The 71,179-nt window shown below is 49.4% G+C and overlaps 2 protein-coding genes across 3 annotated transcripts in view; one reads left to right on the top strand and one right to left on the bottom strand.

Annotated features, from left to right (window-relative positions):
* Positions 1-10,133: 10,133 nt before the first annotated feature.
* Positions 10,134-22,988, bottom strand: MON1A (MON1 homolog A, secretory trafficking associated). 2 transcript variants are annotated; one of them, XM_065408404.1, is made up of 5 exons: positions 22,862-22,988; positions 15,349-15,816; positions 13,704-14,469; positions 12,067-12,214; positions 10,134-10,274 (listed from the first exon to the last, which is right to left on the bottom strand). In XM_065408404.1, the coding sequence occupies exons 1-5, from the start codon at positions 22,986-22,988 to the stop codon at positions 10,134-10,136; spliced, it is 1,650 nt and encodes a 549-aa protein (XP_065264476.1). The 2 variants fall into 2 exon arrangements, with proteins under 2 accessions (XP_065264476.1, XP_065264477.1); XM_065408405.1 differs by lacking the exon at positions 15,349-15,816.
* A 41,645-nt stretch (positions 22,989-64,633) lies between these two features.
* RBM6 (RNA binding motif protein 6) overlaps positions 64,634-71,179 on the top strand; it is a 108,865-nt gene continuing 102,319 nt past the window's right edge. The window contains exons 1-4 of the mRNA XM_065407645.1: positions 64,634-64,692; positions 66,937-68,287; positions 68,887-68,976; positions 70,173-70,242. Of these exons, the coding sequence (XP_065263717.1) occupies positions 64,649-64,692; positions 66,937-68,287; positions 68,887-68,976; positions 70,173-70,242 (1,555 nt within the window). The 5' untranslated portion in view covers positions 64,634-64,648. The remainder of the gene's footprint in view (positions 64,693-66,936; positions 68,288-68,886; positions 68,977-70,172; positions 70,243-71,179) is intronic.

Consider the following 71,179-nt stretch of genomic DNA (forward strand, 5'->3'; position numbering starts at 1 on the left):
AACTCCTCATCCCATATCTACACAGGAACAGGGGCTTGCTGCAACTCAGCAAGAAGGTAACGCAGCTGCCAGAAGACAAGGGACAGGCATAATGATCTGTTACTCCTGCAGACAATAGGGGCACAGATTCTGCAACTGTCTCTACATGGAGTATAACTTTGGACTGGTCTGGACCAGAGAGAATAGGGCATGAAGAAAAAGCCTGAGGAAATTCACAATCCCAGTTGAAGTGGAGGGTGAAAAGACACTGGCTCTCGTAGACTCGATGTGTGATCAGACATTTATCCGGGAACGAATAGCCAAGGTGGCAATGAAACTCAAGAAGGGGAAAATCCCAATCAGCTGTATCCATGGAGATATATTACCATACCTCATCACAACAATAAGACTAACCATTGATGGGCACCAAGGGCAGATGAGAGAATGCGTGTCTACAGACCTCCGCTACCCTGAGATATTAGGCTGGGACTGGCTGTAGTTCTCCGAGCTCTTACAGAAGCTTCCCCTAGTACCAGGACCCAAAGAAAACACCCCAGAGGAGGTCCTGGGGGGTCTTGTTCCCTTTTAAGGATCCTGACCTCCTGACCCAAGGAAAGAAAATCTCAGAAATGGATAGTGAGGAGAGAGTGAAGGGAAGTGACAGAGGCAGTCCCTTCCATAGGCGTAATGGAGGCCACAAATGCTGGAACCCATGCCTGTGAGGCAGATGAGCCTGGAGAAGAAACATCCACGGGCCCTAATACACCACTCCCTCTGCAACTGAACCTGGAGAATCTAACCAGGTTCTCTGATTTCCGCGTGCAACAAAGAAATGATGAGACCTTGAGTCGAGCCTTCAAACAAGTAGTCACGATAGATGATGAAGACGTGGATCCCCTAAAGGCCCAGCAGTACCCACATTTTGCCCTGAGGGCAGACTGCTTATATCACGTTGACCAAGACAAGCAGATTCAAGAGATAAGGACGCAACTGCTAGTTCGACACATATACCTCTGTGGGTTAGTGCATTTGGCCCACAGAACACCATGTGCGGTACAACTGGGGAAAGACAAGACATAATCAAGAATCCTAGCCCGATACTTTTGGTCAGGAATCTTTAAGGAGGTTAAGGATTTCTGCACCTCATGTCCCAAATGTCAATTGACGGCCCCTAAGGAAAGCCCGCAAGCCCCACTATTGCCTCTCCCCTTGGTGGATGCCCCCATTGAAAGGATAGGGATTGACTTTATAGGCCCCCTAGAGAAAAACACCTCGGGACATCAGCATATACTTGTCATCGAGGATTATGTCACCAGATACACAGAAGCTATACCACTACAGTCTACGAATGCTAAGACGATAGCCAAGGAGCTACTGAAAGTCCTCGCGAGGGTTGGGTTTCCCAAAGAAGTCCTGGTGGTCCAGGGGACAAATTTTACATCCCAGATGATGAGAGAACTATTAGAAATCAAATCCTGATGCACATCCGTGTACCACCACCCCGACAGATGGCCTAGGGGAAAGGGTCAATCAGACACTCAAGGGGATGCTCAAGAAGTTCATTGCCCAGGATCCCCGACACTGGGACCAACTACTCTCAGCAGAGAGGTGCCCCATGCTTCAACAGGGTTTTTGCCATTCGTATTGCTATACGGACGACAGCCGAGGGGCATACTCGACCTGGTACAGGGCATCTGGGAAGGCCAAGAACCAAGAGCTGAGAACATAGCACAGTGTGGTTTAAAGTTACTTGAAAGGCTGGAGGCCATGCACGTCTTTCAAATGAGTCCTGTGCTTCTTCCAAGCTCTGAGGAAAAGTTAATGGCCCTTACGAGGTATCAAAGAAAGTGGTGACCGTAGACTACGTGATTAGACAGCCAGGGAAGAGAAAGGAACAGCAGGTATACCATGTAAACTTACCGAAGCCCTGGAAAGCCCGGGGAAAACCTTTTTATCACACTGTTTCTGGAGAAACTGGAACTAGGACCCCAAGGTGATGACTGCCTAAAGAAAGGCTCCGTACCTTGAGACAGAACTTGAGCCAGCCAGGAGCAAAAGGAGCAGGGGCTCCAACTGGTGGCAACTTTCCCACGGATATTCTCAGATCTACCTGGGAAGATGTTCCTAGCACAACATCACATTAGTACAGAACCTGGTAAAGTAAAATGGGAAGGGCTCCTACCAATCCCCAACAAGTTGAGGGGGCCTGCCAAGAGAGAGATCAGGACCATGTTGATAGAAGAGGCCCAGAGTGACTGGAGGAGCCCCATCGTGCTGGTCCCAAAGCCAGATGGCTCACTACGTTTCTGCATAGACTTCAGGAAAGCAAATGTGACTTCCAGATTCGATGTCTACCCCATGCCATGAGTGGATGAACTCTTAGAGTGACTGGAGAAGCCCAATACGTCACCACTTTGGATTTAACAAAGGGGTATTGGCAGATTCCCTTAACACCGGATGCCCAGAGAAGACAGCCTTTTCTACGCCGCTCGTCCTATTCCATTTTAGGACCATGCCTTTCGGGTTACACAAGCCAGCAGCCACATTTCAACATTTGATGGACCAAATACTCCAACAGCACAGTCAATATGCGGTGACATACTTAGACGGCGTAGTGATCTGTAGTAAGGATTGGGACTCCCATCTAGATAAAGTCACCGCTATTCTCCGATCCCTAATAAAAGCCGGGGTAACGTCAAATCCCACTAAACATGCAATAGGAAAGGAAGAGGCCCGTTACCAGGGACATAGAGTCAGTGGAGGACACGTTCGATCCTTAGTCAACAAGGTTCATGCCTCACAAGCCTACAAGATGCCTTTGACCAGTGCGGGGGGAGGGATAGCCTGCTAAACCTAGGGTTGTGAGTTCAGTCCTTGAGGGTTCCATTTAAGGAACTGGGATAAAAATCTGTCTGGGGATTGGTCCTGCTTTGAGCAGGGGGTTGGACTAGATGACCTCCTGAGGTCCCTTCCAACCCTGATATTCTATGATTCTATGAGTGCTGTATAGCCTGGACTTCAAAAAGGAATTCATAGTACAAACAGATGCATCAGAATCAGGGCTGGGGCTGCCATTTCAGATGGAGAGGAACACCTGATAGTCTATATCAGCCAGAAACTCTTCCCTGTGAGAAAGCATACTCAGTGATAAAGCAGGAGTGCTTGGCTGCCAAATGGGCAAGAGAGAGCCTGCGATACTATCTCCTAGGAAACAAGCTCACGCTAGTTACCAATCACACGCTCGCCTCTACGCTGACTAAATGTGATGGACAAGTTAAACCAAGGATCATGAGATCCTACACCCATACGCCTTCTGGATACAACACTGGGCAAGAGGTTTGCATCATAACACAGATTTTCCATCTACAGAAGTAGCCTATGACAGTCAAGGCCGGGTCTTGGTCTAGCAGGGGAGGAGATGTAATGGGGGTCTACAGACCACATACTCAGCTTGGGCAGGAAGGAGGGGAGTCTCTCCTGTCTGCCGGTAAGCAGCCCACCCACGCCCAGCTGCCAGAGCAGGCAGGCGCCCTAGGGTGACCAGGTGTCTGGAACACCCGGTCGAAAAGGGACCCTGGTGGCTCTGGTCAGCACTGCTGACCAGGCCGTTAAAAGTCCAGTTGGCATCGCTAAGGCAGACTAGTCCCTCCCTGTCCTGGCTGGCACCACGCTGCACCCCAGAAGCAGCCAGCAGGTCTGGCTCCTAGGCGGCGGCAGGGCACAGGGCTCCGCGCGCTGCCCCGAGCACCGAGAACGTGCAGGTGAGAGCGGCACGTGGAGCCTCCTGGCTCCCCCCCACCTAGGACCCAGACCTGCTGGCAACTTCTGGGGCATGCACAGCACAGTGCCAGGACAGGCAGGCAGCCTGCCTTAGCCCCACCCCCCACCCCCGCTGCACTACTGACTGGGAGCCGTCCGAGGTAAGCCCACACCCCAACTCCCTGCCCCAGCCCTGAGCCCCCCCTGCACCCCTCATCCCCAGCCCCAGCCCAGAGCCAGCACCCCCTCCTGCTCGCCAACCCCCTACCTCAACCCACAGCCCCCTTCCACATTCCAAATCCCTCGGCCCCACCCCCTAGCCTGGAGCCCCCTCCTGCACCCTGAACCCCTGTGATAAATGAAGGGGGGGTAGCTCCCTTTTATGGACCCAACAGCCAGTTAGCTATAAAATCCCTCTTAGTAGCTATTCTCTACTTGCCTTACCTGTAAAAGTCTAAAAGTCACTGTGATGCATAGGTTAAAAGGAAGTGAGTGGGCACCTGGCCAAAAGAGCCAATGGGAAGGCTAGAACTTTTTAAAATTGAAACAAAACTCCCCTTTTGTTGTTCTTTGGAGAGAGGGAACAGAACAGTGATGCTGTAAAAAGCTTTGGGCCAGGTATGAAAAATCATCAGATCATACCTAGAAACTACTCATTTAAAACCCCAGATATGTAAGTAGATCAGGGAATGTCTAGGAAGATGCAATTAGGTTTATTTCTTTTTTATTTCTATATGGCTTGTGGACTCCTCTGTGCTAACCCCAAATGCTTTTGTTTTGCTTGTAACCTTTAAGCTTGACCGCAAGAAACTATTGTTGATACTTAATCCTTGTATTTGATACTTAAACTATTGTTGATACTTAATCCTTGTATTTGCTCTTTTTAAATTTAGCAATAGCCTGAGTTTCCAGATGTATTTTCTTTCTTTTTGTTTTTAATAAAATTTACCTTTTTAAAGAACAGAATTGGATTTTTGTGTCCTAAGAGGTTTGTGCACATGTTGTTTAATTAGCTGGTGGCAACAGCTGATTTCCTTTGTTTTTCTTTCTCAGCTCTTCCCCGGAGTGGGTGATGAAAGGGCCTGAGGGTACTGCACAGGAAGGAATTTCCAAGTGCGCCTTCCTGGGTTCTCAAAGGGGTTTTTGCACTTGGGTGGTGGCAGTATCTACCCATCCAAGGTCAGAGAAAAGCTGTAATACAAATTTAATACAAGTTTAAATAAAAGTTTAATACAAGCCTGGAGTGGCCAGTATTGTTAGAATCCTTGCGGGCCCCCACCTTCTGTACTCAAAGTGCCAGAGTGGGGAATCAGCCTTGACAACCCCACATTTCTGGCCCCACTCCGGAGCCCACACCCCCTCCTGCACCCCAACCCTCTACCCCAGCCCAGTGAAAGTGAGTGAGGGTGGGGGAGAGCGAGCCACTGAGGGAGGGGGAATGTAGTGAGTAGGGGTAGGGCCTCAGGGAAAGGGCAGGATAGGGGCAGGGCCTCAGGAAGGGGGGGCTATGGTGTTTGGTTTTGTGCAACTAGAAAGTTGGCAACCCTAGGGCACCCAGCTGTGCCCAGTGAAGGAAACAAGGCCTGCTACAAAGGGGACAGAGCAGCGGAGAGGCAGAAAGGCCTGGGACAGTGGAGGGACAGCACCCCTGCTCCAGGTTGCCTCCCTAATCACAGCTCAGAGACTGAGGCATGCTTCTGGACTCAGTCAGAGACAAAGAACTGCCCTGCTGGGGCAAACTAAGGGGACCCAGCGAGGAAAGCAGCAACCCCCCCAGGACCACACCTCGAGCCGGTGACAACTGGTCACTGGAATTCCTGCCTCTGGGTGGCAGCCCTGGCAGCCGGCTGCTCTGGCCCTGGTGGCCCAAGCAGGGCTTTCTGACACACCCGGGGAGGGATCCTGCCTCCCACAGTGCCAGGCCCAGCAGGGGAGCTGGGAGTACCTGCGGCCCATGCCAGGACAGGCTGGTGAGCGTGCAGACAGCCAGGCCTGGCTGGTGTCGGTGGAGCTAGCTCACCCGTGGGGTCTGCCAACTGCCCCACACACAGGCTGGCACCTGCCAGGAAACTTGGTTGCTGATCCTGCCTTCTCTCCCCCCACTCTGGAGAAGAGCCAGCTGCCACCCCACTGCCATCCCCAAGTCTTGGCGTGTGCTAGTTACCCCACAAGCCTCTACCACCGCTGGGACCCACCTGCTGAGCCAGCCCTCCCCAGAGTAACTAGCTCCCCTCGCTGAGCCAAGGGGTCTCCTTGCCACCCACTTGCCCTTCATCCCTCTTCTGTCCTGGGTCTCAGGATTATCCCTCCCCCCTCAAGATTCCCTTCTCCTGCCCCCTCCTCCCAGGCTTTTGCCCTCTCCTACTTCCCGACCTCCCTGTATCTCTTGGACCCTCTCCCAGCGGGCCCCTCCTTCCCCAGGAGCTGCTGGCGCTTGCTCCCGTTCTAAACCTACCCCCACCCCAGACGAGTGTGTCTGCCCCCAGGGTGCTGCTGCCCCCTTGGTGCCCATGACTCAGATCTGCCTCTGCCACAGCTCCCCTCCCCTGCTGCCAAACCCCATTGTTCTTCCCCATCCCCTTGGGATCAGCTCTTTCCGGCCCTGGGTGCCTCATGCCTCACCTGAGGGTTGCAGCCTTCTCTTCCTCCCCTCTCCTGTCCAGCCCATTCTGCCCACTGCAGCCAAACTCTCCTCCCTTGGCCCACCATGGGGGTCCTGTCTGCTCCCTGCTCAGATCCACCCACCAGCCTCCGCCCACAGCGAGCCCATGTGCCTCATCCTCTTCCTGAAGACTCTGCCTGGTGCTGCCCTGGCGTAACCCCCGGCACACCCATTCCACCAGCTCCATCCACCTCTCCGAGCCCTTGTCTGCTCTGGGTCGCGTCACTGAGTCATCTTCCCCAGGGATCATCCTGCAGGACCAGCCTCTCTGACCCAGGACAATGAACCCCATCCATAGCCTCATCCTCACATTGCCCTTCTCGCTGCCAGCTGTCCGCTCCTGCTGGCCTCATCCATCCCCTGCTAGCTGCCTCTGAGCAGACACCACCACTCTTGGGATTTGCCTGCAAAACGCTGTGTGCATCAATGCACTGGAGCAATAACATTGTTGGCATTTGAGAGCCGCTACCCTTCTCCCCCAAGGGCCCAACCCTGCAGACCCACACGCACGGGAGCAGCCCTCGCCCTACACTCCAGTGGGACTGCTCCCCGAATGAGGGTCACCATGCCGGACCGGACCTGGTAGTGCGTCATGCGCAGTGGAAGGAAGGGGAAGGTGCTGGAGGTTCAGGAATTGGACTGTGGAGGTTGAGCATGGAGTGGAAGGCTGGCCCCTACCCTGAGAGCCAGATGACCAGGATTCAGTTCCCAGCTTTGGTTCACTCCCTGTGTGAGCTTTGGTCTGTTGCTGTGCCTCTGTTCCCATCTGTAGAACAATAATTATACCTTGTAGAGAGCATCAGTGGCTCTCAACACATGGCATAATTGTGCATTTCCCTTTCACCGCCGTGAGGCAGGGCAGGACTAGCATCCCCACTGCACAGAGGCTAAGTGACTTGTCCAGGGTCACACTGGAAGCCTGTGACAGCCCAGGAAGTTCACCATGGGTGAACCTACCCTAGTACAACTCTTGTGCATGGGAGGGTGGGGCATGAGGATCAGTCTCTTCTGGATTGGGGGCTCAGATATGCTGGTCATGGGGGCCAGATACCCAAGATAGCAACGGAGCCTTGAAAGGCAGAGGGAAGGCTGCCCTTCTCAAACCAGGTCACTGACACTCCAAAACTCAACCCCCTGGAGACTCACCGTGCTGGTTGTGGCAAAGGGGGGCCCAGGTTTGCATGGAATGGGAGCCCTGGCTGCTGAGCTCTTGTAGGCCAAGGTTCAGGGCAGATGAGGCAATGACTGGTAGGGTTGTGAAATCTGCCATGGAGGACGTGGTTTATAGCTGCACTGTGCAGATCCTGGAGTCCAGATTTCTCCACTGGGCAGCAGACATTGACTGCTCCCAACCATCTCCCCACTCCCCAGCCCTGCGCGGTGTTTATGGAGAGCTCCCTGTGTGCCCTAGGTGCCTTTCACACTCATGGGCCCGCAGTGAGCAAGGGAAGGAAAGATCCTCCAAGTCCCAGACAAATCCTTCTTCTCCACCCTTAGAGCTGGGGGCCCGATTTCCCCCTCCCTGTGGTCTCTTGAGACAGGTCAGTGACTGCCACCTGCTAGTCACACTCCCTGTTCCCCAGGGACACGTCTCCCAGCAGGCCGAGAGGACAGCCAGGGCTGCTCTACCCTTTCCTCTTGGCCCAGGCTGCCTGGCGGTTTGGGGGGGGGGGGGGGAGATCTTACCGCTGCCGCTACACCGAGGGGATAGGATCAAGGTGCCTCATACCGCTATAGCTTATTCCCCTTATCTGTGCTGGGGCAGGGCCCAGGAGCCAGCTGTGGCCACGGACAAGCACGTGGTGCTGGCTCGGCCTGGGCCCACCACTGGCACCATCTGGGTGCAATTCCAAAGTCTGCTTGGGTCAGTGGCACATTGCAGGGCTGCTGGTGGCCCCTGCCCCGCCGGGCCATAGCACCCACTTTATTAACCCCACACGGGACATTTGTTCTGGGCTGTAGTATTGCAAATTCCTGAAAATAAGAACAACTGATAATCATTGTAAAGCACCGCATGACAGCTGCACATCCAGCTGTGCCAAGCACGTTCAGGCTGCAACAGAGACAGTTTGGGCTACAATGAAGATCGTTTGGCATTTCAGAGACAGTTAACAGGGGTCCTGGTGCGGTTCACAATGGAAACTAGCTTTAACCTCAGACTCTGGACCCAGCCCTTTCCCGCTCTCATCCTCTGCTGCCACCTTGTGGCCATCTCCCCACAATAAAACTACCGTCGTTTCTCTGCAGCCTTTATTCAATGGTGTTGGTTTCCTCCTCCAGCCCCATCACAGGATCCGGTGCCATGGTCATGAACACAGATCAGCTGCTGAGCTGGCTCTGAAAACCCAGCCGCAGGGACAGGCAAACTGCCTGTGATCCGGGCTTGGGTGAGATCCAGGGAATACCTGGGGGCGGGAGAGGCCGGCACTGACTAATGGAGACCTGGGGGTGAATCCTTCTGGGGTTGGGGACCCAGCCACCCTGCCCTTCCCAGGGTGACCAGGCCGACATAAGGCGACGTGAGGGCCTCCTCACTTTGGAGCCCAAAGGGCCTTTTCTTCCTGTCCAGGTACTCCCTGTCCCCCAGACCCCTAACAGGCCTGTGAAGGACCTGGCTGGGAGATGCTGGCGTGGAGACGCCAGAAGCAGGGAAAGCTGGAAGACAGCAGGGGGAGGGACCACACCAAGGGGCCAAGCTGCTGGGCAGTACGGCCCTTCCTGCTCATGGCAGATTGCCCTGTGTGCCCTGCCCACCAATGCCTCTGAGAACCTGTCCCTTGGGAAGCCAGGCAGAATGCCTGGGCCTGGCAGATGGCTGGGGCAGAGGTGGAGCCAGCAGGTTCTGCGGTGCACAGGCAGTGACCCCTGGCTCAGAGACCTGGAGGCCAGGGATAGGGGGGTGGGTGTGGAGCGGTGGAGATGCCACCTCAGCGCTCTGGGAATAGTCTAGTGATGGAGAAAAGAGGGGAAGTGCTGCAGGAGGAACCAGGGGTCCTAGGAGCCCAGTGCAGACTGAGCGCCTACCCCTCCCCTGCCTCACCATGGAGGCAGCTCAGTGGTTTGAGCATTGGCCTGCTAAACCCAGGGTGTGAGTTCAATCCTTGAGGGGGCCACTTAGGGATCTGGGGCAAAAATCAGTACTTGGTCCTGCTAGTGAAGGCAGGGGGCTGGAGTAGATTGGGATTGGTCTTGCTTTGAGCAGGGGGTTGGACTAGATGACCTCCTGAGGTCCCTTCCAACCCTGATATTCTATGACTCGATGACCTTTCAAGATCCCTTCCAGCTCTATGAGATAGGTATATCTCCATATATATTCCCCCCCCCCCCCCCAAACTGAGGGATATACCCCAGGAATGAAGAGGAGTGTCCCAACAGGGGAGGGAAGCAGGACGGTGTGGGGAGGCTGAGAAGTGGCAGGTGAGGTAGAACCGCTGGCTGGAGGCTGTAGTGAGGAATGCGTGTCCAGGTGGTGTGACCCCTCAGTAGCAGGGGTCTCCATTGGGTCCTGGTCACAGCGCCAGGCATCTCGGGAAGCTTTAGGGTCTCTAAAATCTGCTATTTAACAACCCCATTAATGTGCTTTCCCTGCGTTGGGGGGCAGAGGGCTCTGCTTCCCAAGGGTGTCCCTTTCCCGCCATCCTCCACGCACATCGGGAGGGCGGGGCCTGCCCCGGGGGGTGTTCTGATCGGAGCCGGGAATGCTCTGGGCATGGCTGGCATGGCACAGCACCCATCAGTAGGTCTGCGGTGTCAGGATGAAGAGTCGGTCCTCTTCCCTGCGGATCCACTTCATCAGCTTGTTGACAGCGCTGACGGCGGCTGCCTTGGTCCCCAGGGGGCTGTAGCATACGTAGAGCTCGAAGGCACTGGTCACCTAGGGGAGAGATGGGAGCCAATCCCAGTCAGTGCCTGGGCACAGAGCCTGCCTCCAGATGCCAGGAGGGGTCCAGGAGGATGGCCCAGCGATGAGGTCACTAATCTAGGAGATGGAGATTCAATTCCTTGCCCTGTTACAGATCTTGGCCCAGATCACGTAGTCTCTCTGGCCTCAGTTTCCCCATCTCAGCAATGGGGAGGGCAGCACTGCTGCATGGGGGGGTTATGAAGACACGTACATTAGAGACTGCAAGCGGACAGGGTTTTCCACCTCCTAACTGGGGAGCAAAGGTGGTTGGCACATTTCAGTAATTAACATTTTCCATTCTGCTTATGAAAGTTTAAACCCTGTAAGGGCCATCCCTTCCCCCTGGGAGCTCCCTGGATCTGTACAAAAAAACGATGGATTTAACCTTTCCATCCCAGGGAGATGCCCAAGTTATGCCCACTCATGCCCTAGACCAGCAGCTACTTTTCCTAGAACGCAGCAACCCTCATCTCTAACATGGAGATGAGGCCTGTGGAAAGGCCTTGCGCTGCATACTGGAAACTATCTCAGCTCAACATGGAGCATTGCATGCTGCAATGGGTGCACGCTGCAATGGGTACATGCTGGCACATCAAGGACTCCGACAAGACTAGGACTCTCCCACAAAAGCCAGAGCAGGGGGCAACCCCCAGCTTGCAGAACAACACTAGAAGTCTTTTGCCGTGTATTCACACTGTATCACCACGGGGTCCCGCAGCATCATTGTGCTACAACCTAAAGGTCTCACAGCTGTTTGTGTGAGGATGCACGCTAGAGATGGCCTCTCAGAGGAGCAGCAAGAGAGTACGGCAGCAAAGAAGGGCGTTGACAAATTGGAGCGGGTTCGGAGAAGAGCCAGGAGGCTGATTAAAGAATTGGAGAACCTGCCTTATGGTGAGACACGCAAGGAGCTCAATCAATTTAGCTTAACAACAAGAAGGTGAAGTACCTACAAGGGGAACAGATATTTAACAATGGGCTCTTCAGGCCAGCAAGTCTAACACAGACCAATGGGTGGAAGCTGAAGGTAGGCAAATCTAGACTGGAAATAAGGCGTACATTTTTAACAGTGAGGGGAATTAACCATGGGAACAACTTACCCAGGGTTGTGGTGGGTTCTCCATCACTGACCATTTTTAAATCCAGATGGGATGTTTTTCTATAATATCTGCCCTAGTTCAAACAGCAATAATTGTGGGGCAGTCTCTACAGAGGGGGGCAGATTAGATGGAATCATCTATGAAACCCCTGGTTACCGTGTACATCATGGTTGTCACTGTGCTGCAAAACCATGGCCATTTGGAACTCCATGGTGGGGACAGTGCTGGAACTCAGATTGGCCTGCCAAAAGCCTAGGACTCTGCCACTTGAACTAAAGGAGATTCCCCTGAGCAGCAAACAGTATAGGGCTTGTGACACACACTGAGCAGTTCTTATTTTCTCTCTCTCCCCCATGTATTTCCCAGGCACTTATCCTGACTGTGTGTTGGTATCCAGGTTCCATGCAGAGGAAATTCCATGCAGAGGACAGAGGAACATACACGCTAGCCAGACCACTTCAGTGTACTCTAGCTCTCCTATCTCAGCTTGTTATCCCCATCATGGCATGTGGGTCTTTGCCCCCTCTAGTGGCTGGTCCTAATAAGAGGAGAAAAGTCTACTACTGTTGCCAGCATTAATCCTTTAGCTCAAATGACAGAGGCTTGGCTGATCCACACTCTTTAGATGTGGGGCAGCTGATGGAAGGATGAGTGGTTCTTACCCAAGCCAGGAGATTTTCGCTGGGTCCTGTGAAGTAGATGTTTTTCAGGGGGCGGGAGGAGTTGTGGGCACGGCTGTGAAGGTACTGGTATAGCTCCAGCAGCCTCTGCTTCTCCTCCTCGCTGACATAGGGAGCCTCAATCTCAGGGCTGGAAAAAACAAATTGCCCTTTGATTAACCCCCCAGAACATTAACCTGACCAGGGTAAGCTCCACGCAACAGAGCAATGGAACTCTTTGTCCCAGGACAACTGCAGTGGGTCACACAAAGCTACTGAACCCAGTGGGCAGCACGTGCAACTGACCTGCATACCTTGCAGGGTGATGGAGATCACCGGTAGCCAGCACCCACCCATGTCTGCCAGCTTGTTGCAGGTGACTCTGATGGAAATTGCACACTTGCTGGCACCTGCCTGTCACTGCCAGCTCCTCTCAAGGAAACTCTTGGACCCAATGAAGGACCCAGCATGGGGCGCTGTGAAGAGCAGCTAGCCTGCAAGGTGAGGAGGAGCATGTCCTTCTCCAAGCCCTGTCTCTGGTGCAAAGAGGTCTGGGTAATGTAATATGCAAATGAACACACAGGCCTTGCTAGACCACTGCAGTGGAGACCTTCCTGGTGTTTGCTTTTTGCCAGGATTTGACATGGAGGCCTCTCTACGCCCCCCAGCCCATACCAGTCTTCAAGCCATGCACAAGGGGACCTTCTGGATGGCATTGCCCTGGAATCCTGGCAGCTGTTCCTAGACCAACCACAGGGCTCCCTGAGGATCAGTGCCACCCCCCAGTGGGGGACAGTCCAGGACCCAAGGTGTACGGGTCTGGGGGATGGGTGTAAGTGAGCCCTCCAGAGCAATCCATTAGGAAGCCGGCTGCAGTTGGAGTCACACACTGCAGCCTGGCTGGATGTTCCCCCTCCCATCATGCCACCAGTGATGCAGCTCCCCGAGCCGGAACAGTGCTGGGAGCACTAGTGCAGACAGGGTCTAGACCCATCTGGTACCAGCTGCCTGGAGCCTGGCCTACCTTGGCCAGCAGCGGGAAGCTGCACTGTTGGGAGCAGCACTGGGAACATGAGGCATTCAGGCTGGTGTGGCGGGTGTCTTCTCCCAAGCACCAATCACTGTCAGGGTGGGAAAGCTGCTTCGTGAGCTCCCTGACTCTGGCTGCAGGGCACCCCCTTGGAGCTGCCACCCTCGAGCCCTGTGCCAGGCCTGCAAGGATCCCCTCTGCACTGAGTGCCCCCCACAGTCCGCTGCTCAGGGCACACCTGGGAGAGACCCACCCTGCCCCCCAATGACACACCCCAGGGCTTCGTGTGTCCCTGACCTGCACTGTGGTGCATGAGGTGCCATGTGTGGCTCTAATGCAATGCCAGCTGTAAGCACAAGTGGTGGCTCTGGGGCACCGTGAGACTCACAGGCTGACCCAGGCACCATCAGTCCCTGACACCAGCTTAGTAGCAGTCCAGGATCTGGCAGGCAGGGAAGCAGCCCTGGCTGGCACTGATTGTCATGGCCACAGCTGGGAGCTACCCCTGTGTTCTGATGGCACAGAGCAGCCCCAAGGACTCATCCCAGCCATGCGCGTTCCCCTTGGCTCCGCGTCTGGCGATGGAGACCACGCCCACCTCGACTCTCACCTGGTGAAGAGCCCCGAGCTCTTGGATTTGTAGATGAAGTGTCTGAGGTCCGGGATCCCCACTTGGGAGACGCTGTAGAAGGGGGTGCGCAGGGCCTCCTGCAGGGCATGGGACACGCCACGCTTCCACAGGCGCTCCTGGAAGCGGCGCTTGCAGTCGGAGACAGTGAAGAAGTCCTCACGGTCGGTGGAGACCAGGAGCAGGCACAGGTCCATGTCCTGCTCCAGGTATGAGATGTGGGCATGGAAGAAGCCGCTGGAGTTGAACTTGGGCAGGCAGATAGGAGTCCAGGCCTCGCCCTCACGAAAGGAGGAGGAGGAGCTGATGAGGTTGAAGAGTAAATGCAGGTCAATGGGATGCAGGAACTGGTCCTTTCTCCTCACCAGAGACACCAGCTGGTTCCTGGACAGCAGGATGGAGAACACCAGGCTTTTGGCCTTGGCCTGCTGGAGGCAGGTGCTCACGGTGTCCCTGAGCCCCGCTGCCATTGGCAGGCAGCGCGCGGCACCCATCAGGAAGCTGGGGTCCCGAGCCATCAGGTCCAGCAAGTTGTCAGTGATGCGCTCGGAGCCCGCCAGCAGCCTGCGTAGGTCATAGTTCTGCTTCTGCTGGAAGATGTGGTTGAGCTGGGTCCAGGTGAGCAGGCTGAGGATCTGGTAGTAGATGTAGAGGAGCTCATGGGCGATCTCCTGCTCCGACTGCCGCGTCCGGGCCATGGCCACCAGCACCAGGGGGCTCCGGCGCACAAAGACCACCTTGTAGCCATCTGCCCGGCGTGGGAGGAGAGAGAGGGACACATCAGCCCAGGGCAGCACGCCGCTGGGAAACACCAGGGAGCTCTCGTGGCTCCGGAGGGTCAGCGAATGAGGCCACGTCTACGCTACAGGCACTACTATGCTGGCGCAACCCCGTACCACAGACACAGCTTACACGAACCGATGGGTTTAGGAATACTACCTCCCTGAGTGATGGTGGGTAGGTCTTCTGTTGGCCTAGCTGCGTCTACACCAGGGGTTAGGTCGTCGTAGTTACGGGAAGCACCGTAGCTACGACGACCTAACCCCTGTTGTAGACGCACCTAGGCCAATAGAAGACCTAGCTTCTGTCTCTATGCAGCTAATCAACCTACATTTTCAGTGTCAGTCAGGCCTGAGAAGCAAGGATGGCTGTCCTTGCAGTGAGGTGGACACTGAGGGTAAGCTCCTCCAGCAATCCAGTATTCCTGGACCTAGCCAGGGAAGGGAAACCCAGTGCTTCCCCTGCACTGTGTCAGAGCCACAGGCTTTCGTATGCCCTTTCCAGGGAGACACCAACACACAGGCCCCTAGTCTCCTCATCTGCCTCCCTCTGTAACCATCTCACAGTGCCCCCAATTTGCACGCACATTTAAAGCACTCACCAACAGCGGATGCCCGGATTCGCACACGCGGCTGTGGTAACTGCACTTGCAAATCAGGCAGCTGTGTGTGCAGCTGGAGGCCGGGCCCAGCGCCTGTCCTGCTCCCAGGACAGCAGTGAGCTCCTGTCCAAGCCAGTGCTCCGGCCGCTCTGTGCAGCGGTCGACAGCGGAGCATCACATCTAAGGTACAGCTAATACTCCCCGAGGCAGCATGTGCCATCAAGTGGCCCTTGCCTGCAATGGTACCTGCATGGATAGACCTGATGGCATTCTTCTCTGCCTCCAGGAAGGACACTAGGGCCATCATCACTCCCATGGTGCTGGACAGCGCCTCCTCTGAGCCGTGGCGGGAATACACTGGCTTGCCCGCCTCGCTCAGCACGAACACATGCTTCTGATGCATGCGCCAGGTCTCCATGGTCACGTCCTCGTCCTCCTTCTCTGACCGCGCTGAGTCCCTCCGGGCCGTCTGCAGCGAGAGATCCATCTTGTCCTCCTGGCTCGGCCTCATCTCCTCCTCCAGGTCTAACGCCATGCCTGTCAGCTGTGTGCTGAGCTCACTGAAGTCCTTGCTGATCTGTTCTATGCTGGTCTGGTCTGCCTGGTCCCCTCGCCCTTCCTCAGAGCTCCTGGACACGACGTCTCCATCCTCAGGGCTCGTCAGGTCCTCGTAGGACCGGGTGTGAACAAACATCGCCCCCTCCTGGCCTGCCCCTGGAAACCAAGACACCGGAGAGCTTTAGCCTCTCCTCTCCAGCGCCAAGATGACTGCTCCAAGACAAGCTAGGACAGCCGACTGGATGGTGGAGAGAAATGAGCCAGACCCTGGGAGACACCACAGATGGAGGGGAACCCCACTCGACCCCTGCAGGACCAATAACAAAGTCAGGCCCCATTCCCCCCGCTAGAGAGAGGCCGATACCCCAAGTCTCTGAACCCCACCCTGTGTTAGAGCCCCATCTCTGTAGCAGAGCAGGCCCACTCCTAAAGCAGAGCCAGCACCTCTGATGCCTGCACCCAGGGGCCCGGCTGGCTCAGTCTCTCATGGCCGTCGGGCTGTCCAGACACCTGCAAAGAGAAACCAACATGGCTGACCGTAGAGCCTAGCTGTCCTCTGAATGGTGCCACAGAATGGCGCTGCCGGACCTATCTGTGCCCTACTGGGGTTGTGCCATGCCAGCTGCACACACAAAACCCCTGCACCCCTGGTGATGCTGGCAGGCCAGATACCAGCTTTTTCCCAAGCTGCAGGCATTAGCTAAGAACTGACAGACTCATAGCTGGAGACCAGACTACTTCACCTGTATGGTTGTTTTCCTCAAAAGAGGTATTACATTCTTATAAGACATTGGTTGTTTAGACCAGGGGTCTCAAACACGTGGCCCGGGGGCCGCATGCGGCCCGCGGGGTTGTTTTCTGTGGCCCGCGAGCTCCTCGCGGCCCCCCCGCCCCCCTCCCCCCAGCGTTTACCTAGAGCAGCTCCAGCCTGACGCGCACCGGGGGAAGGGCAGGCTCCCTGCCTGCCCTGCCTCCTGCCGCTCCGGGAAGCGGCCGGAACGTGGGGAAGGGGGGGCACAGGGCTCTGTGTGTTGCTCTTGCTTCAGGCAGCGCCCCAAGCAGCTCCCATTGGCCGCAGTTCCCCGTTCCCGGCCAATGGGAGCTGCTGGGGGTGGTGCCTGAAGCAACAGCAACACACAGACCCCTGTGCCCCTCCTCCCGCAGGTTCCGGCCACTTCCCGGAGTGGTGCGGGGACAGGCAGGCAGGCGGCCTGCCCTGCCCCCGGTGCGTGTCGGGCCGGAGCCCGCCCCCCCGAGCCCCTCCTGCAGCCCAACCCCCTGCTGTACCCCGCACCCCTCCTGCAGCCCAACCCCCTGCTGTACCCCACACCCCTCCTGCACCCCACACCTCAACTCCCTGCCCTGAGCCCCCACCACACCCCACACCCCTCCTGCCGTCCCTGGGAGCAGGAAGGGGGCAGAGTTGGGGTGGGGATTTCAGGGAAGGGGTTAGAATGGGGGCAGGGCCTCATGGAAGGGGTGGAGTGGGGGCGGGGCCAAGGGTGGCAGCGGGAGGTGTCAGTAATGCGGCCCTTGGCCAATGTACTAGTCCTCATGTGGCCCTCGTGGTCATTTGAGTTTGAGACCCCTGGTTTAGACTCTATGAAACGCTTGTAAATTGCTGCCTGCATTAATCTCGCTTGCAATGTCTGTATCCCAGGCTATAAGAAGAGAGGTAAGCTTTGGTTTATAACTTTGAAAATGTTTGCTCTGAATTTGTGAACCCAGGCACAGGAATTGTCCCCCCACCCTTCCAGAAGGACTATAAAAATCAGATGGGCCATCAAGAAACATCGCAATACAAAGGATTAGTTAACGGTCCTATCTGCACCTTGGAAATACTACCTGCAAGGAAGCTCGTCCTGCGGACTTGGAAGCTGAATGAAGAAAATAAAACCAAGTCACAGGAAAGTTTTCCATCTTTTTGGCTGTTTGAACTCTGAAGGGCCAGAGACTCTAAGGCCATGTCTACATGACCACTTTTGTCGGTATAACTTATGTCGCTCAGGGGTGTGAACAAAACACACCCTGAATGACATGTTACACTGACAGAAGTGCCATTGTTGACAGCACTGTGCTAGTGGGAGAGCTTCTCCCACTGACACAGCTACCACCGCTTGTGGAGGTGGTTTTATTATGTCGACGGGAGAGCTCTCTCCCGCTGGCATAAAGCAGCTACACGAGGACTCTTACAGCGGTGCAGCTGCATTGGGACAGCTGTGCCGCTGTAAGCTCGCTAGTGTAGACATGGCCTAACCTGAAGCCAGAGATCCTCAGGGGGTGCCTCCTGAGTCCACCCTGAAAGAGACTTTGAATTGCCAGATCACTACAACTCGTTCACTCTTAGGAATAGACGGTAACTCATTGGGGTGGATATGTTCACTTGCTTTAACCTGTAAATAACTCCCTTATACCTTTTTCCTAGTTAATAACCTTTTAGATAGCTTATTACAGACTGGCCACAGGTGTGGTCTTTGGAGTAAGATCTAGGGGACCAACTGATCTGGGGTAAGTGACTGGTCTCTTGGGACTGGGAGCAACCTGAATATGTGGTGTGATTTTTGATGTAAGTGACCATTTATCACTAAATCCAATTTGTCTGGGTGGCAGGATAATTTGGGGACTGTCTGTGACTCCATGGTGAGACTGTGACAGTGATCCAGGAGTTCACATTTGTTACTGGCATGGTGAAATCTGATTATAGACCACCAGCTTGGGGTGTCTGCCCTGTTTGTGACAGTCTGTCCTGAGGTCGCCAGTCAGGGTCCTGAGCCTCTCCAGACAGCGTGACCACCACCTCCTTCCCCTCCCATCCCAGCACAAGGCTGGGGCAGGTGCCTTGTTTTATGGCCTCTCTTATCTCTGCTCCGGAGCTGTGGGGGGACTTTAGTCTGGGCCAGCTATGCAGACCTGTGGTTTAGAGATGCTGCCCAAGGCATAACACAGGGGACTGGGCACAGGGCAAGGGAATCCCCAGCCTCTGTGCCTACAGCCTTTGCCCACTGAGCCAGCCCCAGCGCTGGGGGTTGGTGGAGGGAGCCTTGTCCAGCCCCTGCAGGGAGCGAGGGGCAGGGGGTGATTGAGCAGAGTAAACCAGCCACCAAGGGCCCAGACGGCATGCTCCTAGCGGGGTCCCCTCCCAGTGGACATGACCCTGATGGGGGGAGCGCATGACAGCTCTTGTGTCGCTGTGACTCACACATTTAAAGGGCCAGCACTGCACCAGGGCAGTAACTTGTTTTTTCCCCATAGATCACGTCCAGACTCCATGGCACCATCCCTCACCAGGGAGTGCCCTCTGCAAACCGTGCTATCTAAATCCCCAGGTGGGCAGGGGGGGCACAGATTGTTCCTCATCCCCCACTTGGCAACCAGTCCAGCAAACTCCCTGCAGCCCGAGCCTGCGTTACCCTTTGCCTGAGGCCCCTCTGTCAGGAGCTTTCCTGGGGGCAGCAGTGGGGTGGGTGTGTTAGAAGGGCTGGCGATGCGTTGCCACTGAAGCTGCACTGCCAAGATCCCAGAGGAAGGGTCGGGCATCCCCAGCCGGCGTGGAGCTCCCTGCAGCTGGGCCTCCCCTCCGGGGGCCTGCTCCCCCCAATGGAACCTCAAGGTATCAGGAACAGTCAACATGGATTCACCAAGGGCAAGTTATGCCTGACCAACCTGACTGTCTTCTATGATGAGATAATTGGCTCTGTGGATATGGGGAAAGCTTGACTTTAGCAAAGCTTTTGATACGGTCTCCCACAGTATTCTTGCCAGCAAGTTAAAGAAGTATGGATTGGATGAATGGACTATAAGGTGGACAAAAAGCTGGCTAGATCATCAGGCTCAATGGGTAGTGATCAACGGCTTGATGTCTAGTTGGCAGCCAGTATCAAGCGGAGTGCCCCAGTGGTCGGTCTTGGGGCCAGTTTTGTTCAACATCTTCATTAATGATCTGGATGATGGGATCAACTGCACCCTCAGCAAGTTTGCGGATAACACTAAGATGTGGGGAGAGGTAGATAAGCTGGAAGGTAGGGATAGGGTCCAGACGGACCTAGACAAATTGGAGGATTGGGCCAAAAGAAATCTGATGAGGTTCAACAATGACAAGTGCAGAGTCCTGCACTTAGGACGGAAGAATCCCATGCATTGCTAGAGGCTGGGGACCAACTGGCTAAGCGGCAGTTCTGCAGAAAAGGACCTGGGGACTACAGAGGACAAGAAGCTGGATATGAGTCAACAGTGTGCCCTTGTTGCCAAGAAGGCTAACGGCATATTGGGCTGCATTGGTAGAAGCATTGTCAGCAGATCAAGGGAAGTGATTATTCCCCTCTATTTGGCACTGGTGAGGGCACATCTGGAGTATTGCATCCAGTTTTGGGCCCCCCACTTCAGAAAGGCTGTGGACAAATTGGAGGGAGACTAGCGGAGGGCAACGAAAATGAGGAGGGGGCTGGGGCACATGACTTACGAGGAGAGGCTGAGGGAACTGGGCTGGTTTAGTCTGCAGAAGAGAAGAGTGAGGGGGAATTTGATAGTGGCCTTCAACTACCTGAAGGGGGGTTACAAAGAGGATAGAGCTTGGCTGTTCTCAGTGGTGGCAGATGACAGAACAAGGAGCAATGGTCTCAAGTTGTAGTGGGGGAGGTCTAGGTTGGATACTAGGAAACACTATTTCACTGGGAGGGTGGTGAAGCACTGGAATGGGTTACTTAGGGAGGTGGTGGAATCTCCATCCTTAGAGGTTTTTAAGGCCCGGATTGACAAAGCCCTGGCTGGGATGATTTAGTTGGGGTTGGTCCTGCTTTGAGCAGGGGGTTAGACTAGATGACCTCCTGAGGTCTCTTCCAACCCTAATCTTCTATGATTCTATAATTGTTCCAGCCTCACCCCCTCCGGCAGGTCACTGCGTGGGGAAAGATGCCCTCTCTGGCTCCATCCCACTGTGCCCAGGGTGGTGAGACACCAACCCAGAATCCTGGCCACTTGGGTCACTGCAGGTCCCATGCCCTTCACAGGCCTGTTAGCGTCATGGTCCTGGCCACATTCCCATCACTCTACGCTCATTGTCCTCTTCCACAATTCCCTGCTTGCTGATTGGCTAGGGCGTCTGAGCCGCATAACAACTGCACAGTTGTTTCTCATTAACTATAGAGGGCTTGTGGGATGCTGTCTCGCCTATAAATCCCTGGGGTGGATGGCTTCCCCACCAACCATCCCACAGCAAACATGGCAGCCTTGACTTGTGACATGTGTTCCCATTCCATCACCCAGCTGTGACGTTATTGACTTAAACTGTAACCATATAGATAGAGCATTGTTGCAACCACTGTTATATATTTGCAGCAAATATTGTACAAAGGTTGTCAAGTGAGGTGTCTATGGAAAGGTTGTAGTTTGGTGGTTATGATTATGCTGTCTGTATATGTGTATCAGTTTTGTATTTGAAGTTATGAATATTGGATATGTACTTGTATCTCAATGTGTTTGATTCTAAGTAGCCTCAGTGAAGCATTTGGTCAGCTTCTTGAGAAAGGACTATTCTCAGTAAGTGCCCAATCAAGAAAACACTTAACTGACAATGGACTTTGGGAGATGCCAATCCACATCTGAGCTTTCCTAGGAATGTTCAAACTAACATGTAAACAATGGCGTCCGCCTGCAAAAAGCTGAATCATTCATAGACATGTGACGTGCCCAGGTGGCTACAAACTCCATCTTGTTGCTGTGATTTTGCACAGGAGAACAAAGGGGTTTCCGCCCACAAGAGAAAGAATATAAAAGGCCCTGGAAACCTCTCCATTTTGTCTTCAATCCTGCTTCTTACCTCTGGAGGAACTTTGCTACAAATTGAAGCTCTGAACAAAGCACTGATGACCCATCCAAGTTGTGGATGTACTCCAGAGACTTGAGTTGAACCTGAAGTTTGTTCCATCACTGCTACAAGCCTGAACCAAGAACTTTGCCATTACTCTATGTAATTGATTCCATTTAACCAATTTTAGCTCTCATCTATATTTCTTTCTTTTTATGAATAAACCTTTAGATTTTAGATTCTAAAGGATTGGCAACAGCATGATTTGTGGGTAAGATCTGACTTGTATATTGACCTGGATCTGGGGCTTGGTCCTTTGGGATCGTGAGAACCTTTTTTCTTTTATTGGGGTATTGGTTTTCATAACCATTCATCCCCAAAACAAGTGGTGCTGGTGGTGATACAAGAGAACTGGAGTATCTAAGGGAATTGCTTGTATGACTTATGATTAGCCAGTGGGGTAAAACCGAAGTCCCCTCTGTTTGGCTGGTTTGGGTTGTAACTGCCCGGCTCTAAGCAATTTGTCCTGAATTGATACTCTCAGTTGTGTCCCGCCAAAGGCTGCATCGTTACACCAGCCAACCCCCGTTATTCCAACCCGTTTATCTCATGAAGGAATTCACTACGTGGGACTGGGCGGAGACAGGGTCAGAAGGTCAGGCGGACATTTTTGTTGTGGGCATGACCTTGGGGCGCCAGTCAAAGTGAGAGATCTTCCCAGTTATGGAGTCGGGCCCCTTCTCCTGATCTGCTCCCGGATGGAGAAAGCGGCTCAGTTATGACGTCTGTACTAATCCCATAGCAGCTTCAGAACAAGGATGGAGACTCTTCCCCATGCTGGCTCCAGGGTCATTCCCAGCACTAGCTCTGCCACCATGGGACCAGTGTCCCCCTGCCACAGCTGGGGCCGGAAACAGGGAGCCGTGTCTCCAGGGGGTGGGAATGACACCCGGAAAGGGGAAAGTGGCCAAGGCTGGTGCCACAGCTGGAGGCAGGGGCGGGGCTGGCAGTGGAGCCCCGGGAGCAGGGCTGGCAGCCGGGAGCCCACATGCAGGGCTGGCAGCTGGAGCCCTGGGCACAGGGCACCAGGCACCCCCCGCAACCCTAGTTTCCACACCTATGCATTGGACAGCTTAATCCATGGGGATAACATGACGTGATCAGCCCAGAGATGGACCCTCACTCACATCATTCCTGCTGGTTGGCCTATGCACCTGTCCATCGTCCCAGTCACGGTACCTCAGCTAGGGTGGCCTGCTCCTCCCAGTATCCTTCCCAAGCTAGCCCGGGAAATGAAAGGGGAAGTTGTTTTCGGCCTCCCCCCGGGGCCAGCAGAACAATCGCACAGCTGGAGTGAGCATGGCCCCTCCTATGAATGCAATAATCCCCTGCCCCTACCTGGTTCCATGCCCTGAGCCAGCCCTGGGGTGGGGCTCTCCGACCTCTCTGTGGGTTGCCCATCTGCTGGCACCAAGGACCCGTTGGGGACTTCCCAGCCTTTCTTCTTGTGAATGTCAGCAGCCATTCCTCAGAGGCTGGCAGGGACCTGCACACAAAGGAAACTGTCAGCCCTCCATGTCCCGCTGCTCTCTTGCCTGGTCTTGCTGCTCCCCAGCGTGGGCAGACGGAAGCACCACGACACAGTGGGCATCGCATCAGAGCGGTGGTGAGGGGGGAAACCTATCCAGGAATGTCTGGGTGGGGTGGCAGCAGCAATGGGGAATGGGCCAGAGGGTAAGTAGTTCAGTTCTCTTTGATCATGGCCTGGAGCTCACTAGGGGGAGGAAACAGCTGGGCATGTCTCTGGTAGCACATGGAGCAGGAGTGTAAAAGCCATCTCTGCGCCACCTATCCATAGCAGGTGGGACACATCTACAGGAAGTACCTCTTCTACGTCCAGGCTGAGATCACATCCACGTTACTCAGCCACGGGAAGGGCCTGGAGTTCTCTCTTCCATTGTGGGAGTCATGCCACAAAAGGGACAGTGGTAGATGGGGGCGGGTCCTGGGGAGGGTGACAAGGGAAAGAGTACGGCCTCTGAGCAGCCCTGACAACCTTTCAATGGGGGCATGAGGAGCAGAAGCATCGGGACGATCCTTGGAGCGCCACTGGCTGCTTTGGGCCAAGAGGACCGGTTGGAGGAGCCGAGTGGGGAAGAGTGGTCAGAGGGAACAAGACCCATCCCTCATCAATGGGGCCGGTTGGTCTGAATGAGGGGAAGCAATGGCTCTAGAGATCCCCAGAGCAGTAACATAATGAAAGGGGGTGGGAGCTGGGTGAGAAGGGTGAGAAGCTGGCATGGGGAGTTAGTCAAGCATGGCTCATTCAGTCACTTCCCCATGGCTGGCCCCAATCCCGATCAGACTCCTGAGCCAGTTGGATGCCAGCGCCTCACCAGGCCAGTGGGAGCATGTGGGCAGGAGGAATCGGAGTGGAGCCTGGATCCTTCCAGTGCAAGAATCCCCCCTTCCTCACCCACATTCCCCAGGGCTTGGCTCTCACCAGGAAGAGCTCCTCACCCCGCTAGTTTAAGCAGCTCCATCCCAGCCACTCACTGGCTGGGGAGTGATGGGGGAGCACAGGGGAGGCCAAAGAGATGGGTGTTCTGTCCGTGCTCATCCCTGCCCCCCTTGTTCTTAGGCCTGTCACTAGCACCATCCCACCACTGCTACTGATTGTTTTCTTGGCGTCAAGCAAAGATGTTCCGAAATGGCTAGAGACAAGGCTCGAGCTCTGCTAGGAGCAGGGTGGCGTAGTGGATTAAGCGCTGTAGGGGGGCTCAGAAGAGGCATGCTCTATTCCTGGTTCTGCTGCTGGGTGACCTCCCTGCCTCAGTTTCCCCATCTGTAAAAGGGGATAATGCGGACCTTCTTTGTAACATGCTTTGAGAGCTAAAGACAAAAAAGCACAGCCTCCTTGCCTAGCCCTTGAGCAGAGCTGAGACTTTGGTCACATTAGCATTCGCCACCTAATTCTCCTGGCTCGGTTGGGGTGCAAAAACTCCTGGAAAGGTGTCATGAAAGCTGCTCTAATCCCCGCAGGGTTTCCTCTCTTCCACAGTCCTGTATAATGGATCCCATTGGTTTTCTCTTTCTAGGGCCTGAGGCCAACTCATTGGTCCCCTTGTTATTTGTTGACCTGGGTTTGGGTTGAATTCACCTCTGTGCCACATGAGTGCCTAGCCACCACTCAAACCACACTGGAGTCCTGTGACACTAGCCCGTGCGCTGGCTCCTCTGCCCAGCCTGCCCTTTGCACTGGCACTGCTTCACCTCTCCCTGCATTCGGCATATGTATTTGAAATGGATAGAGCACAGAAAAGAGAAGGAGTGGCTTAGCCAACCGAACAATATCGATACTTTGCTCTTACCTAGTGCTTTTCATTGATAGATCTCAAAGTGCTTTACGGAGGAGGTCAGTACAATTATCCCCATTTTATTAATGGGGGAACTGAGGCACAGGGAGGGACATGATAGGCCCAAGATCAACCAGCAAAGCAGTGGCAGAGCCAAACATTGGTCCCTGGCCTCCTGGGTCCCAGTCCACTGAATCACCCTGCAGTAGCCTGTAAAGTTGCTAGCGGTGATAGTCTCTCTCATTGGATAGGGGTTTTTTCCCCCCAGAAAACCTGACAAGCCATTTTCACATAAAAAGTTGGATAAAACACCAAGTGCGGCCTACAAAAGCAATGCCACGTGTGAGCCTCGAGTTTGTTTTCCTTCATGGTGCAATAAGCTGTTTTTTAGATTAAATATGCTCATGTTTGGCCATCATTTTTCGTAACTGATGGTTCATCTGTCAGCAGAACCCGGCACATAAAATCTTCAGAGAACGCCATGGAGAATTGGCCACTCTCTCCTAGGGCTTCAAAGAGGACTGAGGCCACAGGGTTCCCTCAGCTTAGCTGCCTTTATTCAAAACAGCCACCATCGCCTATTCCTCTTACCATGAGGGAAACCAAGCTGCCTTCAGGGGACGGGTGGACCTCCCATGCTGAGGAAGAGAGAAGTACTCTGAGGACTAGGTGAATGGAGACATGGGCAGCCTGTGCCCCCAGAGAACAGTGGGAGACCGCAGCTGTTTTGAAAGTGGGCAGATTTTTGTGGAATTCTCTGAATATTATTATTCATCCTGCCTCTTTATCCAGTATGGCCAACCTCAGGAGAGCCAAACTCATGAGTTGGACCCCCACATACTATGTGGTTGGCCCCCCAAATCATGAGACTTCAAAAACATCCTCAGGCCATGGTTCCTGGCCTGTCTTTTGCCTTTCTAACTCCCCTCTACTCCTATGGCTCTGCATGTGTGATCCTTTCAGGTTGACAAGGCAACCTCCAGTACACACTGAAATACACCCCTCCCCTGGCTGCTCAGAGGGAGCCCCCACTTACCCTCTCCGCACCGCTGAGATGGGGAGCTGCCATCCCCTGCCTATTACTGCCTTGACTCCCCCTCCCAGGCCTTGCTGCCCCCCCGAGGCTTCTCTCCTACCTGGATCCCGAGGCGAAGAGAAGTGATGAGGCAGCAGGAGGCGTTGCTGGTGGGTCCAGAAGACCCTCCCCCAGCCTCGCTGGAGGGTGGTGACCCATCAGGAACTGCCATGCTGCAAAACAGCCTGATTTGTGTTGGGCCACAGCTTGCATGACGTTGGGACATGACTTGGCCAGCCCAGGCCTGTCACATAGCTCTGAAATGTTTCTGCTTAGGCTGGCACCATGTCGTTGGGCAACCAGATTCCAGCTGCAAGTGAGGTGAAGAGGGCCAATGTTCAGATGCAGCACTTAAGTGAGGTTAACGCCAGGTGTGCCCATGGATCCCACGCGTGGCTTCAGAGATCAGGTAAGAGCATGAGCCAAAGGGCCACTGGGCGCAGTGGCATGGTTTATGTTTGCACATGCAGGATTCACAGCACAGCAGTGGCACATGAACACATTGGGGTGGGTGGGTCTGAGCGCACTGAAGTCACGGGGGCAGGCTCAAGACCTGTGGGGAGAATTGAGCTGCCACCTTTAACACTTTAAAGGATTGGGGCCTGTTTTATAGCGCCTCTTTCTGGCTGCGACCTAGGCTTGCACTTGCTGGGCCAGTGCCTTCCCTGGGGGAATTCTGCCTTAAACCTTCTCACGAGCCCAGGGAAGGTGGTTTCTATTTGTTTTATTGCAAGTCTCCTCAACAAACAAGATCATCTTCCCCACCTCTGTCCCTCACATCTGTCAGTTCATCACCCCAAAAGCTCCTGGCTCTTACCTCAGAGCCTTGTGGTAACAGGACTTCCCACAGTCTGGCGCTGTCCATTTGTCTCTTAGAGCAGTTCCGCCCAGCAGCGGCCGCAGCCTCTGGCAGGTATTGCAGCCCCCCTTCCATTTCCTGCTCCTCCTTCTATGAGAATCAGCCAGTTAAGGTGCAGCTCTTTCCCAGGTGCAGCAGCAGGGCTAATCAGCCAACCAGCTGCTGTCTCTGATCTCAGTGGGATGGTAGGTATCCCCTTATAACTTTACAGGGCCCAAATGTTCTGAATGGCAGAATATAAAGCCCTGGAGGCTGGGTATCAGACTCGTTCATTTTCTGCTCGTGGGCAGAGCAGAGGCTGAAATAGAATCTGGATCAATGAAGGTCTATCACGGCAGTGCACAAAGTGGCAGGCCTGCTTTGGCTGGAATTACACTAAGGACAGACATAAGTAGTTAACACATACTGCAAGGGACCATTAGCTACTTGTGCTAAACAACCTGCTCCACTTCGTATTTAGCTGTGACACTGAGTACCTTTTCCAGACTTGCAGAAGAGCTCTGTATAGCTAGAAAGTTTGTCTCTCTCCCCAATAGAAGTTGGTCCAATACAAGATATTACCTCGCACACCTTGGATCTCTAATATCCTGGGACTGACACGGCTACAACAACACTGCATACTCAGGCCAGACAGATTCCTTTCTTCTCTCCGAACAGGCACGTTTCAGGAACTAGCAAAGGGAACTGAAAGCAAAAGCGGGACCTGAAGGCAGTGCATGAACCTGGTCTGGGCCTAGCCCTGGTGCTTTAGCTTTACTGTCTTTATCTGAGACGTATGTAAGGCCAGTTGCCACAGTGCAGACTCTGAGCTCTGTAGTTTGCCTCAACAGTTTGCATCATCTCCTGTTCTTAAACAGTCTGAAAAGACCAGCATTCAGGGCTCTGTGCTGCTTCTGCAACAGTGGCTTGCACAATGCTTAGCACAAATCAAGGAACTACATGAGTCTTGCTGCGTTAAGGGTGGCGAAGCATCAGCTATCACAGGGGAAGCTCTGACCTCAGATCCTGGCTGGGGCCCCAAAGGATTAACTGATTTTCCACAATTCTGAAATGCAGCCATTTGTACAAGACACATCTTCACATCTCCCCCCTTTCAGACCACATTCCTGTTGACTATCTGAAGGCATCTTACAGCTGTCATTCTGTTTAATGAGTTACAGCTCTAATGAGGGTGGCATTGGCTCTGGGCCCAGGGCAATAAACAGCTAAACAAACAAACTTTTGCCCTCTTCAATTCCTGTGCTGAAATACTCCCTCCCTCCTTCACCCACAGTTCTCTGCAGCAAAACCAAATGCAAGAAGTGAAAGGCAGCACTTGCGGGACAAGTGTGTATCTGCTACTACCAGTATCAGATGGGCCCTATCAATCTACTCCCATTTGGAAAGGCTTTCGATTCTGAGATGCCAAGGCCAGAAGGGAACCTTGTGATCATCTTGTCTGACTTCCCACATAGCACAGGCCAGAGAACTGCCCCATGATAATTCCTAGAGCAGATCTTTTAGAAAAGTATCTAAGGATGGAGATTCCACCACCTCCCTAGGTAACCCTAGGTAATCAAAATGTCACGTGGTGCCAAGTCAAACACCTTAGAAAAGTCTAACATATTACATCAACCTTTATTAACCAAACTTGAAAAGATATCAAGGTAGTTTGATGGGATCTATTTTCCATAAACCCATTGATTTGGATTAATTAACCTCCTTTAATTCCTTATTAATCAAGTCTCATATCATTCTCTTGCTCCATTCTCTTGCCCAGGATCCATGTCAGGCTGACCAGCCTATAATTACCTGGGTCAATTTTAAAAATTGGCACAACATTAGTGTTCTTCCACTCCTCTGGAATTTCCCTAGTGCTCCAAGACTTATTTAAAAAAATCAATATTAATAGTCCAGCATGCTCCTCAGCCAGCCCTTTTGAAACTCTTGGATGCAAGTTTGACCTGCTGATTTAAAAATTAGTTAGTAGCTACTGTTCAACATCCACCAGAGATACTAGTGAAATGGGGAGAGTGTAATTACTATGTGATGAGACTGTATCATCTGATCCCCCCCAAATACAGAACAGCAATATTTATTTAGCACTTCTGCCATTATTACTGATGATTCCACCGTGTCCATTAAGTAATGGACCAAGACCATTGCCAGGATGCTTTTTATGCCCAATATATTTTAAAAACTCATTGTCCTTAACTCTGCCGGCCATAGATTTCTCGTATCCCTTGGCTTCCCTATCAGTTTTCTACAATTCTTAACTTCTGATTTATATTCATTACTATCAACTTCCCTTTTCCTCCATTTGTTGTCTTTTTTTTATAACTGCCCTCACTTCCTCTCTAAACCAGGTCAGCTTTTTTAACCAGTACAGCCTTCCCTCCTTGATTGTGGCTTTTTGGGCATCTATTAACAATGTTCTGAAATGATTCCCTGTTATCATTCCCATTTTTCTGATTAAATTCATCCTCCCAGCTGATTTGGCTCATAATTGTTTTCAGCTTTGTGAATACAGCACTATTAAAGCACCAAGGGTACATATCACTGGTCTGATCATTACTCTGCATGCACGTTATAAATGCAGTTAAGTCATGGTCACGTATACCTAAGTTACAGTGAATTTTTAGTTCTCTTTAAAAAGTGCAGCGCTGCTGGAAGCTTCTCCCACAGCCCTGCTCTAGCACACCAGGTACTGTCCGGCACAGCTGCTGCTTCCAGCCATGGCAGATCTAACCCTAAGTCCTGCCGCTTCCCCTTCCAGTCGCTGCAAACCTCTGTCGGTAGCCACTTATGGATTCTCTGGGCGCTGGCAGCAGGGGTTCCTCAGCTGCGGAGTTGGCGAGCAGAGGCATCACTTGGCACTGCAAGGGCCGGGGCTGCAGTGGTTTCTCTGACTGGCCCAGCTGGAAAGCAGCTGACGAGGTCTGTGCTGCACTCAGCTTGAGGGGTCTCATTGGTCACTTCCCAGCAGTGGGATTTCACCAGTGACAGACACAGGGAATGGGATGCGGAGCCTTTGGCCCGCTGGTTTGACTTTGGCCCAAGATGGTTGTGATCGCAGTTCCCATCTAGTTAGGTGGGCTGTGGGAAATGGGCTTTGTGGGCAGGTGTTGACATCAAGACCACCGCCACTGGAAACCCACCGCTGTCACTGGCATGGCCCAGCACCTGGGCATGAGGGCCCTTGGGTGGCAGGGGAGGAGTATGCCCTGGTGCTCCTGGGGGGTGTGCTTGTTCTCTAGGCTTCAGGACTCCCAGCCTGGCACTTTCCACCAGCACTTATCTGGGCTTGTGTTGTCTGCCTCCATCCTCCCCCAAACTGAGATGAGGTAAGACCAGACGGAAGCACAGCCGGGGGTGCAGGGATGCCCCTGTTTTCCCCTCACTGTCCTTGCACCACCCTGACCCTGCCTTCACCCCCAACGCAGGAGGAGCCCCTCCCCGCACAGGAACACCGGCAGCTCGCTGCCAGAGGGAGACCAGGCACATCTCTCGCTTGGGCACCCTTCCTTGCAGACCCCACTCGCTATGCCTAGGAGATGTCTTGGAGGTGGCCAAGAAGCGCCACAGCCAGAGGGGACAGGCTCCCCAGGGCGGCTGGACCTTCGAGAGCAGCGTCGGGGACACGCAAGGACAGAGAGAGACTCAAAGGGACCAACCTGTGCGGTTCTCCCAGCTGCGCTCGGGAGGCCCTGCTTCGCAGCTCTGGCAGGAACCCAGCGTCAGTGGCTGCTTTGCGAAGCCTAGACAAAGGGGGAAGGAGGGATGCCCCGGGGGGCCCTCGGCCTGCCTGCTGCTGCCTCCTCTGGACACGCTGTCATTGTAATCGCAGACACACTGTACAGGGCGTCCAGCCAAGCTTGCTCCTGCTGAGTCCAGCCAGGAAAGCATTGCACAACTGCTTCTCCTCTAGCTCCGTTTCCAGTGTTACACACCCCAGTGCAGCTTGGGGATTGTAGTCCACAAGGACTCAGTGCAGTCTGCTGGGCAGCAATGACACTTGCCAGATAAAAAAGGCCTCACGGGTCACTTGGGCCGCCCAGTCTCCCCCGCTCTGGGGACTAGTGCAGCGCTGGTCCCCGCAGCGGTCACCAGTGCTTTGTCCAGCAGTTTGACGCAAGCTACTGCTGCGAAACCCTTAGCACAGAGCAGCCTGCGTGAATGTTCTCCTCTATTTCCATTGCACTGTGCTCAGCTGTGGTGCTGGCTGCAGTGCAACCAGACCCAGAGGCGGGCCAAAGTCCAGGGGCTATGCCTGTCTAATAACATGCCTCTGCTTCCAGGGTAGGGTGACCAGATAGCAAGTGTGGAAAATTCAGGATGCTATTTTTCCAGGGGGGAGGAGTATAGTTGCGTATATAAGCCAAAGTCCCTAATATCGGGACGGTCCCACTAACACTGGGAGTCTGGTCACCCTGTTCCAGGGAGAGGAACAAGTTCAGTACAAGGGGGCTTTCTGATGATAGAGTGCAGCAGCCTGAACTCTGATGAGAGCAGAGAGAAGCCTGCACCAGTGACCCACAGCCAATGTGCTGCACCAGGGTCTGATACACCTGAGCTCTGGCATCACTGAGGTGTTTTACCAATGTTTGTTTTCTGTAAATATGCTCCTTAATTCTTATGGTTCTATAGAGATGGTTGGAGAGGCAGGTGAGCAGTAAGGTAGCAAAGTTTGCTGAGGACACAAAGCTATTTAGGTTAGGACCAGAGGGGACTGAGCAGAACTTCAGGGAAACCTAACCAAGCTAAGGGAATAGAGAATATGACAGCAAATGCAATTCACTGATGGCAAGTGCAAAGTTATGCACTTTGGAACAAGTTAAGCTACTTGACGTCTTTCAGGGGTCCAATTTAACTGCATCAACACGAGAAAGAGATCTAGGTGTCATGGTAGGACAGCTCAGTGGAGAGTGCTGCTCCATGGGCAGGTGCAGTCAAACAAGCTAATGAGATGTTCGGGTTAATGCTGTAGAAATAACTGATTCTTCAGTTTGGTGGCTGAACTGAAAAAGAAGAAATTTGTCTCAGGTACAATTAAATGTTTTGTTCTACCTAAAACTAAAATTGTTTATTTTTCGGTTTGCCTCCACTTTAAAATAAAACAAATAAATTTCAAAACAAAAAGTCATTTTGAATAAAAAAAAATCAAAACATTGTTTTGCAAATGTCCAAATTAAAAAAAAAAAAAAAAAAAGTTTTACACATTTTGTCCCCCACCCACCGCCAAAACAATTCAGTAGCTTTGACATTAATTTGAAAAATGTTTCAGCTGACCCAAACCCACATTCAGGAGCGCCACCAGCTTTTCTGCCGCCCTAGGCGGCAGAAGGTCCCGCCCCAAAATGCCGCCCCCCACAGAGGCGGCGGAAGGTCCCGCTGCCAAAATACCGCCACGGTTGCCGCCCCCCAAATTGTAGCACCCTAGATGACCGCCTAGGTTGCCTAATGGGTTGCGCCGGCCCTGCCCACATTTTTTGGTGGAAAAAAGTTTTCTGTTGAAAAATTTCACCCAGCTGTAGTTTGGCTGCATAGGATGGAGAAGAATATGGAGAATATTCTACTACTTTTATATAAAACAATGGTGTGGCCCCCATCTACGTGTGGTACTAGATACCCTATCTCACATGGGATATTGCAGAATGGTGACGGGAATGATCCAGGGTCTGGAGAAACTCCCAGGAAGAGAGATTGGAAAGACTGGGATTGTCACTTTAGAAAGGAGATGAATAAGAGGGGAGATGATAAACGCATATAAAATAATGACTGATCTATTCTAGAGAATTGTATGCAGTGTAGTTGTAGCCAGGTCGGTCCCAGGATATGAGAGAGACAAGGTGGGTGAGGTAATAGCTTTTATTGGACCAGCTTCTGTTGATGAGAGAGACAAGCTTTCAAGATACAGAGCTTCCTCTGGTTACTCAAAACTTGTCTCTCACCAACAGAAGTTGGTCCAATAAAAGCTATTCCGTCACCCATCTGATCTCGAGAAGTCAGATAAGGAGTAGGTGTTCTCCCTGTCTCATAATACAAGGACAAGGGACACAAAGTTAAAAGGTAGGAAATCCAAAACCGATAAAAGGAATTTTCCCCCTCACAGTCTGTAATTAGACTGCAGAACTCACCACCACAGGATGTCATTGAGGCAAAGAATTAAGATTTAAAAATGGATTGGTTATTTATATGATATCAAGACTATCCATAGCTGTCATAATTAGTGACAACACAAATTTTGGACGGGGTAATTAAACCTCATGCTTTAGGACTTAACCCCATCTCTATTAGAGGCCAGGATGAGACCTAATGAGGTGGGCGGGTTATCCCACATCTGCTACTGCGCAGGATTCTTACTTTCCTCTGCAGCATCTGGTGACAGCCCCAGGATTCCTGACTTGGCAGACCTTGGCTTGGACACAGCCTAGGAATTCTTTTGTTTGCCAAAATAATGGAATAGCTAAAAGTCTGCAGACAGTAATTGCCAGGATCACTCTCCTGTCCTTTTTTGGAGCTCAGTACTGCATTCATGTTTCTCTTCCTATCCTAGACTTCTCAAAAACATCTTTCACTGTTTCTTCATGCTCTAGAGGCCAAGCTCATGCCCAGGGTAACCTTACCAAAGTCAGGGGTGTTACAGCAGAGATGAGTTTGACATCAGGCATCGTGAAGGGGTTCCACTCACTGCAAGTGCACTTCCTTGGGCTAGGTGTGGGAATTAACTCTTACCTCCATCTGGCACCCTCTTCCATCAGTTATTCATGCTATGGCCCCCCTCTCTCTCTTTTCCCATGACTCAAGGTGCTCCCTTTTTGTGATTCAGCCTCCTGGCCAGGTCACCCTGTGATCCCCCCCACCTGCCTATACACTTCAAGGGTAACAGAGTCCCCCTTGCCTTCTCAGTCTTCTGTCCCAACTCCAGGTCCTATGGCAGCAGCTAGTAGGGGAACCCAGGCCCACCAGGTTCCAGCCCAGGTGGCCTAAGACTAGCCACATAGGTCTGCTCAGTCTCAGGCCATGTTGTTGTTTCTCTGGGTTCCTCCCCACTTCCCCTCTAGCTCCTGATTTACCACTACAGCTTCGTCCTCTCCCATGGCTACTTCATCTCTTTGGGCCTCTTGTACAACTCCCTAGTCCAGGCAGGGCCCTGGGGCCTATTCTCCCTCTATAGCACAGCACCTCCTTGTCCCAAGCCAACTCCCCTTCCCTAGGTGTAACCCACACACCTTCTGGGTGTGATGTTCTGTCCCATCCAGTGGCCCCGAGACCACTTAGAGAGAGATTAATGAGTCTGCTCTACAGCCTTAACTAAGGCCTGGTCTACACTACGAGTTTAGGTCGACTTTAGCCGCGTTAAATCGAATTAAGCCTGGACACGTTTAAACGACGAAGCCCTTTCTTTCGACTTAAAGGGCCCTTTAAACCGGTTTCTTTACACCACCTCCGACGAGGGGATTAGCAATAAAATCGGCCTTAGGGGGTCGGAATTGGGTTAGTGTGGACGGAATTCGACGTTATTGGCCTCCGGGAGCTATCCCACAGTGCTTCATTGTGACCGCTCTGGACAGCACTCTCAACTCAGATGCACTGGCCAGGTAGACAGGAAAAGCCCCGCGAACGTTTGAATTTCATTTCCTGTTTGCTCAGCGTGGAGAGCACAGGTGACCATGCAGAGCTCATCAGCACAGGTAACCGTGATGGAGTCCCAGTCCCAGTCCCAGGATCGCAAAAGAGCTCCAGCCTGGACCGAACGGGAGGTACGGGATCTGCTCGCCATCTGGGGAGATGAATCAGTGCTAGCCGAACTCCGAAGCAGTAAAAGAAATGGCAAAATATTAGAAAAGGTCTCCAAGGCCATGAAGGACAGAGGCCATAACAGGGACGCACAGCAGTGCCGCGTGAAAATTAAGGAGCTAAGGCAAGCCTACCACAAATCCAGAGAAGCAAACGGAAGGTCCGGGGCTGAGCCGCAAACATGCCGCTTCTACGCGGAGCTGCATGCCATTCTAGGGGGTGCAGCCACCACTACCCCAAGCGTGTGCTATGAGTCCCTCACTGGAGAAAGACACAGGGAAGCGGGTTCGGCGGATGAGGAAGATGAGGATGGAGAGAACATAGATAGCTCACAGCAGCAAGGAAGCGGAGAAACCGGTTTCCCCAACAGCCAGGATATGTTTATCACCCTGGACCTGGAACCAGTAACCCCCGAACTCACCCAAGACCCTGTGGGCACACAGGGGACCTCTGGTGAGTGTACCTTTGTAAATATTACACATGATTTAAAAACAAGCGTGTTTAATGATTAATGATTAATTTGCCCTGGCAATCGCGGCCAGTACAGCTACTGGAAAAGTCTGTTAACGTGTATGGGGATGGAGCGGAAATCCTCCAGGGACATCTCCAGAAAGCTCTCCTTCATGTACTCCCAAAGCCTTTGCAAAAGGTTTCTGGGGAGGGCTGCCTTATCCCGTCCGCCATGGTAGGACACTTTACCACGCCAGGCCAGTAGCACGTAGTCTGGAATCATTGCATAACAAAGCATGGCAGCGTATGGTCCCGGTGTTTGCTGGCATGCAGACAACATCCATTCCTTATCGCTCTTTGTTATCCTCAGGAGAGTGATATCATTCACGGTCACCTGGTTGAAATGGGGCGATTTTATTAAGGGGACACTCAGAGGTGCCCCTTCCTGCTCTGCTGAACAGAAATATTCCCCGCTGTTAACCACGCGGTGGGGGGGAGGGGTGAAGTGACCATCCCAGAGAATTGGGTGTGTGGGGGAGGGGAGTTAGTTGGGTTTGTGCTGCATGTTAAAGCTGAAACCGCAGCCCCTCCTTTTACATTGCAAACCCATTTTAAATGGCCAACCCAACGGGTGCTTGGTATGGTTAATGAGAGCAGTACTGTTTTAAACCATCCCCACTTGTTAACAAGGTTAAAAAAGCCAAAAGACTGTGTCTTACCATGGCTGCCTGCAAGCTGAAATCTGTGGCCTGGCACTGCGTGAGTGATCTCTCACACCAAACCGGCAGGCCCTCAATATAAGAGGAAAAATGCGACCTTGTAACGAAAGCACATGTGCTGTGTGATGTGAACAGCAAAATCTAACGTGAAAGACTGTACCCATTGTTCTCTAAAATGTATTTTTTTTAACCACCTCTCCCTTCTCCTCCACCAGCTGCAAATGTTTCACTTTCACAGAGGCTAGTGAATATTCGAAAACGGAAGCGAAGGACGCGTGACGAAATGTTCACTGAACTACAGACTGCCTCCCACGCTGACAGAGCACAGCAGAATGCGTGGAGGCAGTCAATGACTGATTTTAGAAAAGCCCAATATGAGCGAGAGGAGAGGTGGCGTGCTGAATCGCGGGCTGAAGAGCAGAGGTTGCGTGCTGAAACGCGGGCTGAAGAGGAGAAGTGGCGTCAGCTTGTAATCAGAAAGCAAGAGTCGATGCTCCGGCTGCTGGAGCATCAAAGTGATATGCTCCTGCGTATGGTTGAGCTGCAGGAAAGGCAGCAGGAGCAGAGACCGCCGCTACAGCCCCTCTGTAACCAACAGCCCTCCTCCCCAAGTTCCATTGCCTCCTCACCCAGACGCCCAAGAACACGGTGGGGGGGCCTCCGGCCACCCAATCACTCCAGCCTAGATGATTTCCAGAGCAATAAGTTTTAAAGTTTTAAAGTGCAGTGTGTCCTTTTCCTTCCCTCCTCCCCCACCCATCCCGGGCTATCTTTGCAATTATCCCCCTAGTTGTGTGCTGAATTAATAAAGAATGCATGAATGTGAAGTAACAATGACTTTATTGCCTCTGCAAGTGGTGCTTGAAGAGGGGAGGGTAGGGGAGGGTGGGGTGCTTGGTTTACAGGGTAGTAGAGTTAACCGGGTGGGTGGGGGGGCGGCGATTTCATCAAGGAGAAACAAACAGAAGTTTCACACCGTAGCCTGGCCAGTCACAAAACTAGTTTTCAAAGCTTCTCTGATGCGCACCGCGCCCTGCTGTGCTGCTCTAACCGACCTGGTGTCTGGCTGCGCGTAATCAGCGGCCAGGCGATTTGCCTCTACCTCCCACCCCGCCATAAATGTCTCCCCCTTACTCTCACAGATATTGTGGAGCGCACAGCAAGCAGCAATAACAATGGGGATATTCTTTTCGCTAAGGTCTGAGCGAGTCAGTAAGCTGCGCCAGCGCGCTTTTAAACGCCCAAATGCACATTCCACCACCATTCGGCACTTGCTCAGCCTGTAGTTGATCAGGTCCTGACTCCTGTCCAGGCTGCCTGTGTACGGCTTCATGAGCCATGGCATTAAGGGGTAGGCTGGGTCCCCAAGGATCACGATAGGCATTTCAACATCCCCAACGGTTATTTTCTGGTCCGGGAAGAAAGTCCCTTCCTCCAGCTTTCGAAACAGAACAGAGTGCCTGAAGACGCGAGCATCATGTACCCTTCCCGGCCAGCCCACGTTGATGTCGGTGAAACGTCCCTTGTGATCCACCAGGGCTTGCAGCAGCATTGAAAAGTACCCCTTGCGGTTTATGTACTCGGTGGCTTGGTGCGCCGGTGCCAAGATAGGGATATGGGTTCCGTCTATCGCCCCACCACAGTTTGGGAATCCCATTGCAGCAAAGCCATCCACTATGTCCTGCACGTTTCCCAGAGTCACTACCCTTGATATCACCAGGTCTCTCATTGTCCTGGCAACTTGGATCACAGCAGCCCCCACAGTAGATTTGCCCACTCCAAATTGATTCCCGACTGACCGGTAGCTGTCTGGCGTTGCAAGCTTCCACAGGGCTATCGCCACTCGCTTCTCAACTGTGAGGGCTGCTCTCATCCTGGTATTCTGGCGCTTCAGGGCAGGGGAAAGCAAGTCACAAAGTTCCATGAAAGTGCCCTTCGCAGCCACTGGGCATCGTCCCAGACCTGCAACACGATGCGGTCCCACCAGTCGGTGCTTGTTTCCCGGGCCCAGAATCGGCGTTCCACGGCATGAACCTGCCCCAGTAACACCATGATTTCCACATTGCTGGGGCCTGTGCCTTGTGAGAGGTCCATGTCAATTTCCTCATCACTATCGTCGCCGCGCTGCAATCGCCTCCTCCTCAGCTGGTCCTGGTTTTGCTTTGGCATGTCCAGGCTCTGCATATACTCCAGGACAATGCGCGTGGTGTTCATAGTGCTCATAATTGCCGCGGTGATCTGAGCGGGATCCATGATCCCAGTGATAGCTATGGCGTCTGGTCTGAAAAAAGGCGCGAAACTAGTATCTAAAGACCAGGGGAAGAAGGGAGGGAGGGGCGAGTGACGACATGGCGTACAGGTACAGGGAATTAAAATCAAGAAAGGTGGCTGTGCATCAGGGAGAAATACAAACAACTGTCACACAGAATGCACCCCCCAGAGATTGAACTCCTAAGCCTGGGTTTAGCGGGCCGTTGATTTGACGGAGGGAGGGGGGAAGGAAATGAATACAGAACAAATCTATTTTTTACATCTTAAGACGACAGTGCAGCATGACTGATAGCCCTCAGCATTTTCTGGGTGCTTGGCAGCAAATACTGGGCGCGTACCAGTATGATGATGATGGATACCAATCATAATATACTATTTATTGCCAAAAGGCAAGGGGTTGCTGCTGTGTAGCAATGTAACCCTACGTGTGCCAGCCACATGTCTGCCAGCACCCAGATCGCCCTCGGCCTTTTCTGGGTGCTTAGCAGACAATACTTGGCAGAAAATAGTATACTACGACTGGTAGCCATCATTGTCCAACGAGGACGGTTAAAGGCAAGGGGTTGCTGCTGTGTAGCAATGTAGCCCCACGTGTGCCAGCCATATGTCTGCCAGCACCCAGATCGCCCTCGGCCTCTTCTGGGTGCTCAGCAGACAATACTTGGCAGAAAATAATATACTATGACTGATATCCATGATTGTCCGACGAGGACGGTTACCAGTCGTAATAAACCATCTACTGCCAAAAGGCAAGGGGCTGGTGCAATGCAGCTCTACGGCTGCCAGCCCCACAGCTACCAGCATCCCGATCGCCGATGAAGGCTACCACTCATGCTGCACTGTCTACCGCCAAAAGGTGGTTAGCTGCTGCTGCTGTGTAGCAATGCAGTCCCACGTCTGCCGGCACCCGGAAGACATATGGTGACGGTGAGCTGAGCTGAGCGGGCTCCATGCTTGGCGTGGTATGTTGTCTGCACAGGTAACCCAGGTAAAAAGGCGCAAATCTATTGTCTGCCGTTGCTGTGACGGCTGGGGAGGGGCCTGACGCAATGTACCCAGAACCCCCCGCGGCACTGTTTTGCATCATTCGGGCATTGCGATCTCAACCCATAATTCCAATGGGCGCCGGAGACTGCGGGAACTGTGGGATAGGTACCCATAGTGCAATGCGCCGGAAGTCGACACTAGCCTCGGTACTGTGGACGCGGTCCACCGACTTCATGCACTTAGAGCATTTTATGTGGGGACACACACAATCGGCTGCATACAACCGGTTTCTATAAAACCGGCTTCTATAAATCCGACCTAATTTTGTCGTGTAGACATAGCCTAAGAGCCATATGGCTTTTAGTTCATACAGTAGAGGCTCATGTACTAAGCTGTAGAAGTCCCAGGTTCAAGTCCACCTGCCCGAACAACAAAGGAAATAACTGCAAACCTCAACCCAGTGCTCCCTTCCTGGCTTTAAAACCCTATCCCAGCTGCACTTTATCTGCCATTAGGTGCTATCAATCCCTGATTCCCCTCCCAGTGCAGTGTCTAAAGTAAATTGGCTCCTCCTGACCCACATTAACCTGCTCAGGGCTTGTGTGGGGTGGACACCCCATCCCATGTACTCCATACATTTCTATGGTCAATATTTTCTGACTGTTCCTCCTTCTCCATTTCTAGGCTATTGATAACTGTGTCTTCCTTACTTTCTGCTAGAGAATGATGCATTTAATTGCTCATCCTGTAGGTTGAGCTCCCTGTATTATCCAACTTTTTAAGTGCAAATGGAGATCTGGTTGGAAGGGCTGGTCAGAGTGGGAGGGGGTGTGAAGGAGCTGTGGGGGTCTGGCTGGAGTAGGGGTGGCAAGGGGCCTGGCTCTGGGGGCCTAGCCAGAGTGGCAGGGGGTGAGGGGCCTGAGTATGGGGATCTAGCTGGAGTATGGGGGACAGCTAGCCTGAGTGGGGGGAAGGGGGAGGGTTACCACCTTTGAAATGCAAAAAACCCAGCACCCTTCCCACAAGGCAAGCCTGCCACAACCCCAACCACAAAGCAACTCCACCCCCACCCCGCAACAGCCACTTATAGTATCTAGAGAGTTCACACATAGAGATAAGATTGATAATATCCCACATGTGTGACTCAAACCCTCTCTCACACCTGCGCGGTGCGCTTGCGTGTTGGTGGGCAGGCAGCTGCTGTATTTTCAAGAGTTTTGATCTGTTATTGCTTACAGGAAGTGGGAAAACTGCAGCATCTTTAGCTGGACACAGAAACTTTTAACATTAGCTACCCCAGTGTATTGTGATAATAATGCAAACATTTAGACCATGTAAAAAATCCCAGCAGATTAAATTATTTTTCTGTCAACTGGCAAATCCATAAAAAAACAGGCCAGGCCAGTCAAATACCAGCCAGGTGGTAACTCTAGTGAGGGGTCTTGCTTGACTTGGTCAATTATCCCAGCCTTTATTTTCTTGTTAGGATTACAACCATTTTTGAACCCTCATTAATTTCACACACCCTCATTTATTAAATAGATCAACTTTCTGATTAACATAAGAACGAGCATACTGTGTCAGACCAAAGGTCCATCTAGCCCAGTATCCTGTCATCCGACAATGGCCAATGCCAGGTGCCCCAGAGGGAATGAACAGAACAAATAATCATCAAGTAATCCATCTCCTGTCATCCTTCCCAGATTCTGACAAACAGGGACTAGGGACACCATCCCTGCCCATCCTGGCTAATAGCCATTGATGGACCTATCCTCAACGAACTTATCTATCCTCCATGAATTTATCTTAATATTAATTAATTTTTATTTCCCCTGCTAATACACTTGACAAAATCTTACTCATTTCCCTTAATTTCTTTGACAGCATTAACTGAACTGAAGGGCAGAAGAAAATATTGTGCTGTTTGCTAGACAGCAGTAGAATGCTCTGCAATACACTGTATGTGCAATAATTGAGGCAGGATCCCTGATCTCTGTCCACACATGCCTTTGCATATCATACGGCTGCTCTTTTGTAACAAGAATTTCAGTTTCTTTTTAATAAATCTAGGAAGTTCCATACAGAAAATGAGATTAAAATAACATTAAGGCTGAACAGTGAAGCACTCAAAAGCCAGGAAATGATTAATTTAACGTGCTTTGCACAATCTTAACTCTGCCTCCTTGTGTATCTGCATAACTGCATGATCACAATGTTTAAATGCATTGTCACAAGCTATTTTTTCCACTGGATATTTGCCTCATTCAATATGCAGGATGGACAATGCTCAGTGAAGGATGCAACAGTTCAGTATTTATTGTTATCCATCCTAATTTTTATATGTGGCCCTGCGCTTCATTCACTGCACACCATCCAAACCCAGTGCTGAACAAGGAAAGTATTTGGGGGACACCTGCCTATACACTTTCCAACTTCTATAGTGGCAGCAGGGAGGCAATCTGACCTAATCAATAAATCCCTGGATGGGACCTCAGGAGACCTGACCTGCTTGTGATTGTGGAGAGGTCATTTTGTTTCTCCGTGCCTCGGTTTCCCCTTCTATAAAATGGGGATAATACCTGGTTTTTAAAGCATTTTGGGATCTACTGATGAAAAGCAATACATAAGAGCTAGATATTATTATTACAATAACTGAGACATGGGTCCTCCTGATTGCACCTCCATTCACTATACAAATGGGTTTCATTCGCCAGCCAAACATGGGGCTGTTTTTAAGATTAGCAAATCCCAAAGCAAGAGCTGAGCTGAGATGAAACGGGCAAGGCCACTAGCTGGAACCTTTTATATCCTCCAGAGAGTCAAAACATAGGGGTGATGTTAGTGGAAGGTAATGACAGCATCATGCCAGTGGAACTATTGCGTATCAGTAGAGAGCAGAGGCCTTTGCTTGCTGTCATCAGAATCACTCTGTCTTGGTGCTCTAGACAGATCACTCTTCTGGCTGAGTTACCAGTGATTTAATAACCGCCAGGTTTAGACAGCGACTTACGCTGTGGATGTATAATGCAAGTGCCTACTCACTGCAAACGAGTCTAGTGCAGCACCCAGACATTGCTTTAGCTCCATCAAAGCTCAAATCTGCAGCTCCACTGAAATCAGCACCTATGGCTCTCAGCTCTGCCAGTATCTTCTCTGTTATGCTTCTCTTTGTCAATCACTCATTTCTGTAGCCATGCTGATGATATTAGGGAAGTAACTTACATTTTTGCCGTCCCTTTTTCCCTCTCGTCATGTGTTTCATTGACAATTGCCTTCACATTGATTCGTGGCTGTGTTTCACAATTGTGTCTTTTGCGGTATTTGCCAACCTTAAACTTTCAAAAATCACAAGGCAGGCCCCCAAAATATTGAGATTGGCTTGAAATCATAATTTTTGTTCTTTATTGGCCCCATTGCAACCATCAGGGCTAGAAACTCCCTGTCTTTTAATGTTGGTGGGGAGTCGCGTGGAATCACATGCCTCTGGGAGCTGGGGCTTTAGTGCCAGAGCCAGCAGAATGGGTGGCCTGCCTGGGTCCTGCCTCGGGGGGCTCTGCACAGGCCTGCATGGACTCTGTGTGTGCTGGGGGCTAATCTGAACTGCCTGGCTGCTAAGGGAAGAGCTGCTCAGCTCGGTGCCAGACCCGCCTGACCCCATGGTTCTGCGCTGAGTAGCACTGTGACTACGGACTACGGCCCTGCTGAGCGTCCTGACCCCAGGGCCTACGCCGTAGAACTACATCCCCCAGCATGCCCCCGACTCCCCAGAGGAGAAGCGGGAATCCGTGCGTGTCCTGCCAAGAACTCTGGGAACTCTGAAACTCTGGGAACTGTAATCCGCTCATCCGCCCACGCATAGCGGCCGGGCTGGCGGCTGTGCAGTGTATGCCGGGAGTGGTAGTGCGGAGGCGCGCCCGGACTCTGTGTCCCATGGTGCAGCTAGACGGCGCCGCCCCGGAAGTTCCGGTTTCCTCTCGGCGGTGCAGCGGGCCCGGGGCGGCGGTTCCGTTGGTGTTTGAGGTGAGGGGGCTCCCGGTTTGCTGTGGGTGTTGGCGAGGGCGGGAGCCGCGAGACCCTCCCACCCCGCCCCCAGGGCAGGCGGGGCGAGCGGCACCGATCCGCTCCGGCTCCCCGCGCAGGCCAGGTCGCGCTCGCCTGGCGGCGGGGCACGCGGAGCGCGGGCGGGGCGCTGGGGGACTTGCGGGGCGGGCTGGGTTGGGTTCACGGCGGATGGGCGCCGGGGCATGTGGGCTCCCGGCGGAGGGCGGGGCGTTGGGGTGGGGGTGAGTCGGACATGCGGGGGCGGGGGGCGCTGGAGGTGTGGGTGTGGAGGGGGGTCGGACATGCGGGGGGGGCGCTGGAGGTGTGGGTGTGGGGGGGGTCGAACATGCGGGGGGGGCGCTGGAGGTGTGGGTGTGGGGGGGGTCGAACATGCGGGGGGGCGCTGGAGGTGTGGGCGTGGGGGGTCGGACATGCGTGTGGGGGCGCTGGAGTTGTGGGTGTGGGGGGGTCGAACATGCGGGGGGGGCGCTGGAGGTGTGGGTGTGGGGGGGTCGAACATGCGGGGGGGGCGCTGGAGGTGTGGGCGTGGGGGGGTCGAACATGCGGGGGGGGCGCTGGAGGTGTGGGCGTGGGGGGGTCGAACATGCGGGGGGGGCGCTGGAGGTGTGGGCGTGGGGGGGTCGAACATGCGGGGGGGGCGCTGGAGGTGTGGGCGTGGGGGGGTCGAACATGCGGGGGGGGCGCTGGAGGTGTGGGTGTGGGGGGGTCGGACATGGGGGGCGCTGGAGGTGTGTGGGAGGGTCGGGCGTGCTGGGGGGTTGCTGGAGGTTTGGGGGTTAAAACACTTGGTCTCCTGGAAGGGGGTGTTAGGAGTGGGGGGTGTCAGGTATTTGGGCTCCTGGTGGGGGGGGGCATGTGGGCTTCTGCTGGGGGGGGGCATGCATATGGGCTTCCTGGTGGTGGGGTCACTAAGAGTGGGGGCATCGGGCACACGGCTCTTGTCAGGGAGCGGGGGCACTAGAAGGCATTGATTATGTAGGTTCTCAGCTGGGGATATGTGTGGTTGGTTATGCAAGTTCTCAGGGGGTCTATGCGTGTGGTGGGGTTGCCCTTCAGGTCTCATTGGAGGAGGGGGTCATAGTGGGGCGACGGGAGGTTAATCATCATGGGCCTTGATGAGGGCTCATGTGTGGGGGGCTTTACTGGGGATTGGCCATGGAGAGGCACTCTTGTTTGAGGCGTGATTGTGGTGTGTGTGGAAGTATGGCTGGGGGGGGGATCAGTTTGTTGACAGGATTTTCCTGCCTGTGACATTTTGCTGGGGAGACATCAGTCTTTGGGTTGGGATGGGCATTCAGGTCATGGGGGTAGCCTGCAGGATCCTGGTTTGGGGGACAGGGTGGGAATTGAGGGGTCTGTCAAGAGGGTGCTCAGCTTCAGGGAGTTTGGTAATGCAGGGTCCTGGATAGGAACATGACATTTTTGGGCCGGCAGCTGGCAATGGGGGATTCCAGCTGCTTTTGGTGGAGGTGAGATGAGTACAGGGTTTGCAGTGGGCTGAAACCCTGTGTGGGGTTCCTAGCCAGGGTGCTGTATGGTAAATTGCTGTGGAGCTGGAATGTTTCAGTTCATAGCTGTGGAGGTGTTGGACCTGGGGACAGCATAGGTAATTTTTATGGTTCCTTATGTGACTGTCAGGGTTGAGTGAAGAAAACATTAGGGTGTATTAGTGGGGATGAGGGCTTGCAGTGAGGCTGGATTGTGACCCTGGTGGCTCACAGTGTCTGTTGCCAGGCCAATTGGAATGTATATGGATAAGATTTAATGCCTATCGTGTGATACCATATAATATGGATGTTTCTGCAGTCTAACATTCATATTTATAATAATTGCTAATACAGGTGTAAAGCTTGTGTATTGTTTTTGGAATGGCACGCAACCATAGTCCTGGAGTGTCAGACTTTGTCTGCTTGATAAGCTTCTGTAATAGATTAACACCGCAGAAACTAAGTTTCATTCTGGTTTTTATGGGTATGAAAATAGACTTTTGAATGTAACCTGAGTTTCAGATTAACACAGCATTACAATGGTCTGTAGATGCACTGAGCTGCCTTGTCTACTGTCAGTACCCATGAATTCACATAATTTAGATGTGCAATTGCTTTAATAACTTGGACACATGGTGCAATTGTGTACACATCAGGTAATTGAACTCTCAGATGGCCAAATGATGGGTGGAAAGGACTGGGAGTGAAAGAGTCCAGTATTTTCTCTCCTGAACAATGCTGAATACAGCAGTAATTTTATAAATAGTTTAATGCATAATTCGACACTGGATCTTTGTACAAACTTATTGTCAATAGTGACATATCCTCTATGAATATGGGGAAGAATTTGAGTCTAACTCAGGAATAAATTGTAACACATGATGCATATGTACCGGGGGGAGAGTTAAACTTGTGTTCACAAAAAATTCTACTTTTTGGATGCTTGAGTAACTAACTGCAACTGTTACTTTCTTTTAATGTAGTTATATTTTTGCATATAATATATATTTAGAACCTTATTGGAATGTGGTGGTATAACAGACATTTGAAACTGAGGAAACTAGGTTGTAGTTTGAAAAACCTTGTTCTGAAACTTCTCTCAGAATTTCAAACCAATCTTTATACTGCCTCCCTTAGTATTGGGAGGACATTGCTAATTGTTTCACGAAACAAATATGCATCTTGTTTGTATGTGAATTAAGTCTGTTCTGTACAGCCGTGTAACCTGCAGTTACACTTTTATTCTGTCAACAGTACAAGGGGATCTCTGTCTGGTCTTGAGTTTGTACTGGGATCTGTGGCCTGTATAGGCAAGTCAGACTATTACTTTTTGTAGTGGAGCAGAAGTGATGTCTGTAGTTAAGGTTTTTATCATTTGTTATGTTAGTACCCCAAGGCCCTGATCAAGATCAGGGCTCCGTTTTGCCAGGTACTGTACAGATGTAGATGAAGAGACCGTCTCTACCCCAGAAAGCTTGCCATCTTTAAAAGAAAAATTGGACGAAGGGTCAGTGTGAACATAATCTGGGCTGTGGAAAAAGATGATCTGGTCTTTTATTAGGAGAGCATCATCTCTGAGCACTATTGGGACAGTGAATGGGATCGAGTGGGGTATTCAGCCCAAAATAATTTTCTAAATGGGGGACCAAAAAACGGAGGATAATATATGGATGGTATGGTTTCTGCCCCGTACTGGAGGATGCTGAAGGCTGTTTTCTAGCTTTTCGTTAGTGGATCGTGTCAACAGTGTTGGGAACCCTAGCTTAGATGGCTCTCCTTTTATCCTTCCAGAGCAGAGGTTACAATACTGATAGCATGGCAGTGGGAGAGCTCTAAAAATTCCCTAGTTGTAGCCGTGAGCATAAAGTCTATCACAAGATCTGAAAAGCAAGTGGGAAATCATTGGTTCACTGTCAGACTGGGAGGATGTATCTAGTGGGGTCCTGCAGGGGTCTGTCCTGGATTCAATACTACTCAATATTTTCATGAATGAGTCAGATAATGGAGTGGAGAGTATGTTTATAAAATTTGCAGATGACACCAACATGGTAGGGGTTGCAAGTATTTTACCCTGACAAATTGGAGAATTGGTCTGAAATCAACAAGATGAAATTCAGTAAAGACAAGTACAAAGTACACTTGGGCTATGTCTACACTACAGACCTTACAGCTGCACCACTGTGTAGCTGCTCTATGCCAGCAGAAGAGATCTCTCCCGCTGGCATAATTACACCACCCCTAATGAGTGGCAGCTAGGTCGGCGGGAGAGTGTCTCCTGCTAACATAGCACTGTCCACACAAACGCTTCTGTCGGTGAAACTTTTGTCAGTCAAGGATGTGTTTTTTCACACCCTTGACTGACAAAAGTTTTGCTGTAGAAGTGCTAGTGTAGACAAAGCGTTAGGAAGAAAATATCAAATGCACAACTACAAAATGGGTAGTAACTGGGTAGGCAGTACTACTGCAGAAAAGGATCGGGGTAGTTAATCACAAAGTGAACATGTGCCAACCAAGTGATGTAATTACAAAAAAGGCTAATGTCATTCTGGGGAATTGTGACCCTTCCCGGGAGTACCCATAGTTGTGAGGCACCTCACTACCACCTACACTTAGTGTGAGGAAGCCTTGTCTTAGTCTGCTGGGGATCAGCTCCCCAACTCCACCAGCAATGGGTGCATCTCCCTGCAGTATTTACTGATTCACTGCTTCCAAAGAAGCAGTACTCCCCAGCTTGCCAGTTTTACCTTAGATCACTGCTCCACTTAACTCACAGCACTTACCCTTGATTTCACTATAAATAGATCTATGTTTATTTAATGAAGCATAGAGATTCAAGTAATAGTGAATAGAAGTATTCAAAAGGTTGTGTGTAAAATAGGGCTGTGAAGCGATTAAAAGGATCAACCGTGCAATTAAAAGGCTTAACCGTGCGATTAAACAATAATACAATACTATTTATATAAATATATTTGGATGTTTTCCACATTTTCAAATATATTGATTTCAAATACAACAGTGAATACAAAGTGTACAGTGCTCACTTTATATTTATTTTTAATTATAAATATTTGCACTGTAAAAATAAAAGAGATAGTATTTTTCAATTCACTTAATACAAGTACTGTAGTGCAGTCTCTTTATCGTGAAAGTTGCACTTACAAATGTAGAATTAGTTACAAAAAATAACTGCATTCAAAAATAAAACTATGTAAAACTTTAGCGCCTACAAGTCCACTCAGACCTACTTCTTGTTCAGCCAATCAAGTCTGTTTACAGTTGCAGGAGATAATGCTGCCTGCTTCTTGTTTACGTCACCTGAAAGTGAGAACAGGCGTTCACGTGGCACTGTTGTAGCCGACTTTGCAAGATATTTATGTGCCAGATGCGCTAAAGATTCATATGTCCCTTCAGAGGACTTGTGTCCATGCTGATAATGGGTTCTGCTCAATAACGATCCAAAGCAGTGCAGATCAACGCATGTTCATTTTCATCATCTGAGTCAGATGCCACTAGCGGAAGGTTGATTTTATTTTTTGGTGGTTCTGGTTCTGTAGTTTCCGCATTGGAGTGTTGCTCTTTTAAGACTTCTGAAAGCATGCTCCACACCCTGTCCCCATCAGATTTTGGAAGGCACTTCAGATTCTTAAATCTTGGGTTGAGTACTGTAGCTATCTTTAGAAATCTCACATTGGTATCTTCTTTGCGTTTTGTCAAATCTGCAGTGAAAGTGTTCTTAAAACAAACAAAATGCTGGGTCATCATCCTAGACTGCTATTACCATACATGGCAGAATGTGGGTAAAGCACAGAGCAGGAGATATACAGTTCTCCCACAAGGAGTTCAGTCACAAATTTAATTAAGGCATTATTTTTTTAACGAGCGTCATCAGCATGGAAGCATCTCCTCTGGAATGGTGGCCAAAGCATGAAGGGGCATACAAATGTTTAGCATATCTGACACGTAAATAAATACCTTGCAATGCCAGCTACAAAAGTGCTATGCAAATGCCTGTTCTCACTTTCTGGTGACATTATGAAAAAGAAGTGGGCAGCATTATCTCCCGTAAATGTAAACAAACTTGTTTCTCAGTGATTGGCTGAACAAGAAGTAGGACTGAGTGGATTTGTAGGCTCTAAAGTTTTACATTGTTTTGTTTTTGAGTGGTTATGTAAAAACCTACCTTCTAAGTTGCGCTTTCACGATAGAGATTGCACTATGGTACTTGTATGAGGTAAATTGAAAAATACAATTTCTTTTGTTTATCATTTTTACAGTGAAAATATTTGTAATAAATAATATAAAGTGAGTACTGTATTGTATTCTGTGTTGTAATTTAAATCAATATATTTGAAAATGTAGAAAAACATCCAAAATATTTAATAAATTTCAACTGGTATTAAAACTGCGATTAATCACAATTAATTTTTTAAATTGTGATCAGTGTTCCCTCTAATTTTTTATGCGCATGTGCAGAATGAATTTTGTTATGTGCACCAATATGGAGGTGATGTGTGGCGGGGATGGGGCTAAGGGCTTCGGAGTGTGGGAGGGGGCTCAGGGCTGGGGCAGAGGGTTGTGGTGCAGGGGGGCTCTGGCTGGGGGTGTGGGCTTTGGGGTGGGGCCAGGGATGAGGGGTTCAGGGTGCAGAAGGGGACTCAGGGCTGGGGCAGAGCCTCTCTCACCACAGCAGCTCAGGGCCAGGCCAGGGGAGAGGTGCTTCCTCTCACCACAGCAGCTCCAGCTCGGATGGGGGAGGGGCGCCTCTCCCAAGCTGTGGCAGCTCCAGCGGAGCTGGGCTGGGCCGGGGGAGGGGCGCCTCTCCCAAGATGTAGCAGCTCTAGCGGGGTTGGGGGAGAGGTGCCTCTTCCTGGCTGCGGCAGCTCTGGCTCTGCCGGGCCGGGAGAAGGGAGCCTCTCCAAAGCTGTGGCAGCTCTGGTGGGGCTGGGCCGGGGGAGGGGTGTCTCTCCCTACCTGTGCGGCCCTTGATTGCCTGCTGCGCAGTCACGCAGCTTACAGGAAACGTAGATGGCGATTAATTTTTTTGCGTTAATTGCGTGAGTTAACTGCAATTAATCGACAGCCTTAGTGTAAAATAAAATCATAACATGCATTCTAGAGTGTAGACTTCATTAACAAAATAACATTGTATTTAATAGAGTATTGCTCACCAAAAATCCTAGCAGCGCTTTATAGCCAGTCTGTAAGTCTGAGACATGTACGCTGTCAGTTTACCTCATAGACTTTAAGGTCAGACGAGACCAACAAGATCATCTAGTCTGACCTGCACATTGCAGGCCACAGAACCTCACCCACCCACCCATATAATAGATCCCTAACCTCTGGCTGAGTTACTGAAGTCCTCAAATCATGATTTAAAGACTTCAAGTTGCAGAGAATTCACCATTTACACTAGTTTAAACAAAAAGAACAGGAGTACTTGTGGCACCTTAGAGACTAACAAATTTATTTCAAATTTATTTATTGATCTAGGCTGAGGTTGATGGTGGGATGGAAATTGTTAAAATCATGATGGAATTCGTCGAGGGCTTCTTTTCCATGGGTCCAGATGATGAAGATATCATCAATGTAGCGTAAGTAGAGTAGGGGCGTTAGGGAACGAGAGCTAAGGAAGCGTTGTTCTAAGTCAGCCATAAAGATGTGGGGCCATGCGGGTACCCATAGCAGTGCCGCTGACTTGAAGGCACATATTGTCCCCAAATGTGAAATAGTTGTGGGTGAGGACAAAGTCACAAAGTTCAGTCACCAGGTTTGCCGTGATGGTATCGGGGATGCTATTCCTGATGGCTTGTAGTCCATCTTTGTGTGGAATGTTGGTGTAAAGGGATTCTACATCCATAGTGGCCAGGATGGTGTTTTCTGGAAGATCACCGATGGATTGTAGTTTCCTCAGGAAGTCAGTGGTGTCTCGAAGATAGCTGGGAGTGCTGGTAGCGTAGGGCCTGAGGAGAGAGTCCACATAGCCAGACAATCCTGCTGTTAAGGTGCCAATGCTTGAGATGATGGGGTGTCCAGGATCCATGAGGAAGTTTGTGTGGCAGGTTGGTTTTTCATGAGAGTATCCAGTTTTGAGAGTTCAGTCTTGATCTTTCCCTGTTTGCTGTATCGGATGTTGATCAGGTGGTTTCGCAGTTTCTTTGAGAGTGTGTGGCACCATCATGATTTTAACAATTTCCATCCCACCATCAACCTCAGCCTAGATCAATCCACACAAGCGGTCCATTTCCTAGACACTACTGTGCTAATAAGCGATGGTCACATAAACACCACCCTATACCGGAAACCCACTGACCGCTATACTTACCTACATGCCTCCATCTTCCATCCAGGACACACCACACGATCCATTGTCTACAGCCAAGCTCTAAGATACAACCGCATTTGCTCCAATCCCTCAGACAGAGATAAACACCTACAAGATCTCTATCAAGCATTCTTAAAACTACAATACCCACCTGCTGAAGTGAAAAAACAGATTGACAGAGCCAGAAGAGTACCCAGAAGCCACCTACTACAGGACAGGCCCAACAAAGAAAATAACGCCACTAGCCGCCACCTTCAGCCCCCAACTGAAACCTCTCCAGCGCATCATCAAAGATCTACAACCTATCCTGAAAGATGATCCCTCACTCTCACAGATCTTGGGAGACAGACCAGTCCTCGCTTACAGACAGCCTCCCAACCTTAAGCAAATACTCCCAGCAACCGCACACCATACAACAAAAACACTAACCCAGGAACCTATCCTTGCAACAAAGCCCGATGCCAGCTCTGTCCACATATCTATTCAAGTGACACCATCATAGGACCTAACCACGTCAGCCACACCATCAGGGGCTCGTTCACCTGCACATCTACCAATGTGATATATGCCATCATGTGCCAGCAATGCTCCTCTGCCATGTACATTGGCCAAACTGGACAGTCTCTACGCAAAAGAATAAATGGACACAAATCTGACATCAGGAATCATAACATTCAAAAACCAGTGGGAGAACACTTCAACCTCTCTAATCACTCAGTGACAGACTTGAAGGTGTCAGTTTTGCAACAAAAAAACTTCAAAAACAGACTCCAAAGAGAGACTGCTGAACTCGAATTAATACGCAAATTAGACACAATTAACTTAGGCCTAAACAGAGACTGGGAATGGTTGGGTCATTACACTAATTGCATTCCCCCCCCCCCATGTTAAGTTCTCCTCACACCTTCTATGGATCATCTCGATTATCACTTCAAAGTTTTTTCTTCTGCTGCTACTGATAGCTCATCTCAATTGATTGGCCTCTTACAATTGGTATGCGTACTTCCACCTTTTCATGTTCTCTGTATGTATACATATCTTCTGTCTGTGTGTTCCACTCTATGCATCTGAAGAAGTGAGCTGTAGCCCACGAAAGCTTATGCTGAAATAAATTTGTTAGTGTCTAAGGTGCCACAAGTACTCCTGTTCTTTTTGCCGATACAGACTAACACGGCTGCTACTTTGTAACTAGTTTAAACCTGCATGTGACTGGTGCTCCATGCTGCAGAGGAAGGCGAAAACCCCCAAGGGTCGCTGCCAATCTGAGAAACCACCTAGGTGAAGGTTTCAATATGTCTCTCTGCACTCCAAGCCTTTGTTTTTATTCAGAAACAGTACATCTGCTGCTGTTTGTTTCTTCTTGTAAATTTCCTCTTAGATTTCGCAGTCTCTCTGCCCCAGCTCAGTGTGCACATAGCCATACAATAAAGAAATAGCCATACCTGGAGATGTCAGTTACCTCTGCCTGAAAGGAACATTTTTGCGGTATGTCTCCTCCTGGTGACCTGCTTTAACTCCAGGACCTTAAGAACATATTTTTCAGTATAAATACACCTGTACCCTGATATAACGCTGTCCTCGGGAGCCAAAAAATCTTACCGGGTTATCGGTGAAACCTCATTATATCGAACTTGCTTTGATCTGCCGGAGCGTGCAGCCTTCCCCGCCTTCCCCCCCCCCCCCCCCCCCCCGTAGCGCTAGTTTACTGCGTTATATCCGAATTCGTGTTATATCGGGGTAGACGTGTACTCCTTAAATATTATCCGTATGTACATTTCACAATGATTAAGATGCCCAGCTGGCAGCGGTATCTTGGTGGAGACCTCACATGCAGCTTTGGTAAACTATTATGCAGATATCCAACCCAGGAGATCTCTGTAAAACCCTATGTACCCCTTGTGCCTTCTGCCAGTTGGGACCAAGGGATCCCTAGGTCACAGGTGTGTTAAGAAATGTGTCATATGTAGGACATGGAAGGTAATTTTTCCACTCTCTTCAGTCCTGATGAGGCCTCAGCTGAAGTACTATATCCAGGTTTGGGTGCCACACTTTAGGAAAAAAATGGACAAACTGGAGAGAGTCCAGAGCAGTGTTCCCTCTAATTTTTCCCACCCATGTGCGGAATGAATGTTATGTGCACCAATATGGGCGTGATGTGTGACACATCACCTTCCTATTGGTGCATGTAACAAAATTCATGGGGTGGGGCCAAGGGGTTCGGAGTGTGGGAGGGGGCTCAGGGCTGGGCTAGAGGGTTGGGGTGCAGGGGTGTGAGGGCTCCAGCTGGGGATGTGGGCTCTGGGGTGGAGCCGGGGATGAGGGGCTTAGGGCTGTGGCATAGGGTTGGGTGCAGGGGTGAGGGCTCTGGCTGGGAGTGCTGGCTCTGGGATGGGGCTCGGGATGAGGAGTTTGGGGTGCAGGAGGGTGCTCTGGTGCCTCTCCCCGCCGTGGGAGCTCCGGGGCTGCAGGATAGGTGCCCCTCCCTGGCCTCAGCAGGTCTGGGCCGCTCCAGCTGCGCCTGGATCCTCTCTGGCTGGCTGGGGCCACGCCATTCCGGGGTCGGCCGCGCCGTTGTGGCAGGTCCGCGCGCCCTGGGTGTGGCAGTTCCAGGTCGCTGGCTCAGTTGGGGCCAGGGGAGGGGTGCCCCGGGAGGTCCCTGAGCGGGTTCCTTGAGCGCCTGCACAGCGCTAAATAGGCTGTTGCACGGGCGTGCAGCTTACAGGAAACTTAGGTCCAGAGGAGAGCAACAAAAATTTATAAAAGATTTAGAAAACCTGATCTATGAGGAAAACTTAAAAAAACCAGGATATGTTTAGTCTTGAGAAAACAGGCTAAATGGGTGGGACCTGAAAACAGGTTTCAAATATATGGGAGATACTACGAAAAAAAGTAGACTCTTCTGAAAGAGAAATACTGTATCTTTGATGTTTCATATCTCAGTTTGTCTGATCCATTGCAAATTTTGTACCCCCTCTGCCTATTACTCCCTCCCCCCCACCAAAAAAAAATTCTGACAAGAGACTGCATGCAAAATGTCAGATGAAATGAATCTTTTTCTGTGGAAGCTGATGGGTGGACAGTGAACAGCTACTTTTTAGAATTTCTTCACTCCACATCTTGTTACTCTTCTCATACTTGCCTTGAAGAAAGAAGACTTCTATCCTTGGAGAATATAACTATGCTTTAAATTGTCTACAGTACATTATAAAGTAATAACTCATGTCTCTGGAGTAAACTGGCAGGGGTAGGCATAGGAAGCGGGAGCCTGAGATCTCAGTGGCTAGAGGAAAAAGAAGGAAACTGATGATAATCTCTGATCCCCTTCTGTGATGTATTGCGGGGGAAGTGTTTTCTAAACTGGACATGTGATTGTAAGGGGGCTGATATGAGGAAATTTTGGAGAGATGAGGTGGGTGAGGTAATATCTGTCATTGGACTAGTTTCTGTAGGTGAGACAAGCTTTCGAGCTACGAAGAGCTCTTTGTCAGGTGCTGAGAATTAAGTGGAGCAGTGATCTAAGGGGTTAAACTGGTAAGCTGGGGAGTATTGCTTCTTTTGAAGCAATGAATCAGTAAATATTGCAGGTGCCCTGCAGACCAGGGATTGGACACTCCAGGGAGATGCACGGAGGGCTGAAGGGATGGGGTGTGTCTGTTGCTAACCTGTAGAATGACAGCCGGGCCTGTGAGAGCTAAAGGGCAGGGCTGGTTGCCATGGCTGCTGGAGTTGGGGAGCTGACCCCTATCAGGCAGACACAAGGCTTCCTCACACCAAAGATAACTGGTAGTGGGTACACAACCCTGGGTACCCCCTGGAAGCATCACAACACCCCAGAATGATATTAGCTTTTTTTGTAATTGCATCACATGGTTCATGTTCACATGAGGAAATTCTTACAGTAATGGCAAGGGAAGGAGGGTGAGCATGAAGAGCAGTGCCTCAGACAGGTTGCTATCAGTCCTGCCCTTTCTTTTTTTTCCCCATCCACCGGGAGAGTCAGGGGCTATTGGTCCATTCACTGACTCCCTCTTTTCCACTGCCCTATTTGTCATTCCCTCCTGGGGCCTCAAAAGGCTCATCTGTCCTCTCTTCTTCACTTGAGAGGTCCCTTTTCTATGTCTCCACTAGGAAGTTTGGGGGGGTGGGGGAGGGAAGAGAATAAAGGTAACATAGTGTTTATAATTTTTATATTTGAGTCCCATATTGTTGTGTTCAACTGGAACCTCCTGAATGTTCATGTAGTTGGAGTGATCGCTGCTCTTTTTAAAAGAGTAATAAATCAAGACTCTGTGGAATAATTGGACTAAATTCCTCAACATTAATATTTTTATTACTGTGTAATATCCTGCATTCCTATCCCCTTCACATGCACTGTGGCTCACAGGTGACAATACTAATTGGTGTAAAGTTCATTGATATTTTTAAGGATAGGATTTTTTGTTGTGCTCTCCAGGTGGCCTGGCTCCACTCCACAAGCCTTGGCTCCTATGATTTTCTGCAGTCTTCCTGGATCAGAACCACCTCTCCCCTTTGTCCCTGTGTATGTCAAGGATGGAGGGGCCTGGCTTCAGAAGCTTATCTTTCCAGGCAGCCCAGCTTCTGGTTGTCCTACTGGACTTCAGCTCTGGCTCTCCAACCTGCCTGTTGCCATGGACGCTGTCCTCACTGTAATCCACTTAAATTCCCCTGCAGGGAACACTAGAAACCCAAAGGCCACTGCAGTCAGGGAGACAGAAAATACATTGATGAGCACCTGGCTACAGCAGAATGGGAAATTGTGAATCAAAAATGCAGAATTTTGTGGCATCTCCCCCCCCCCCCCCAAATGCCCATGGCCAAAGAGTCAGTCTACAGGGCTCTGATTAAGATGAATGGGAATGTTCTCATCTCTTAAAGCTGTTTGATGCTCTGTACGTTCTCGAGGGTATCAGTACTTTGGTTGGCCAAGCAAAGTGAGGTCTAACAATCAATTTGATGGCATTTTTCTGTTTGATAAATTTTGAAGGCTGTATCAGTTCAATTCCAAAGTTTCAGGGATTGTTTATGGTTTATTACAACAACATGTAACCCACTAACCCCCATTTTTGCCCTATGACTATATGGTTGTTAACAGGCCTCTTTGCCTTGAAAGGAATCTTAGAATATGTGCCAACTACTTATGCTAAGCTATCTGTTCTACCTTGTGTTTAGCTGTGACACTCAGAGTATTTTTCCCAGACCTGAAGAAGATCTCTATAGCTCGAAAGCTTCTCTCTCCTCAACAGAAGTTGGTCCAATATAAGATATTACCTCACCCACTTTCTTTCTAACATCCTGGGACCAACACAGGTACACCCCCACTGCATAGGGACTGTGCATCAGTAGGCAGAACTCTGTTGATTTTGGTAAAAACTTTGAACGCGGAAAATGGGGGACACATGAAACCTCTGGCTTCTGATTAGCAGATCCAGCTGCTTCAATCACCTCTGTAATTATAGAACCAGTTGCTGGCTGTCATCAACACATTTCAACATAACAGTATACTCATCCATCTCAGCTGTGCTGATTCTCCCAATATAGTTTCAAAAAATGAGGACATCCTAAAAGACTTCCCTCACAAACAGAAACCAAAGAAATTAAAGTGGTGGTAGAGAGGAGGGAATGGGGGCGCACACAGTGCTCATGGCATGGAGAGAAGGGGAAAACAGGGACCTTGGCATGAGGAGAATGGGGAGGTGGGAACACAACAAACCTATGGCATGGACGAACAAGGGGGAGATGGTATAGAGTGAGGGGGACATGAAGGACACGCGCCTTGTATGTGGCAAGGGGAAAATGCGGGAGGCATACAAAACCCCTGCCATGGTGGAGGAGGAGGAATGAGGAGTACACAGCTCCTGAGGGGGAGGAGCGGCGGCAATAGGGGAACCTGGTATGTGTAATGTGCTCAATCTACAGAAGCAACAAAGTGTATAATCCTCTAGTTACCCTTGAGTCATATTTTCAAATTATCTTCACAACGGTAAGGACTAGAAATGCTTTTTTAAAATGAAAACTGAGATTCTGGTGCTTAGTTCTGTGGCAGCAGGTGAATTCAGTTCTTGTGGAATACATGAGATTCTGTTTATAAAGGCTCTCAAAAAGAATGGATTGGTGGTGCTTGGTTCTACCTCTGATATTTTAGTGAAACTTGTACAAATGGAGACTTGAGTACAAGTGCCTGTTCATCAGTTTCATGTCAGCTGGACTCTACTAAAGCTGACAGAGCTGTGCAACATCCACTGCTATGTGCGGAGCAATTTAATAATCAAGTATTGGGCTTTTGAGGGGGCGGGGGAGACGTGAGTATTGGGAAGTAATTTCACCATCTCCTGCTGCTTCCAGAGTGGCGCTATTAAATAGTGTTTGCAAACAAGAAACTGGATTTTGATTTAACATGTTCACACCACTCTTCTTGTGAACGTAAGATAGTTATCAGTGAAAGTAGGGTAGCCACCGTTATAGAATTTCATTTGGAAATTATGGAGGAGAGTGAAGACTGAGTTGTAGAAGAGGGAGGAGGGGGAAAAAAGAACAAAGGGGAGGTTTATATGACATCAGGAGTTATAGGAGGGGATAGACAGGTGTAGGGCAAGAAGACTTGTGAGCCCTTAGTGTAGACTCACTTCTGTAAAGTTACTGGTAATGAAACATTTGGTATCAGCACCCTTTTAGTGTGAGGAAGTTGAGCCAAGGCACTCGGGAGAATGATGGTACACTTCAGCCTTGTGTATAATGCAGGGCAAGAAGGAGAGCAGTCAGCAAGGCAGTAATTTCAAGATCCCTTTAATACTGGAAGGGACCAGCTGCTGTCCACAATAAATAAACCCTTATGGCTGCTCTCTGCCCACAGTCCTGCTCTGGAAGATGTATCCTTTTGCAGAGCTTGTGTGCAAAAAATAAAGATTAATCTTTGCATTTGTAATCCAGTGCAACCAAAATTACAAATACAAGAACAAAAGAGCTCACTCAACAATATCCTGTGTCACTTCAGAGGAGAATCATCTTTTCCTCTCCTTGGCTATAAGTCCAGCTCCACTCTTGCTGTCCTTTTCTTCTTTTCGGCTTGGAGCGCTCCTTAGATTGTGTTCCTGTGGTTGTACCTCTTTGCACCAAGGTTATCCACAAGCGGGGTTTCTTCACCTGGTGGACCCTCACTTGTCCATTAGGCACCTTTGGACTGTGTTCCTTCAATAGATGTTCAAACAGTTATTCTCTCTGTTCATGTGCTTTAGGTCCTTTTTGGGCAGCCTTCTCATTTTCATGTTTTCAGGATCTGTTTTCATCTCACACAACTTTTTGATCAATTCCCTTTTTCATCAATTCAATTTCCTTTCAATTTTTCCCCTTGATGCTCTCTCTCCTGTGCATCAGTAGATTTTATTTCCCTCTACTTCCCTTCTTTAATAGTGCTCCCATGCCCAGGTCTATTTTTTTCTTCTTCTCCGGACCTGATACCTTTCCTATTTTCTTTCTTTCTTCCTTCTCCCTACTTTTATTCTCTGCTAGCTCATCATGTAGATTCTTCTCCTTCCTCCATCTTATCTCTCAACCGCCCTTCAGGTTAATTCTGAGCCCCTTCCCCAGCCTGAGCTGCTCTCTCATTGGCTCTCTCTCTCTCCCCCAAGACAGTATTCTATGCTGCAGTATCACAGTTTTAGCAGGTGCTAGTGCAGGGGTCGGCAGCCTTTCAGAAGTGGTGTGCCGAGTGTTCATTTATTCACTCTAGTTTAAGGTTTTGCGTGCCGGTAATACATTTTAACGTTTTTAGAAGGTCTCTCTCTATAAGTCTATATTATATAACTAAACTATTGTTGTATGTAAAGTAAACAAGGTTTTTAAAATGTTTAAGAAGCTTCATTTAAAATTAAATTAAAATGCAGATCTTATCAGTTTAGTGCAGTGGTTCTTAACCTGGGGTGCATGCAGGACTTTGGAGCTGTGCTCTGGCTCTGCTCCAGCTCCAGGCAAAAACCTGCAGCTCCACTGCTCCGGAGCTGCTCTGCGCTCCAGCTCCGGGCTCCACTCCAAAGCCCTGGGTGCATGCACCCCCTGGGGGTACGAGATGCCCTTTCTGGGGGCCAAGTATCAGAGGGATAGCCGTGTTAGTCTGGATCTGTAAAAAGCGACAAAGAATCTGATGAAGTGGGTATTCACCCACGAAAGCTTATGCTCCAACACGTCTGTTAGTCTATAAGGTGCCACAGGACTCTTTGTCGCTTTTTTCTGGGGGAGCGAGACATGCGAGATTTTTTTAGAAGGTAAATCATCGAAAACACAAATTAAGCACAGGCACATAAGTACAACTACTTTGTTTCATCAAACCTATGTATTTATTAACATTATACATGTTTTAACGATTACTGTAATGTACAAACAAAGTTTTTAAGTTTTCAAGTTTTTAAGCTAATTGTAGTGTAATTTTTGATAAGGGCTCCCATCCGTTTAACTGATTGGTAATAGTCCCCAGGTAGAAAATGTGCTTTCTTCATAAGGCAGTTGGCAGGTTTTAGTTTCTTGCATGGGGCATGCCTTGGAGAACGTATTACTATTCACCCTGTGTTATCCTCATCTGAGGCTATTCTTCCCAACTGCTACTAGTAGTTATGCGGTCAGTCTTTTGATAATTAGACAGAAGCAGGGATTTAATAATTTTGATGAAAGCCTCAACATAGCCTTTGTAGAGGGAGGTCTGATGGCCAGTATCCATAGCTCCTGCTGTATCCTAAAGCTGTTTGGAATAATCACTGGAATGTGTTCAGCCTAGGCGATGGGACAGCTACATGGAAGACTTCCTGCCCTGCATCTCTCTTGAGGGATCTTAAGAGACCACTTAAGGGGTCTTTGTTAGCAGCCACTAGAACTGTATCCTGTAGCCACCCATCTGCTGTTTGTGAAGTGGTGGCTTCATTTGAATCCTGCAGGGGAAACGTTAATGAACTCTAAATCCTTCAGGCTGCTTCACAGTACCTGGTCTTCCCATCTGAGCAGCTGCTACTGCCCTTTTGTCTGACTGGGATGCTGCTGCAAGAGTTTAGGATAGGGCCCCCTTGCATATACTTGGTCCGTATTTTAATTTTTGCTTTTGGTAGGGTGCCTGCCTCAACAGGAGGAAGGTAACCAGGGTATTTTTAAATATGCAGTTCACATATGTCGCTATGTGCTCTTGTTCCTGAGGTTGTAGTTACCTCTGAGTTCCCACAATGTGTTTTTGGCCTGTGCTGCAGTTACGTTGTCATATTACTGGCTGTATAACTTGACCATAGAACTTTTCATTAGTAGGCAGATCAGCCCAGTGATCCAGCTAATGCTAGTTAAGCCTTGGTCTCCTGCTGTGCATTAATGGACCTGTAATCTGATCCACCCCCCCATCCCCCCTTGGAGCTGTCTGTTGCCAGTTGTATTGCATCCTTTGCTGCTCAGCAAAGTTCTGCCATAGCCTTTTTTTGTTTGGGAGGGGAAACTGCTTGGCCCTGGATGTTCTGGATTTGACTGTAGCCAGCAACTTCTGGACATCCTCATCTTCCAGGTGGGCGAAGCATCTTTTCAGAGGCAGGGGTCAGTAAGTGCCTCTTCAGATGTATTTTTGACCTTTCTCAAACTTCTGTGAGTGTCTGCTGTTCCAGTATCACCTTTGTCCTTCATCAAGTGCTGTGCTCTGTTCTGCTAGTTGTCTATATAGTGCTGGAACACTAAAGATAGCCCTTTGGGAATTTTAAGCAGTACCACTACTGCTCTTTGGAACCTCTCCTGTTCCACTTCTGTAGTGCCTTCTTCTGTCTGCCCCTGCTTGGTGTACAGCACTGCAAGTATGTCAGCCATGAGAGAACCTACTCTCTGCCTGCTAGTACCAACTTTTGTGATAACTCCATAGACAGACCATTGGACTTTTCTGTTTTTTCAGAAGTAATTATCATATGCACTCTCTATTTCCTTTAACTCTTCCCCTTCGTGATCTTTCCTACTTTGAAAACTATGCCATAATGAGTCATCCAAAGTGGAACCCTCTTCACTTACACTGGAGGGTTCTGTGTTCTCCTGTGGTTGATCAGGAGCCTGCAGTACATCCTCTGTAGTGATGTTCCCCTTTTTCCAGGCCTTGGCTTCCTGCTTTTAGCAGTCCATTTGTCCAAAAAAGACTGCTGTGCATTTATGGATTAGTCTTGTTGTCAGGGATGAGGAAGATGCTATCTGTGCTGGTGGTGCTTAAGTCAGGGCCTCTTCTGGTCTTCTCCACAAGTCACAAAAGTTTTTTTGGCAGACACCTTTCTTCTAGCACTATGAATGTATCCCATGGTTATGCTGATAACACTGCTCTACAGCCAAAATGCTTCTGAAATAAATGTAGTCAAACGTTACTAATTCTGGGTCACTGAGAACGAAAATGATGCTTAAAATTGTTGATTGGCTCTAGTTTTCAAGATATGCTATTGGGTCAGTATATACGACCCTTGACTTGGGAATGGCGGAGAATAAGTGAGTTATAAAGGGAAGGGATCTCAATTTAAACCAGAAATGACTAAAATACATCTTTGACTGGATCTATGAATAAATCTATGACTGGGTTTGGACAGTACTTGCTTTTTAGGCAAAACAATGAATGATGCAATCTGAAGCTGGTATTGCGTCATACATGATATGAATTGCATCATGTTATTCCTAGAAGTCATGGATGATGCAATCATAACGAAGCTTACATCACTCTGCTGAACAAATTGCCCTATATCATCTCTAGAAATCATACAGTGTCGTGCTCTCTTATTTGTCAGTGTTTGATTTTGCAAAGGGACACATTTCTGTTTAGCCAAAGTGAGCAGAGATGCCTCGTACTTGTGTGAACAGTGCAGATATATTCCATCTCCTAGAACTGGAAGGGACCTTGAAAGGTCATCGAGTCCAGCCCCCTGCTTTAACTAGCAGGACCAAGTACAGATTTTGCCTCAGATCCCCAAGTGGCCCCCTCAAGGATTGAACTCACAACCCTGGGTTTAGCAGGCCAATGCTCAAACCACTGAGCTATCCCTCCCCCTAATTAACTTCTGCTATGTTTGTGGTGAAGTGACTTTTGCATCACAAAAGCGCAGTATAACCACTATGGTTAAGAAAGCCTATCACCTTTATTTTGGCTGCAAAATTGGAGATCAGGACAAGAGGTGGGCCCCACACATATGCTGCAACACTTGTGCAACAAATCTTCGCCAGTGGTTGAACAGGAAAAGGAAATCTATGCCTTTTGCAGTGCCAATGATTTGGAGAGAGCCAACAGATCATACCAGCAATTGTTACTTCTGCATGGTGCCTCCAGTTGGGAAAGGTGTGTCAAAGAAGAAAAAGTGGACTGTGCATTATCCAAACATTCCATCAGCTATACGCCCAGTACCCCACGGAGAAGGACTGCCGGTTCCTGATGCACCAGAATCATTCTCACTTGAGTCAGACGAGGAAGAGGATGAAACTTCTGGTCCTGAACCATCAATGTCACAGGACCCACATTTTCTCCCATCCTCCTCTTCTGAACCACACCTCATAACACAAGGTGAACTGAATGACCTTGTCAGGGATTTGGAACTACCCAAGAGTAAGGCAGAGCTGTTGGGCTCCAGACTACAGCAGTGGAATCTCCTGGCAGGTGATGTTAGGGTTTCCATGTTCCGTGACCGTCAAAAGGATCTTGTCCCATTCTTCTTCATGGAAGGTGATCTTGTAGCCTGCAACAACATCGATGGTGTGATGGCAGCCCTCAACATCGTTCACGATCCAGATGAGTGGAGACTGTTCATTGATTCATCGAAGACGAGTCTTAAAGCTGTTTTACTGCATAATGGCAATGTTTTGCCATCAATTCCAGTTGGTCATGCAGTCCATATGAAGGAAACCTATGACAACATGAAACAACTTTTGAGGTGCATAAACTATGACCAACATCAGTGGCAGCTTTGTGGCGATTTGAAGGTTGTTGCTCTCTTGCTTGGTCTGCAGACTGGATACACAAAGTACTGCTGTTTTCTCTGCGAATGGGATAGTCGTGCAAGAGATTCCCACTACATCAAGAAAGATTGGCCACTCCGACAGTCATTGGAGCCTGGGAGGAAAAGTGTTCAGCATCCACCACTTGTTGAATCAAGGAACATTTTGTTACCATCCTTACACATCAAGCTGGGTCTGATGAAGAACTTTGTCAAGGCCATTGACAAAACACAAGCAGCTTTCAAGTACCTCCGTGGAAAATTTCCAAGGTTAAGTGAAGCTAAGATAAAGGAAGGTGTCTTTGTTGGTCCTCAGATTCGTGAACTTCTTCGAGATGATGCATTTGACCATGCACTGCGTGGCAAGGAAAAGACGGCATAGAAAGCCTTCCAGTTAGTGGCAATAAATTTTCTCGGAAACAACAAGGCAGACAACTACAGGTTGTTGGTGGAAAACCTCCCCAAGGCATACAAAAGCCTTGGTTGCAACATGTCACTAAAGATACATTTTTTGCACTCTCATCTAGATTTTTTTCCACCGAACTGCGGAGCAGTGAGCGACGAGCACGGCGAGCGATTTCACCAGGACATTGCAACAATGGAGAAACGCTATCAGGGCAAATGGAGCCCATCTTGCAGACTATTGCTGGACAGTGACAAGAGATGCTCCATTTAATGAATACAAGAGACAAGCCAAGAAGCGCCGAGTAGACACTGAATAGGACTAAACTATGTACATAATAGTTTTTTGCCTTTTGTTTCATAATAAATTTTATTTATATAACCCTTTTGCTGATTTTTAAAGTGTTACATAAACAGGACAGGTGAAATATTATGATGTAAAGCAACCATAAACACATGAAAAGACCTAGGTTTACAATTTATGATTAAAACTCTACTATCTACACAATATACATAGACATAAAATAAAAACTTAAATATTTTAGAAACAGTAGCCAATCAGTTGTTTTAATTGTCATATTTGAATTTAGCACATCAAAATACATAATAAATAGTACATTTTATCTCTGAAGCAGATGACTTCTCAAAAATTGTAGATCAGTGTAATCAGACCAAAAGATGAATCTTACAAGTGGGAATGAAACATAGTAGGGAGCTAGACTTGCTGTGGATGTTCTCCTAGCCTCTGGAAAGAGATCCAAAGCAGACTACCCTGTGATCTGATATATCCTTCCCGATTAGAACTGTGCACTATTGTGGTGCTTATATAACCAACTGTGAGCAAAATGTTTGTTTCTAATCCAAGTGCCTCTAGGTAGCACAATAAACATGATAGACCACTTGAATGGAAATGTTTCCATACATAGCCAGCCAAGAGCTTCTGCCAGAAATTGTGCCTGGGTTAAAAATTAATGTTGTACATTGCTTTTTTTTTTTTTTTTTAAACTACAGCTCTATTGATTTGTAGATCTTCAGTGTTTTCTCCTTTCTAATTGGAATGTGAATGGTAAATTAAAATACACAGTAGGTGGGAAGTGTGGTATTAATGACAAACAAATCTAAAATTACTATCCCCTGCCGTTCTGGCAATCTGATTTAGAAAAAAGTTGAATAGTTTGGGACCTACAAACTTAGTAAAAGGAGGAGTTTAATTGTCATATTTCTGTGTACTTGCACTGGAGCATGTTGCTTATATTTCTGAATCTCAGATATACAAAACTTTGTTTAAACTGGTCAGGTGATATTTTTCTTAAATGATTTATGTCTGTGTCTACAGGCTTATTGTCATGCTATTTCCACCACAGGTTCTGCTGTCTGTCATTGTTTGTGGAAGGAATTTATCCATCTTTGGAAGTCCACCAGACAGGGAAAGATGTGGGGAGACCCTCGACCGGCCAACAGAATGGGCCCTTTCCAGTAAGCATTTGGATTTGGAGTTTATATGTCTTACGTGAAATGTTAACAATAACAGGGGCTATGGGGCTCCCTTCTCTGTTTACTGTTTGTCATTACTCACTGCACATCTTGCTATTGTGAAACTGTTTTTGTGTGAGCTATATGACCACTGTGGAGCTACTCTCAGTGGCTGACTGCCTGTTTTCTAGCCAGACGTAATGTTCCAGCTTCCTGTAAATTCCTGCTAGTTATTTCTTCTTCAAAGATAGCTGCTTCCAGCATTTCTGCTTCTCCTCCTTGCCCCTTTGCTGAACATACGCTTAAATTTAATGTAGCCATTTTTAGCTAAGGTGTTAATACACACCTAACTTTGACTCTAAGGAATTTTTAAAGATTATCATGTGGATCCTGTTGGATCTTGGTTTCAACATTTCTTGGTTTCAAACATATCTGTAACTTCACGGCCTTTAAGGTTGCTTGTTTGTAGTGAATGTTTAGGCTACTTCCACACTATTGAGAGAGAAATCTGAGGGAGTACAGCTCAGAATGTGGAATGTACAATAGCGAGACACTTGTGAATGTCACTGTAACACTCCTTACACTCAACTGAGAAGTACCAACACAATGGAACGGTTCCCTTGCTTGCATTCCTCTGGCTGTCATGTAGACCCTATGTTGATATCGGGACACTGGGATTAGAAAAAGAGAGCTATCAGGAGCTAGGCTATTTCACTGTTTAATCACTAGTACTTAGTTCTTTTGTTATCGTTGTTAACTCGCTTATTTGTCCCTCTGAATGAATCTGCTGAGTGTACTTCCTCACAACAGAAATTTACCCCACAGGGTTCTGAGGTAATAAGAATACTTCTTCTGTTTGAATCAGTAACAAGTAGAGATTGCCAAGAAATCATTTCCCTCCTTACTGCTTTATATATGAGTAGCTGTATGTGATTTTATTTTACCCTTGAACTAATACTGTTCTGACTGATTCTAGATCATAGGAATCATAGAATATCAGGGTTGGAAGGGACCTCAGGAGGTCATCTAGTCCAACCCCCTGCTCAAAGCAGGACCAATCCCCAGACAGATTAATTTTACCCCAGTTCCCTAAATGGCCCCCTCAAGGATTGAACTCACAACCCTGGGTTTAGCAGGCCAATGCTCAAACCACTGAGCTATCCCTCCCCCTCCCCCATGATAGTGCTTTCCTGGTGTTTTCTTTCCAGTTGAAAATTAACCAGCAGCATTCTTTCAAGTGTTGGAGAATTCTTTATTTCCCCTTGATCCAAGTTATAACTATTGTTTTGCATTACTGCTTTCAATATATCCATAGACAATTTGACTAAATTCAAATATGTCATCTCCCATGTCCATGGGTGAATGCTTCTGTCACTGTGAATTTTAAGGTGAACTTGATTTGCTAAGATTGCCAAAGAGGAGGTGTCTACTGATTTATCAGGATTTGGGATTGTTCTTTAAAGATTCTTGCTCTATTTCTGTTTACCTTTTAAGTTTTTTAAAAATGCGTGGGAGTCAGACTTGGCTAAAATGAGACAGATTGTTCCATCCCCATAAAACCTATTAGTTACGAAACTACCTCTTGAGAAAAAACCTCTTTCTGAGTCTCACTGTGCATAGAGAATTAGAACCTATGGCATTAGCAACATAAATTAGGTGCAGTTGCTGGGAAACTAGTATGACACAAGCAAGCTACACAGTTTTGAACACTTGACCTGTTCCTAGGAACCTCTGAGCACTCCCAAACTCTCATTGAAGTCAGCATGAATTGAGAGTGCTCAGCATCTTGCAATATCAGGCAGACCCTAGCAAAGAGGACAAACTGTTGTTGCATAGCATACTAATGGAGATGACTAGGTAACCTTCACCTCATGACCATTTAGGAAGTTAACCGTATCAGTGCTAAGAGAACCAAAGCAAAAATGGATCCCTCCAGAATGGGGCTAGTGATGCTTAAGCAAATACACCACTTGGAGCCTCACTTGGCTCCCTAGCTGCGTATAGTGCAGGACTATGTGGCTTGCTACCATCATTAATATTGCAGGTTTTCCCTGTTGAGTGCTTCTGGAAATTGTGGTGAAATGGGAGCACACAAGTTTACTATTTCACATCTGTTGTATGCTGCCTCATCTTAAATTGCCAAACGTCAATGCCTTCTGTGGATCTTAGAGCTTAGAGAAGAATGTGCTTCTGTGTAGAGTTCAGACTCTAAGCACGTTATGAATAATACTGTCTTTATTTCTACAGTGGGAGCCAAGAAGAAAGGTTTGCTCCCGGGTGGAACAGGGAATATCCTCCTTCCCTTGATAGTCTTGCTCAAGAAAGACACTCTGGCAACTTCTCTGGCAGAGAATCACTTCCTTTTGATATCCAGGCACTCTCAGGCCTTCTCAATCCTCAGTTTGCCAACAGAGAGGAAGCTTCTTTCACCTATGGAGCTAGAGATGGATCACGGAGTGATTTCAGAAGTGGGGAGGGTCATCATGATTTCAGGGGCAGAGACTTCCCACCTTCTGACTTTCAGAACAGAGATGATTCACAGTTGGACTTCAGGGGCCGGGAACCACCCTCTTCAGAATTTAGGGGCCGGGAACCGCCCTCTTCCGAGTTTAGGGGCAGGGAGATGTACTCTGGAGATTTCCAAGATAGAGAGGGGCTGTCTATGGACTTCAGGGGTGGGGATGTTCCTTCTATGGATTATAGAAATAGGGAGGCAAGCCGTATGAGTTACAGGGACAGGGAAGCGCATACCATGGACTATAGGGGTAGAGAGGACCTCCCATCAGACTTCAGGAGTAGGGGTTCATTTGATCTGGACTTTAGAGGTAGAGATGGAGCCCATTCAGACTTTAGGGCAAGGGACATGCTTGAGATACACTATCGGGGCAGAGAGCATTCCTATTCAGACTTTAGAAACAGGGATGTACCTGACGTGGACTTCAGGGGGATGAGTACCTCTGATCTGGACTTTAGGGACAGGGAGACACCACCTTCAGATTTCAGAAATAGGCACAAGTCCCGATCTGATCAGGATTTTAGGGGCAGAGACATGGCTCCTCCTATGGACTTTACAGACAGGGAGATGCCCCCTGTGGATCAGAATCTTATAGATTTTAGGCGCAGTCAGTCTACTATACCTTTAACAGACAGAGAGCGATCTGCCTTAAGCACAAACAAGAGAGAAGAGTCTACACGTGATCTTATTCTAGACAGATCTCCCTTTGGCATCCAGAAAGGAGAGTTTCAACATTCAGAGCCGAGAACCAGAGAAGAAGAGTCCCTTGGAGTGGGTCTTGAAATTGAGTCTTCGCTAGATTTCCCAAATAGCCGTCGGCCTCTTCAAGATAGAGATGAGCCACCGCCGACCTTTGCGAACGAGCAGCAGCTTTCTGGTACTGAACATCAAAGATCAGATTCTAGTCTTGTGCTAAAGGGCGAAGGTGGTCTGGATTTCCTCGGAAGACAAGATACTGATTACAGAAACATTGAGTACAGAGATGTAGATCACCGGCTGCCAGGAAGTCAGCTGTTTGATTATGAGCATGGCAAGTCCTTTACAGAAGGAAAACCCAGCAAAGATTCTAGGCAGGATCTTCAGGTATGTGGTTTTGTAAAAACTCTGAATGAGCCAAAACAGGTCCTTTTTTATTTAAAGTATGAGAAAAAAGGAGGGGAGGGGCAGCGAAGGAGATTTCCGTCCAAATCCTAGGGGTAGCAGTCCTATCCCTCTATACCTACCTTCCCTGAATGCCTCCTCATCCTCTAATTTTCTACTCCCACTCATTCCCTCTCCACCACACATTTAACTTAGTCCAAAGTAATATCAACATAAATAATTCAAGCTATTTTTAAAAATTTGCAAATATCTCCTGCTTTTGGGAGCACAATGAAACTGTATGTTGGCTTATCCCACTTTTCTTTAAAATCTTTTAGAGCCCATGATTTTTCCAGGACTTTGGCCACTTCTTAGCAGTGACCGAGGGTTACTCTGAATGATATAGCATGTAGACAAGTATTTACTGGGACTAGATTGAAACTTCTTTATGGAATCTAAGTGCATTTGAAATAGCTCCAAGTTTAAAAGGCTACAACCAGCCAACACAGCTTGGAGCCATTCTGCCCTGCTTTATTTTGTTGTTTTGTGTATTGCGGACAAGCGTGTCTCCACTGTAAAACTATCTTGATTCTGAACTCAAGGACCAAGATTACAGGACCTGCCCCAAAGATGTGAAACCAAGCAAGCTCATTCGGCTAGGAGGAGTGCCTGAAACTGCCACAAAGGATGACGTAAGTGGGTTTTTTTTAATTCCTCCAAAGTTTATCAAATCTGTAGCAAAAGTATGTAATATCCCAAATGTTGCAAGCAGTTCCCAGCATGGTCTGAAGAACTGAAGAGATTTTTAATTAGAGAAGAAGAGCAACTTTTCTTTTTTAAACAAAAAATATAAGCTATTGCCAATCTAAAACGTATTTTCAAGCCTTTTGTGTCCCAAGAGGTGGGCAGAGTGCAATTTACACCAGCTCATGATTTTTTCCATATGGAAATCCCAGATTTTAGGGGTGACCACAGTGCTACTTTTTTCTTGTTGTTGAGACTTTGACTGAGAGTAATGTAGAGGTGACACTCTTGCGTGCTCATAGGTGGGGAAATGTAGTTCACTTTAGCTTGATCGCTTAAGCCTGTCTGGTGGGCCTAAGGCTTTTCACTTCACTGTCTTTCAGGCTGCCTTATATTCCTGTATTACCTCATCTGTATTTACCTTGTAGCCAGAAAGGGAGCTGCAGGCCGCTCCATAGGCAATAGCTGGGAGATGCTAAAATAGTATCCTATAGAGATAGAAAAGATATCTCCTACTACACTTGAGCTTAGTCAAAAAGCCAACACTGGTTGTTAGCCTTCCTCTGTGAGGTGGTAGAAAAAGTTACTTCCACAGAGCTCCAATAGTCAGCCCCAGGGTGTATCTCATGGGAGTTCCAGACTGTGGGTCTCTTGCAATGTAGTGCTCTTTAGTTCAGTGATGATCAGACTTCTTGAGAATTGGGCCTGAGAACTCAGGTGAGGAACTTACTGTGTCCTGAGATAGTGGGATGTTAAAGGAAATAAAGGCCCAAACAATCTCAAAGGTAACTAGTGATCAGTGATTTTAATAGTAATAAATGGCCAGAGAAGTGATTGCAACACATTAAGAAGAAAACATTCTGAATGGAGAGGATATTAAAACTTAAATAACTAAGCTCCGTGCACCTGAATTCTGCTGTAATGACAGTTTCTCTCTTTAAAAGGCAGTTCTCAGATGATAAGGGGACTCTGTGGGAGAATATGCCTCTTTGTAATGGAGTTCGGAATCCAAAACCGACAGAATTCTTATGAGAGTGTTAGAGAGAGGAAACAGAGTACAGGAAAAGCTATCTTACCTTCCTAAAGTAGCCTTGGTATGGTGTGTGCTGTGAAACTAATGTTGACTCTTGGTTTTTGTCTCTAGATTCTCAATGCTTTCCGAGCACCTGATGGGACACCTGTGAAAGACTTGCGCCTAAAAGATTATAGTTCAGGTGAGAACGTTTTTTCAGTGCTTCTGGTCTCAGGGAGCTGGGGTGGGGTTATCAAAAGGCCTTTATTAGACTGGTGCTCACTTATTCTTTTTATTTAAATTGTTTGATCCCATAATCATAGGTAGTATGGACTGAAAATGCCTATTGAGTCATCTAGTCTATACCCTTGCCGCTTACAATATTGATGGCATCAATCACAGATTTGGTACTTCAGAGGTTAAGCACATGTACTATCTGTGCTCTAGCCATGTGTGAGTGACAGAAAGTAGCTAAGCTATCTGATGAACTCCTTCAGGAGAAAACCTGTATGCACAGTTGGCAATGTTTGTTCCCAATAGAGGTTGCCTGTTAAATCCTTTTATTTTGCAATTGGTCTTAACCATGAGGCGATTGCCCTCTGGAAAAAATTCTATACAAATAGGCTTCTCATTAGACCTTGCATCACTGACAAATGTTCCTATTTTTGTAATCCCAAGCTATTGTCGTACATCCTAGCTATGAAACACAGGTCAAAATGTAACTTTCACACACATTAGGATGGCTTTCCTCATATCAGAGGATGACTTTTTTCATTTTCCTGATTCACTTTTTTGTGCTTCTGACGTATTCACAAGACTTGCAGGGTTCCTTTCTAGGTGGGGAAAAAAGGTGAAGAAACAAGGAAGTGCAATGGTAGGGAATGAGGGATGATTCTTGGGGATGTTGTTAGAATTACAATAGAAAGAAAAGTCTGGATACAATGGGGAACCGTCTGAAAGCATCTCTCCCTGCTCTGATGATACTGAACAGCTTCTGCTCCAAAGTGAATTTTTCATTTTACAAACCCTTAAAAGGAGGAGACTCGTGTGTTTAAAAAAAAAAAAAAAGCTAAAGTTTCCATGCTGGCCATTGCATTATACCATTGCTGGTCTGGATTACTTGCTGGATAGTTGTAATG

This window comes from Emys orbicularis, chromosome 7, assembly GCF_028017835.1.
Source record: "Emys orbicularis isolate rEmyOrb1 chromosome 7, rEmyOrb1.hap1, whole genome shotgun sequence".
NCBI lineage: Eukaryota > Metazoa > Chordata > Testudines > Emydidae > Emys > Emys orbicularis.

What these genes read in the sequence shown, in the direction of transcription:
- MON1A (XM_065408404.1), bottom strand. Translation starts at nt 22,988, where the DNA reads ATGGCTGCTGACATTCACAAGAAGAAAGGCTGGGAAGTCCCCAACGGG. An exon ending in AGCTCGGGGCTCTTCACCAG is followed by an intron (nt 12,215 to 13,703) that starts GTGAGAGTCGAG and finishes TGTTTTTTCCAG; the next exon opens with CCCTGAGATTGAGGCTCCCT. An exon ending in GCGAAAATCTCCTGGCTTGG is followed by an intron (nt 10,275 to 12,066) that starts GTAAGAACCACT and finishes TCTCTCCCCTAG; the next exon opens with GTGACCAGTGCCTTCGAGCT.